Raw genomic sequence first — 71416 nt, forward strand, 5'->3', positions numbered from 1 at the left:
TTGAGAAATTCGCCGTCTACTTATGATTTCTTCTTTGAAGGAAATGTATAGTTTTTCTCTGGCTGCGTTTAAGATGTTCCCTTTTTCTTTCACTCAGGGCAGTTTTACTGTGATGTGGTGAAGTGTATCTTTCCTTGTTTTTATTATGCTACAAGTTCTTGAATCTTTGATTTCAAGTATTTCACTAGCTTTGGAAAATCCTCAGCTAATATATTTTCATATAGTGCTTCTGTAGAATTTGTTTTCTGTTTTGTTTTTTGAGACAGGATCTCACTCTGTCACCCAGGTTGGAGTGCAGTGGCGTGATCTCGGCTCACTGCAGGCTCCACCCTCCAGGGTTCATGCCATTCTCCTGCCTCAGCCTCCCGAGTAGCTGGGACTACAGGCGCCCGCCACCTCGCCTGGCTAATTTTTTGTATTTTTAGTAGAGACGGGGTTTCACCGTGTTAGCCAGGATGGTCTTGATCTCCTGACCTCATGATCTGCCCGCCTCAGCCTCCCAAAGTGCTGGGATTACAGGCGTGAGCCATGGCACCCGGCCATATTTTCAATTTTAGTTATTTTATTTTTCAGTTTGAGACTATTCATCTGATTCTGCTTTGTAAATTCCATTTTTCTGAAGAAATGCTCCAGCTTTTCATTTTTTTATTTAATATATTGCTAATTGCTATTTCAAAGTTTGTATCTGATCATTTCAGTAACTAATCACCTGTGGGTCTTTTCTTGTCTATTTTTTTTTATTGCTGGGTTTTTGGTCATTTACGCCTGTTCCTGTTATTAATACTTCTGATGACTTTTTTTTATGACTTCTGGCTATTTTATTTGAAAAATTGAGTGTCTGTTGATATCTTTTCCCAGAGAGTAAATTCTCCTGTCAAACACGATGGTAGGCACAGATTACCTTAATCAGTCTGGGATTAAGGTAATTTAAGGCTGATTTTCTGTCTTTATAGGGCCTAGTTTATTTTGGTTTGATCTTTCTTCTAGGGCAATTCCTTGGAGGATCTCAACTGAAAGACTTGCATATTTTCCAGAACTCCTGTTTGTTGAGTCTTAAACCCTAATTTTTGTTGTTGGCATCATGATATTGATGAAAGCTGCTTGGTTTCTTAGCTGTTGAGGGGCCCACTTTCAGCTTGGCTTCTGAGCATCTCATTCTGGATCAGCAAACACTGATACAGAAATTCATACTCACTGTCAGGGGTCCCTTTTTCCCTGATATCTCTGTCCCTCAAACCCTGGCTTTCTTTTCAGCTTGAATGTCAATTTTCGTCTCCCCAGATCTGTGAACTTGGCATACAACTCTGAGCTACAGTTTCTGCCTTCTCAACCCCTCTGCACTTACAAATTGGCTACTAGCTCAAGAAGATCCAAGGCTATTAGCTTCAAGGAGAATGTAGGGCTCACCTCATTGCAGTTCACATTTCCATGGGATTGTGGACCCTCAAGTCCTGGCAGCCTGGGTTGCTTTCTGATGCCTTCAAACAACTCCTAAATGCCTACCAGCACCAGGCAGGTAAGTCAAACAGTGAAGCAATCCAAGCATGATCAAGAGAGTAAATTCAGTTATCAAAGATGAGCTATATTTGGCCATGGTGATGGGGAGACTCTGGGACTGGAGGGACTGAGGTAGACCCGGAGGAGAATGTTCCACCCTAAGAGCATGTTGGTAACAGCTGCCTGTGGCAAGGTAGGAAGGCGGACTGAGTATTGAGAGAGCTCCATTATTGTAACATATAAGCTATGTTTGATATTAAAAACACACACACTTAAATTTCTGACAATTTCATTCTAAACATTGTGCCTCCAATAATAATAATAATAATAATAATAATAATAATAATAAAACAGTTTGGCACAGAAGTTTACAGCATAGGCTGTAGAGCCAGACCATCTGGGTTCAAACCCTGCCTTACTCCTGCCTAGCAGGTGACCCACAGTAAGGTATTTAACCCCTCTTGGTCAGAGTTTTCCCATCTCTAAAATGGAAATAATAAGAGTGCCTATCTCAAGGGGTACTGGGAGAATGAGACAAGTTAGCACACACAACACACAGAACCCAAAATCATGAGTGCTAGGAAAGTGTTCACTAAACAAATGAATGAAACAGTTTGCCAGACAGAGCCCCTCTCCAGGCTGATTTCAGCCCACAGCCCACATGTTGAAGCCTCTGCCCTGGTCCAGCCCTCCTTACTCTATGGATGGGGCAAGAGGAGGTACAGAAAGAAAGACGGGCCTGCTCAGGCATTCACACAGCTTGTTAGTTGTAAAACCGGCTCTAGGGCTGGAATTTTCTTTTCATACATTTTATCAATTAAATTGTGTGCTCTGTAAGTCAAGCAGCTAATTTCCCTTGAAGACAGAGGGGTCAAATCTTGCTCAAACTACAGATAATTCTCTAATTGCTGTGTCTGCCCCAAATCCATTGTGATCATTAACAGAACCCCTGTGCTCTGGCTGAGAGAGGAGAGGGAAGTGCAGGCTCATCATTGCTCATCTAAATGTTTAATAATGCTCCAATCTGCAGATCACTGGGGCAATCAAACCCAAATTAGCCTGATACTCAAAGCCACGAATAACAAGAGGAGTGAGAGGGATAAAGTTTCTTTAATGAAAATTTCATCAATGCAGATTTCTCATTGAATATTAAGGTTTTGGCTTGAAGACAGCATCAGAGTGGAGTCTGCTGTGTCATTGACCTTTATCACTCGGAGACACAGGTGCAAAGTCAGGCTGGTTTCACTGAGTGACAGCACAGTGGATTGTCCTGGCAGTTACAGTGAAGGAAGGTCCTGAGCCTGGGGTAGAGCTGGCTCAGCCCCCTTCTTTTCAGGGGGTTTCTCTGCAGGTCCCGGCATCTCTCCCCACCAAGGCTGCCCTTCCAGGACCTCCCACTCCTCATTCAGGAGCTCCTCCCTTCTTCCAGCTGCGCAGCCCAAATCCTGGGAGTCCTCCCTCATCCATGCATGCTGTCCTCTTACTACTGCTGTTCAACCCATCCACAAGTGCAGTCAGCCTGGCCTCTGTGAAGACCTGCCCAGAGGCTCCGGTCACGACAATGAGAGCCAGCGCCCTTTCAGTGGCATGCAAGGTCACTCACAGATCCAGTTGTGTCCCCTCTGACCTCGGCCCTCGGTGTCCTCCTCTCCCATCTTCCTCCAGCCACATTGGCCCTTGCTCCTCAGACACACGGCACACACCTTTCTAGGCCCACACTGGCTGTCTCTCTGCCTTGGACCATCTCTCCCAGAATCCGTGAGACCCCCATTCCTTCAGCATCCTTGACGAAAGCGGCCTCCCTGAGCGCCTGCTTAGACTGCTACCCATCCCCCTCTGTCCCATCATCCTCTGCAACCTTCCTCCTGGGGGTCATCAGCGCCTGGCTCCTGACTTCGCTATCGTTTGAAGTTCATCAGGTGCTCAGCAGCAAGGCTGGAGGAAACAGACATGAATAGCAAGGACCTGTCAATTTCTAACAATAAATTCACCAGGAGTAGTGCAGCACCTACTATGTGTCGGCCAGGTCTGGGTCCTGGGGACACACCAGAAGACAAAAGAGCCAGAGTCCGTGCCCTCGCCAGGCTGCCCCTCTGTGCACCAATGCACCCTGGACCTCCAGCGGGAGGGGGAGGAGCCTCGGCTGCCAGAACAGCTGTCAGGGAAGCCCTTTGGCAAAGGGGCAGCTGGAGTTGAGCTCCACAGAACAATCCACCCAAGTGAAGACTGATAAAGGGTGCAAAGGGTTGGAGATTTCTGGAAACAGGGGGGAGGGCTTTGCCTCCAGCCAGTGTGACCGAGGAGGACAGTATGAGATGGCAGGGCCTTGTTTTCAGCTAAGTCACATGCTGAGGTTCCAGTGGACATGAATTTGCCAGGGACACTCTTCAGCCCAGGACAGCTTCCCCTTTTCCCCAGATCGGCATCCAAGCACGCACTCTGACTCACCTTTGGAAAGACCTTCAGGCCCTGAGGGCGGTCAGTGAATGTTTCTGTCGGTGAATTACGTTCTTGAGGGTTTTGCCTTGGCTGTGTCCTTGCCAACAGCCTCCCAGGAGTTGAAGGTCACATTTGGGGCTCACTCACCTTCAAGCCCCCTCTTCCCTCCTCATCCTCGGGGAAGCTTTTCTGTTTCTCTGTCAACCCCAACACCCACCTTGTCTCTACTGAATGATATTGTCTTTAGTTGTTTGCATTTTGAAAAATTTGTGCCTTTTGTCCCTATTTTCCTAGGCAATGAGTCAAAGGGCAGAAGAAGCCCCTTCACCCTCCAGCCACGCATCACCATTATACACACAACAGCACAAAGGGGGTCCCTCTCCCATCAGAGCAGGGAGAAGACCCTCGGGCCTTGGGATGTGGAGCAAGTCACTTTTTTCTCCTCAGCCTCAGTTTACCCCTTTGCAAATGAATGGGTTTCTCTAAATGGCTTCCCAGGGCTTCTCCTGACTCCAACATTCTAGGATTCAAATATTTATTGTAGAATTCTCAGCATTCCATTCTCTGAGTCTTTCCCTCATTCGATTCCTCAGCAAATCCTCATCCAGAGCTTCCTCTGCCACAGGCCCTTTTCTTACTTAGAGCAGGGATCCAGCAGTGAACAGACAGATGAAGTTACACCCTCATGTGGGTGACATTCCTGTGGGTGCAAATGACAATAGCAAAACTGCAAGACAGGCAATCAATTCCAGATGGTGACAGTCCTGTGCAGATCACGGGGACATGGCGTCGGAGTGCAGAGGGCTTCCTTGGGAAGGTCAGGGGCGTTCTCTGAGTGGGTGACACCTGGGTGAAGAACAAAGGGCAAGAGGGTGCAGGTCACAGGGGGGCTGTGGGAAGAGCATTCCAGGACGCAGGAGCAGCAGGTGCACAGGCCCTGGGGCAGGAGGACTGGGGGGTGGGAGGAGGAGCCAGAGGCCAGCGCGGCTGGGATGGGGGAGTGAGGGGAGGTGGCGGGAAGTGATCTGGGGAACCAGCAGGATTCTGCCGGGCCTTGTGGGAGGTGATGAGGAGGTGGAGTCTGCTGTTCCCAGTGCAGTGGGAGCCGCTGAAACATCCGCTCAGGGCCACATGGCCATTTTCAGGAGCTCACTCTGGGTGCATGCAGAGAGTAGATTTCAGGCGTGGGAAGAGGAGTGGGAGCAGGGGGGCCATGGGGGCTGTTGTAGTGACCCAGGTGAGGACAGAGGTGCAGACTTGGGGACAGCAGCTGGGTGTGGACAGGAGTGGACAGACAGGGATGCTTTACAATTTAATGGATTCCATGGAAGCTGGAAGATGAGGGAGGGCCTGAGGATGTCGCCTGCTCACTGGCTTGAGGAGTCGGGCGTTTGGTGGTGCCACCAACAGGGAAGGGGACACTGGGTCTGTGGTGGCTTTGTTGAAAAATTGCCAGATCTGAAAGCCTGAGAGGCGCCAATGACTGACCCTCCAGGCTGCCCTCTCAGGGGCCTTCTGGAGAGGAGGCCGTGGGTACAGAGGGACCAGCATCCTGGTTCCCATATGCCAGGCCTGACCCAGGGACTGAGCCCCAGGCAGACCTCGGAACAGCATAAGACCCAGATCTGGTGCTGCCTGGGCAGAGCTGAGCCCAGGATTTATGAAGGAAACTGGCAGGAATGGAGCAATGCCTTCAAACAGGACCTTGCTCCTCAGCATCCTTGGTGGCATCCTCAACCGAAGGAGGGAGAATGGTTAGAGGATGGCATTCTTACAGGGTCCTTCAAGATTGCCATTTGCATTGGAACAAGGCTGTGCTTTCTTAGCCCCAGCCCCCTCCATAAGCCCAGGCTGTAAACTGGAAATAAATTTAACTGCATACAAATGTCAAGATTCCAGATACCCGACTTAATCAAGGACACATTCTTCATTACTCCGGCTGTTGTACTTACTTCTCAGGAGACTCCGGGGCCTTCATTAGAGACTGAGCCATCTTGTAAGTGCAATTAGGAAGACAGAAAGAGAAAGGAAGAAAGAGAGAGAATGAAAGCTGGAGAAAGGGAGAACGAATGAGAGAGAGGATGACAGAAAAATAAGAAAGGAGACAGAGGGCTTTCAACATCCAGATGAGACCCCGAATTTTCATTGATTTCTTCAAATGTTCTCTGGACAGGATGACTTTAAATATTTTTTTGTTTATTTAAATTTTTGAGACATTATTTGATGCTGGATGTTAGCCACAAAAACAACCTTCTAAGAACCAAGACTTTGTCTACATTCCCCCTTTGGGGGTGTGTTAGTCCATGTTGTGTTGCTATAAAGGAATACCTGAGACTGAGTAATTGATAAAGAAGAGAGTTAACCGTCCCACGTTTCTGCAGGCTGCACAGGAAACATGACGCCAGCATCTGCTCAGCTTCTGGTGAGACCTCAGGAAGCTTCCAATCATGGGGGAAATTAGGCATGTCACATGGCAAGAGAGAGAGCAAGAGGGAGGGGAGGAGGTGCCAGCCTCTATTAAACAACCAGATCTTGAGTGACCTAACAGACCAAGAACTCACCCATTACCAGGGAGAAAGCACCAAGCCTTTCATGAGGGATCTGCCCCCATGACCCAGACGCCTCCCACCAGGTCTCACTTCCAATAATGGGGATCACATTTCAACATGCAATTTGGAGGGGACAAATATCCAAACCATATCAGGGGCACTGGTAACTTTCTCAAGTCAGCACTAGAAACTCCCCTTTGGCTATAATAATCACCAGTGTAACAATAACTCAGACATGGGTAGCCCTACCGTGTGCCAGTTTGAAATGCTCAGCATGCAGCAACCAGTTCATGCCTCCCAGGAGCTATGAAGTCAGAGCTTCTCTCAGCCCACTTCCTGCTGGGGGGAAAAAAGGCACAGGAGGTGGAGAACTTCCTGGGTCACACATGAGCCCGCAGGGCAGGTTGTGCTCCCAGGACCCCCTTCCATGGGCCCTTCTCCAAAGAGGTGGACCGAAGAAGCCGGTGGATTTATTTTCTGGCCAGATAGATGATTCCTGGTTAACCCTGGCCTCTGGAGGACTTGCCCTGGACGTAAATAGTGGGTTCACCAAGTGGGAGGAGCTGGCTGTCCTTGGCGAGTTCCTGGTCAGTTCTGGATGGAGCCAGAGCAGTGGAAACCTGGCAAAGTGAAGCTCAGGTTGTCTCTCAGGGGAGGCCTAGAGATGATGCGCCCACCAGCCCCTGGCAGCTGCCTGCCCTGCAGGACCCAAAGACAGAGGCAGAGAATCAATGCTGCCTCCTGTGTTGCAATCACAAGGCAAGAGGTCTTCAAGGTGCGTCCCAGCAAAATCTAGAAAGTCGGCCTCCGGGAAGAGTCTCAGGCTCATGTGGGATCATTGTATGTTTTCCCAGGCTAAAAAGAATTTAAACAAATATCTCTATTACTGATACCAGAAGGCTTCCTTTATTACTCCACTATACAGTTACACAAAGCAGCGAGTTATTACTCACTTTAAGCAACATTCCAACCACAGGAAATTTTGTGCCAAAATCCTGCCTCATCTTTCTCTCATGACGATCCTGGTCCTTGTGGCCTCGGCTTATGGAAACCACTGGTGGGAAAGATACGAATGTTTGACATCTTCCTTTCCCTTATGATATACACTTTGTAATGCCAAGATTGTATTATACACGTTCTATTGCCAAGATTCATTTGTATGTCTCTGAATAAAAGATTTCATGCACCAATAGCAGATATATATACATTGATGGAATTTACTTATTTAGGGGCCACTGGGGAAACACATATATATTATTCTTTCCTTGGAAATAAATTTTTTGTCCCTATGACAGCAAACTATGAGACGAATGAGGAGCATGAACGTAACTCGAACAGAAGGAAAATCACGGCTTTATAAAGAAATAGGTAAACAGTGAGTAAAAGAACGCAGAACAGAGTGTGTTTATGGATTCTAAATCTTGCCAAAACCAAAAGAATTTTTAAGAAAATACTCAAAGTGTCTTGGTAACCTTGAACATATCATGTTTAAATGTCTTTAGTAGACAATGGGACCCTCCAGGAATTAAAGCCAGTATTTAAGAAGAAATAAAAAATGAACCAGAGCTAACATTTTGAACTTGTAATGAGAAGGAAAAGTGTAGACACAAAAGGAAAGTCCAAACCAAACAGTATTCATGGGAAGTTTCCAAAAAATCAAGGTTTTCAATTTTAATTTAATGTATCTGTTTCTGCCAAATATTACCTATTGTGTCTTTTGCGTTTCCTTTTTTTTTTTTCTTTCAGGAAATGATAAAAAGAGGCTGATGAGTTTCGGGTGTGGTTCAGCCTGGGAAGCCTCCTTATTCACAGGAAGCCAGTCCTGGGCTTACACAGCATCCACCACACTGTGATCTAAACTGAGGCCCGCAGAAGTTGGAACAATGTTAAGATGAAAGCCTAAATCAGCCCCAGTTAAAAGACGATATTTCGTTTAAATCAGGAAGGATGTTCTCTCTGAGGCCTTAGAGCTGAAGCCTCGCACTGTCAACTCCGGCACCCCTCAGCGCATCTCAGAGCTTTTCTAGGTTTGGTCTCTGCATTCATCAGGACTCTAGATTACAGGTGGCAGAAATCAAATCAAATGGCTCAAATAAAATGGACAATTACTAGTTCATCATATCTTTTAAAAACTCCAAATCTCCACATATAGACTTTCAGGCATGGTTAACTTCAGGTTCTTGGTCTAGGCAGCCTTCTCCCCATCTTTGGGTCTGCCTTCCCCTCTGTGGGCTCCATTCTTGGGCAGCCTCTCTTTGTGGCATGGCGTGACTTCTGGCAGATCCAGCAACCCCCATAGAGATGTGAGTTTCGTATCCCTCAGTTTCCATGGGAGAGCTAAGTCTCGTTGGCTCTGACTGGACCCCTTGGCTATCATTGAGCCAGTCTCTGTGGCCAAAAGGGCTGGAACACTCTGACAGTTCAGTCCTGAGTTAACTCATGCTGCTGTAGAAAAGCCCCCAGTCTCAGATTTCAAAGAAAGATGTGGCTGTTTGTAAGAGCTGTGTCATAGGAACGGGGAAAGCACTCGTCAGTTTCCTAATAGAGCAAAACGTCACTTGTAATCTAGGGTCCTGATTAATGCAGAGACCAGACCTAGGAAAGATCTGGATGCTGGAGTCTGCTGTTTGAGGACTTCAGCTCTAAGACCTCGTAGAAAACATCCTTTCAAGTTTTCTTCTATACCCAAGGCCCCTCCAACGTTTGCCTGGAGAGGAGAGACAGTGACTCTTGGGTGAGGAACAAGGCTGAGCGGCAGAGGGGCGAGCAGACCTCCTCATTGTGGATCCACGTCTTCATAGAGGCTTTTGAGAGGACCCTGACCACATGCATTTGGAAAAGATCACTGTATTTTTCCAGTAAAACATTTAGGATCTGTAAAGAGGTCACGGTATTTGGCTAGGGGATAAAAAGAACTGACAGTTTCTTTGCCAGTTGGGATTTTTAACTTGTAAAATACGTGGCTTGAAATTCTGTTGATTGGGCTGGGCACGGTGGCTCACACCTGTAACCCCAGCAATTTGGGAGGTCGAGGTGGGTGGATCACTTGAGGTTAGGAGTTCGAGTCCAGCCTGGCCAACATGGTGAAACCCCATCTCTACTAAAAATACAAAAATTAGCTGGGCATGATGGTGGGTGCCTGTAATCCCAGCTACTCAAGAGGCTGAGGCAGGAGAATCGTTTGAACCCAGGAGGCAGCAGTTGCGATGAGCCAAGATGGCACCACTGCACTCCAGCCTAGGTGACAGAGCAAGACTCTGTCTCAAAAAAGAAGATAATTGGGAAATGTTATTTGAATATGTAAGTGATCAAGTTGAGTATGCATTTCTAGGGGATCTTGGATGACATAAAGTCACTGTGCCTCCTCTCCAGGCAAACCTTGAAGGGGTGTTGGGTACACTTGGGCATAGAAGAAAGCTTGATGTTTTGCTCTACTAGGAAACTGGCAAATGCTTTCCTCCTTCCTATGACATAGCTCTTACAAACAGCCACATCTTTCTTTGCACAATGTCACTCCCGCCATCTCTCCAGTCTCATCCTGTGTCACTAACCCACCCCTATTCCTACCACTCCACACTGGTCTCCTTTAAGTTCCTCGTGTGTGACAAGTTCTGTGCACAGATGTTCCCTCCATCTGGGATACCCTTTCTGCCACAACTTCAGCCAATGAGCCTATTCTTATCCTTCTGGGCCAAACTTAACTGTTACCTCCTCCAGCAAACCTTCCCTGACAACCCTGTCCACCAGGCTTTCCTCTCCCTCACCCCAGTATTCTCCACCTCACTTCATGTTTGTTTAATTCCGTGTGTGTCTATGGAGTACCTACTCTATGCCAGGCACTTTCTAGGGGTCAAGACTACATCACTGAGCAAGCAGACAAACATTACTGCCCTCACAGAGTTTATATTATAATAAAGAGAAGAAAGAAGTAACCCAAATAATAAGGAAATGTTATAGTTTATTAGGGGTGATGAGTGCCATGGAGATCAATATAGCAGGAAGGAGAAGAAGGCTGAGAGGATGCAATTTAACAGGAATAGGGAGAAAAGGGCTCCCTGAGGAGGCAACCTTTGCACGTGGATCTGAGGGAGTAAATGATACAGTCATGCAAATATCTGGAGAAAAAGTCCATGCAAAGTATAAAATAAATAAAAACAGTGCCAGGTTGGAAAGGGAGGGAGTCTGGAGTCAGTGGCAAATATTCAAGTATTCCCCTCTTGATGTCTCAGCAGACAATGAGGAGACACATTCTACATGGTTCCTGAGAGGGTCTCCAATGGATTGAGCCTAGTTGTCCACCCGTGTGCCCAGTTGTCTATTGGTGCATAGCAAACCACCTCAAAACTTTGTGACATAAAACAAGAACCAGTTTATTCTGCTCGTTGACTCTATGAGTCAGAAAATCAGATAAGACATAGCCCTAATGTGTGTGAGGCCTCTGCTGGAAAGAGTTTAAGTTCTGCCAGGGACTCAAATCACTAGAGGCTTCAATCATGACAGAATTCTTCACTCACTTGTGTAATGTTTGCCTGCAATGGCTCACAGATTAGCCTTGGCTAGGACTCTTCAGCAGAGGGCCTAAATGTAGCCTCCTCATGTGGCTTGGGCTTCCTCCCAGCATGGCAGACTTCAGGCATGGTAGCTCAGGATTCCAACAGCAAGTGTTTTAGTAAATAAGGTGGAAGCTAAATGATCTTTTAGGACCAAGCCTTGGAAAATCACATAACATAACTTTTGCTAGCTGGAAGAGTCACAGGAAAGGAGAGGGGGCATAGAGCCCACCTCTAGATTGGAGGAGCATCAAACATCTGCAGCCATATTTTAAAACTGCCACACAGTAACTAACTCAAAATGCATCCTTGTATTAGCTTCTTCTCTTTCTCTATTTCACTCTTCCCGGTCCTTCCACTTCAGTTCCTGGGGTTGCTTCCATAATCTATCTGAACACAAGCCCTTGACTCAGGCTCTGCTTGTGGCAGAACCCAAGCAAAGACACTCCCCATAGCTTCAACCTCAAACAATTTGGGGACCTTCCAGGTTTGCAAGATGTGGTTTGGTTTAGGCACAAATGAGTTCTAAATTGAGTCCACTTCAGTTAGAATTTCTAATGGTCATTGGAGCAAAGGAAACACCCCAAAATCTGACATAGTCACACACTCTTTCTTTCATAGGACTACTTGGGTTTTCCAGCTTTATTTCTCTCCCGCTTAGCAGCTGCTTACTTTTACTGGACAAAATAATTCACGGGAGAGCTTTATAATAACCTTTAAATTCTCTACTTTATGAAGAGAAAGAACAATAATAAATGCATGAATATTAACACAGGTGAATGTTTCCCCTCTCTTTTGATTTGGCTTCATAAACCCTGTGACATGGCAGGATTTGGATCAACTCAAATTGTATCAAATCTAAGTGGTCTCACTTTTTAAAAGTCCTCTGGGAATTCACATATATTTCCTCTACAGGTGATTCATTTTTCTCCCATCCACTTTGAACATATAAAATTCAGAATATATCAAGCATAGCATCAATTTATTTCAAAATTCACCATTAACTAGGACCATTTTTAGACCCTGTGTTCTTGCCCTTCCCTAAAAGTAGCCTGCAGCATTTTCATAATAAAAAGCAGTTAGCATGATTAAAATCTTGAATGAATTGGAAATTATTTCCAAGAAATCCATGGGTCAATTTATAAGCAATAAGTTTTTTTTTTTTCATTTGAGGTGTGCTTTCCAAAAGCATTTTCCTACCTTCTCCAACTCGGCGTGATGGCTGATGATTCCGATTGTGGCTGAAACCATGATGATGAAGGTAATAATGATGCTGCTGATGGCAGAGGTGGTGACGGTGATGATGAAGTTGATGCTGCTGCTGATGGTGGGGGTGATAATAAAGTTGAGGGTGATATTGAGAATGGTGGCTGTGTTGGTAGTGATGGTGAAGGGGATGGTGATATTGATGGTGGTTGTGGTTGTGGTGATAATGAAAGTGAGGGTGATATGATGGTGATTTGTGGTGGTGGTGATGATGAAGGTGGTATTGATGATGGTTGTGGTGGTGGTGATGATGAAAGTGATGGTGATATGGATGATGGTGGTTGTGGTGATGATAAAGGTGATGGTGATATTGATGGTGGTTGTGGTGGTGGTGATGATGAAAGTGATGGTGAGATGGTGGTTGTGATGATGAAGGTGATGGTGATATTGATGGTTGTGGTGGTGGTGATTATGAAAGTTATGGTGATATTGATGATGGTGGTGGTGGTGGTGATGAAGGTGATGGTGATATTGATGGTGGTTGTGGTGGTGGTGATGGTGAAGGTGATGGTGATATTGATGGTGGTTGTGGTGGTGGTGATGATTAAGGCGATGGCGATATTTATGATGGTGGTTGTGGTGGTGGTAATGAAGGTGATGGTGATATTGAGAATGGTGGTTGTGGAGGTAGTTACGTGAAGGTGATGGTGATATTAATGATGGTGGTTGTAATGGTGTTGACGATGAAAGTCATGGTAATATTGATGAAGGTGGTGGTGCTGGTTTCTCACATGGGAAACACAGATTGAAGATAAAAAATATTAGCTGTGGATAGTTCATTGAAAAATACAAAATATTCCTTTCACATTCCTGGTGCATCTGGTTACACTTTTAACCTCATTGAAGTATTCACAGGTAATCACAAAAGATCCCAATTTGAGAACCTTAACCACAGAAACACCTGAACCCAGATGAGTCCTTCCAGACAACAGTGCAGGTCAAGTCACTGGGTCAGGGTTTCCTTGGATGGGATTGAAGAGGTGTTTACCATGCAGGTCTCTAGAAGAATGCATTGCTTCAGCTCAAGAGGAAGCATTAGGGATTCCTCAGTTGGGTCAACTGTGGAGTAACTTAGGAAAAGAAGTCCCTGTTTGAAGACACACCATATAAACGAATCTCTCTCTTGAAAAATGAGCCTTTGATATGGTTTGGGTTTATGTCCCCACCCAAATTTCAAGTCAAATTGTAATCCCCAGTGTTGGAGGTGGGGCCTGGTAGGAGGTGATTGGAACCTGGGGGCAGACTTCCGCTTTTGGTATTCTTGTGATAGAGCTCTTGTGAGATCTGGTTGTTTAAAAGTGTGTAGCACCTCCTCCCCACCTTCCTCCTTCTCTGGACATGTAAGACTTGCCTGCTTCCCCTTTGCCTTCCACCATGATTGAAAGTTTCCTGAGGCCTCCCCAGCAGCTGAGCAGATGCCAGGATCATGCTTCCTGTACAGCCTGCTGAACAGTGAGCAAATTAAACCTCTTTTCTTTATAAATTACCCAGTCTCAGGTATTTTTTTATAGCAATGCAAGGGCAGACTAATACAGCCTTTCTTTATCTGCCTTCAGTGGAAACTGACTAAGGAACACATCACATCACATCACATCACATCACATCACATCACAAGCAGATGTCAACCTTCACAAAAGCATCTCAGGCTGCACTCATCTGGTGAAGAATTTTCCTCGCCATTTGTGAGAAGGACCACAGGACCTCCTGCACCATCATGTTTTCATCTAAAGCAGACCAGCCAGGTTCACAAGTCATCTGCACAAGCCTGGCCAGTGTACAGTGACCTGCTTCAAAGCAGATGACCACAAGGAAGACGTACGTGAAGAGTCAGCTCACCTGGGAGCCACCACACCCCATTTTCCTTTTCTTTTCTTCCAAAATAAACGAGTAACTCATGCAGCAGTTTCACCCATTATCAAAGGCAAGAAAGAGACGGGGATAGAAGTGAATATATTAATCAAACTCAGCTCACAGACCTACTCCCTTCTTCAGTTAGAGCCTGTAATTTGGGTGCTGTGATTTTCGAAGTCAGTGAAATGCTAAATAGAAGCATGTCAGCTGGTATCAAATAGATCCTCAAAATAACATTGCTGGGAATGGATCCTTTGATAAAATACTCCTTAAAAGTTTCAAGATACATTTTTTTTTTACAAAAAAAAATTGGCAGAATTTTCTTCTAGTTTCCAGCTTTACAAGGATGATTTTCATTCCAAAATGTTTTTAAGCTTGCAAAGTATCTTACTTCTTTCACTCCCCCTATACTGAGTTGTCTCTTTTGCATTTTGCAGTTAATTTTAAATCTGAGATGGATGACTTCTTTGGTGCTGAGTCACTGGAACAGAAATGGCCTAATTTTCTATTACATGTGAGCAAAATGGGGGAGTCTGAAGCTTGTATATGGGCAACATGAAATATCCCTTAAGAGACTGAAAACTACAAACTCTGCTAGCCAAAAGAATCTCTGATGTTCTCCAAGCATGATTTTTCTCTTGTAGGTTTTTCCTGGCAATAAAAAGGGAGGGTTTTTTTTTTTAATTAAATACTTAACACAAAAATTAAGTACTTTTATCTTCCCAGCTAGACCATATGTCCTATGAATTTAGCATCTGATTTTTAATTGTCCTAGTGCCATTCACTATCCTTTGAATCTGAGAACAAGTCCTTGGTAAATTCTTACTGACAGCTTGATTAATGTCTCTGAGAATCAGGAGATGACAGATTTGGGTGTGAGCTGGGATCATTGAAAAAGAAGGAAAAGCCTTGCTTTCATTAAAAACAAAGTAGCTGTTATGGACCAGATTGGATTCCCCTCCAAATTCATATGTGAAGTCCTAACCCCCAGGACCTCAGAATGATGTATTTGGAGACAGGGTCTTCAAAGAGGTAATTAAGGTTAAGTGAGGTCATTTGTGCCAGCCCCAAATCCAACAGGACTAGTGATATGGTTTGGATCTTGCCCAAATTTCATGTTTAATTGTAGTCCCCAGTGTTGGAGGTGGGACTTGGTGGGAGGTGATTGGATTATGGAGGTGTTTCTCATGAAAGGTTTAGCACCACCCCTGTGGTGCTGTTCTTGTGATAGTGAGCGAGTTCTTGTGAGTTCTTGTCATTTAAAAGTGTGTAGCAACTGCCCCTTTTCTCTTGCTCCTGCTCCCATGTGAGATGCCTGTTCTCCCTCTGCCTCCCACCATGACTGGAAGCTTCCTGAGGCCTCCCCAGAAGCCCAGCAGATGCCAGCATCATGCTTCCTGTACAGCCTGCAGAACCGTGAGCCAATTAAACCTCTGTTCTTTATAAATTGCCCAGTCTTGGGTATTTCTTTACAGCAATGTGAGAACAGACTAATACAACCAGCGTCTCAAACAAGAGAGGACACAGACACATGCAGAGGATGCAGGGAGCTGATGACCATCTCCAAGCCAAGGAGAAAGACTTCGGAAGAAATCAACCCTTCTACCCTCCAGAATGCCAAGGAAATACGTTTCTTGTGTTTAAACCACCCAGTCTGTGGTAATTTGTTACGGCAACCCTTGAAAATGAACACAACCACTATCTTCCCTTCGCTGGGGTTCCATTCTCTGAGAGCTGATATTGCTTATTCACATGCAATCCGCGAGTGAAATATGACATGTTTTCACATCAAAGTCAAGGATGAGAGACATTTGAACTTGAGCTTAAATGTTCAATTTGTACCTGGCCAGATAGAGTGTCTGTAAAATGCGTTGTCCCCAAAGAGTTTCAAATGATTTATAATCCCAACAGTGAAAAAAGGAAGTGGCCTTCTTATATTAGTATTTGAAATACTTTCCAACTCCCACCAAAAAAGTAACAGGCAGTTAGATCATATCTCAAAAACTAATCTGAGCAGAAATGTCAAGCCCTGAACTGGCCAGCCTCTCTATTAGGAAGCAGATCTGGAGAGACCAGTGCTTGCCACCTGCTTCTCTCATGTTACCTAAACCTTATAATAAGAGTATGGAACTTCGAAAAAAAAATGCATTAAAATGAGAAAAATAGAATAACCCATGTTGAGTTCATGCTGAGCACGGAGCCCACTCAATGCCCCTCAGTCATTGCTTCCCTCCCTCCACTTCAATGGTCACAAACCTTCAGCTCCCCTTAAAGCTCTTCCTCTCTGCTGGCTTTTCCAAATCTCCAAAGCTCCCTCTCTTCCCCTGGCTGGCACCCTGTGCTCCCAAAGCCTGGACTGGGCCTGGAAGGGACCTTCTCCTCTGTTCTCCTCCACTTTCCCCCTGCAGCCTGGGGCACAAGTGTCGGGAGAAGGTATAGATGCCTCAGTTTGTTGTTCCCCAACTCCTTCCCCAGTACTTGGATCCCTTCTCTGCCCGGGGCTCCCTGTTCCAGAACTGGCCCCTGAGAATCGCATCTCCAGGGCTCCCTGCCCTCTGGCGTCCAGTTATGTTCAGCCAAGGGGACTCTCCCCTGGAGGTCAAGGGCAGGAGGGGAAAGGTCAGGGTGCCTCTTCCCTACTCTCCCTGTGGTGTGACCTTCCCTGCAGGGTTCTCCCTGGGCTACCCATGCACTCTCCTCCACCCACCCCTCCAGCCCTGGGCTCTGGGTAGCTCCCTCTCTTGCTGGTCCCCAGGTGCTTTCATCATTTAGCAGTTCCCTTAATTCTGCCCCAAACCCCCACCGTGCATGCCTCTGTTTCCCATTGGAGCTGGGTCTGAAAAAAACTGCTAACCCAAGGCCAGGCACAGTGGCTCATGCCTTTAATCTCAGCACTTTGGGAGGCCGAGGAGGGCGAATCACTTGAGGTCAGGAGTTTGAGAACAGCCTGGCCAACATGGCGAAACCCTGTCTCTACTAAAAATACAAAATTAGCCAGACCTGGTGGTGCACGAGTGTAATCCCAGCTACTTGGGAGGCTGAGGCACGGAATCACTTGAACCTGAGAGGCAGAGTTCGCACCGAGCTGAGATCATGCCACTGCACAAACCAGAACCCAGGAAACAATCAGGAACCGAGTCCCTGACCCAAAGGGGGCTCAGCAGAGAGGAACCCGAGTCTGCAGCCCTGGGTGCCACAACTCTGGTTCCTGCCACAGAAACCAACGATGCCACACGTGGCTACCCCCATCCCCAGTCCTGCGCCTCATTGGCCCAGTGCACACAATGCCACGGGGTGCCCCAAACCACAACCTGCCCTGGGGCTTGGCTCCTGCAGCTGAGCCAGGCTAAGAGCAGCAGGGAGGGGTACAGGCTCTCCTTGGAACCCTGACTCGGCCCCTTCCAAGCTGTGTGACTGTGGGGAGGTTATTTGCCCTCTCTGGCCTCAGCCTCCTCCCCTATAAAATGGGTGGCGTGATGGACCTGCCTCGTGGGGTGGGAGGGGCTTCAGTGAGATGCTGCACGTACAGTGTTCAGATCCAGGCCTGCACAGGACCGATTCAGTAAACCCGAGCTCTGGGGATTTTCCTGTGCCTGGGACGACCTGCCCAGCTTGCCTCCCGCAGCCCAGGCCTCTCTGTAGACTATGGACACTGCACAGGTTTCTTCCATGCATACATATTCCCCTCAACCCCCGCTCCAGCCCACATTCCTCCATTTAAGGAAATTCTATGTCCTGCGGTCAGTGTCTACACCCCTGCCTCACCACCACTCACCCCGGCACTCCCACTGGGCTTCCCAACCCTGCTCCCCGAAGCCTCTCCTGTGGAGCTCCCTGTGCTCCCCGTAAGGACCCACCCAGTCCCTCCTGGGTGTCCACAGAGGGTGGTCCTGGGCCATCGTTCCTCCTGGTCTACCCCTCTGCTACTGTCTAAAGGTGTCTCCCAAAATTCTTGTGTTAAAACCCAATTGCCAACGTGATAGTGTTAAGAGGCAGGGCCTTCAGGAGGTGATTCCAGCATGAGGCCAGAGCTCCTGGATGTGACTGGCACCCTTCTACCCATTTGGATGCAGAGAGCAGCCTTCACCGGACACTGAACCTGTCAGCGCCTTTGTCTTGGACTTCCCAGCCTCCAGAACTGTAAGGAATAAAGTTCTATTATTTATAAACTACCCAGTCTGAGGCATATTGTCATAGCAGCGAGAATGGATGAAGGCCCCCTTCTTGTTCCCATGCTCAGCCAGGCTTTCTCTGCTACCCTTGTCCTCTGCTTCTCCTGCCCCTAAATCCAAGGGTCCTTCCATTGAGTCTGCCTCTTACTCACTCTGCTTCCCCTCCTGGGGGTCTCAGCCCCCCTTAGACCACAGACACGTGGGGTCACAGACACACAGGGGACTCCTTAGCCACACCAGCCAACCACTCTCCTGGCTTCAGACCTTCAGGTCCACATGGGTGTCCCACGGCACCTTCAACTCAGCCCGATAAATTCACCCCCAAATGTAGGCTCTTTGGGGGTCACCACCTCAGTGACTGGTGACCCCGTCCCTCCAGGCCCATCCAGAACCCTGGCAGCTCTCTTATCCCCTGTCTCCTCCCTCTCCCTCTTGTCTCAAACCCAAGTCCTACTGAGTTGACTGCTAAATGGCTCTTGGCTCTGTTCTATTCCTTCCTCCTCTGCTAGCTTCCTCGTCACCCTGCTAGCTCAGGTGACCATCCTTTCTCACCTACATGATGGCCTCACCCACCTCACAGACCACCCTGGCCCTGGGCAGCCCCTCCTCCTCATCCCCCATACCATGGACAGAGGGACCTTCTGTGGTCACGTCACATCCCTGCTAACCTCACTGAGGTCTCCCACTGCATTTAAAGACACCCCCAGTGCCACATGTGGCTGGGAAGGCCCTGCACTGTCTGCCCTTACAGCCCCAACCCCTGCCGTCTTCCCTTGTCATCCTCACCCAAACACTCTGCTTAAATCCCACTGAACTTCACTCAGGTTCTTCAACTTGCTGCACCATCTTGGCCTCCAGGCCTTTGCACATGCCATTCCCCTGCCTGGAACTCCTTTTCCTGCTCTTTTTGCCTGCCTGAGTCCTCATGATCATGAAGTCAGCACAGCCACAAGCCCTCCTGGAAGCCTGTCCTGGGTTTGCCGCTCCTGCCTGCTCCCATAACAGCTGAGATGCCCAAACACACAGACAAGTCACTCACTGCTGGGCACTTCTCATTTCCACAAGAAAAGGACAGTGACCTCATAGTAAACTACTGAAAGGGCAGCTGTTGTTTCTCCCTGCCCATCTTCCCATCTACCATCTACAACTTTTTTCCATGTAATTCCGTTTTTCCTTGAGAAAGCGTCTCTTCCTTTGCCCAAATCCATGTGGCAGTTCCCAGGGCTGGTCCACTCCCGGTGGGCCTGTGACCCAGATCTGGCCCATCCGTGTACCACATCTTCCTAGCCACAACAATTTGACTTAGGAAGGAATGTGACCCAGCCTGGCCCGAGGATTACCCTGCCTCAGAACAGTTGGCAAGAAGACCCTCTTTCTGGTAGGGCTGAAAGGGCTGAAAGAAGATACACCTAGTGTTCCATTTACTGCATAACAAATTGTTCCAAAATCAAAGAGCTCAAAATAACTATTTCATTATTCCATGGGTCCCGTGGGTCAGGAATTCAGACAGAGCAGAACAGAGTGGTTTGTCGCTACACCACAATGTCCAATGCCTCAGCTAGGAAAAATCAAACACAGGGAACCATCTAGAAGCCTCTTCACTCAATCTGGCAGTTGCTGCTGGCAATCAGCTGGGCCCTCAGTTGAGGCTGTCAACCTCAGCACCTCCATGTGGCCTCTTCATACAGTCTGGGCTTCCTCCCAGCATGGCGGCCTCAGGACAGTAGGACTTACATGCCAGCTCAGGCTTCCAAAGGCAAGTGTCCCCAAAAACAAAGCAAAAGCTGCACTGCTTTTTCTGACCTAGTCTCACAAGTTGTGCATCATTCTCACCTCTATATACTGGTTTCCAATGAGTCACAAGCCTGTCCAGCATGAAAGAGAGAGGACATAGACTGACTTCTCAGTAGGAGGAATGTCAAGGCCACATTGTAAATGAGTGCTTGAGACAGGGAATATTGTTGTAGCCATCTTTGAAAAATAGAAGCTATTGCCATAGCTGGTGCTTGCAAAAGGAAAGAGGCTTTCTACTGATGAAGCCAACACAGAGGAAAGTAGAGGCATAAGAAGGGAGGGACCCAATACTAATAATGTCATGTGAGCACCTGGATCCATCCATGCTTGAAGCCAGACATCCTGGATCTTGTACATGAACCAATAATTTATCCTTTTACCCTAAGAGCTATATTTCAATCATTCACAACCAAAGGAGTCCTGATTAGTAAAGAAGCAGCACAAAGCAACAGGTAAGCATGTGCTCTTTGGAACCAGAAAGCCCAGGTTTGAATCCCAGTGCTTCCTGTTCAAGCTGTTTAGCTTTGGAAACAGGTTCTCAGTGTTCTGGTTTGCACCACTTGCCTATCTTTTGAAACCAGCCCAAATGTCCCATAGAGCTGATGCTTATGGTTTTTCTGACTAAACATAAAAACTGATCCTCCCAGTCTGGTCTCAAAGCTTGAGAAAGTTACATTTGTGTTATCTGAGTTCCTTTCTCAGGAAACCAACCATCAGGACTCCCAGATAGTAACAAGGAATTGAAACTCACCAGATGACTATATTTAGACAATGAAACACCAGACCCCTCACCCATGTCTGCCTAAACCATCACTTGCTTCCTATTGAGAAACTCCTCTTCCTTACCCCTCCCTATTTCCTGTCTTCCCACACATGGTTACATTTTGTCCGAGCTATGTAAACCCCTAATTTTCCTCAGTCAAGGAGAGGGATTTGAGGCTGATCTCTCATCTCCTTGGCTGAAGCAGCTGATTAAAGTCTTCTTCCCTGACAATACTTCTGCAGCATCTGATTAAAGCCTTCTTCCCTGACAATACTTGTTGGATCAGCACTTTCTGTGTAGCAAGCAGCAGGACCTAGCCTGAACCCCTGGTGTTTCAGCAACACTTTAACCACTTGATTTACAGAAATCATCAAACTTCACGCAGAGGCAGGCAAACAATTTCTTAATCTAACCATGAAAGAAAGGAATGATAAATCAAACTCACTAAAATTCAGAAGCTCTATTCATCAAAAGCATCATTAAGAAAGTGGAAGTGAGTAAAAAGGCAAATCTCAGATGGGAAGAAGACATTTGTAATATCATATGCTTGACAGTGACTTGTGTCTAGAAGATACAAAGAATTCCTAAAAATCAGTAAGAAAAAGGCAACCCAATTAGATAAGGAACAAAGGATTTCAACAAACCTTAACAAAAGAGGAGATCTGAACATCCAATAAACATGTAAAAATATTTTTCATATCATGACTCATAAGAAAAATGGAAATTAAAGCCATAATGAGATACTTCCACACATCTCCCAAATAGCTACAATGTCAAAAGACAGACAATAACCAGTGTTAGCAAAGATGTAGGACAACTGTAACTCCCATGCTGTTTATGGGAATGCAAGTCACTACAGCCACTGTGAAAAATGTCTGGAAACATCTATTAAAGCTAAATAAATATCCACCTCCCCTATTACCCAGTCCTTCCACCCTGGGAACTTATCCGAGAGTAATGAGTATGCAATGAGTATGAACATTCACCAGAATGCATGTCCATGGCAGTTGTATGCCTAATAGAAAAAAATATTACTCCAGGCACGGTGGCTCATGCCTGTAATCCCAGCACTTTGGGGGGCCGAGGCAGGCAGATCACGAGGTCAGGAGATCGAGACCATCCTGGCTAACACAGTGAAACCCTGTCTCTACTAAAAATACAAAAAAATTAGCCGGGCATCGTGGTGGATGCCTGTAGTCCCAGCTACTCCAGAGGCTGAGGCAGGAGAATGGTGTGAGCCCAGGAGGCGGAGCTTGCGGTGAGCCGAGATCGCACCACTGCACTCCAGTCTGGGCGACAGAGCAAGACTCTGCCTCAAAAAATAAATAAATAAATATATTAAACAGATATCCATTAGCAATAGAATGGATAAGTAAATTGAGGTCTATGCATGCAGTGGAATGCTATGTAACAATGAAAAAAAAATGGACCACTGGTACAAGAAACAACATGGAGACATTTACTGATCCAGCAAGGAGCCAGGAAAGCCAGACACAGAGGACTAAATATGCTATAATGTTATTATACGAAGTCCAAGGACAAGCAGGGCGAATCTCAAGACTAACCTGTGGAAGTAGAAATCAGAGTAGTGGTTTATTGTGGGTGTGTGTATTAGTACTTTCTCACATGGCTATAAAGAAATACCTGAGTCTGGGCTGGGTGCTGTGGCTCACGCCTGTAATCCCATCACTTTGGGAGGCCGAGGTAGGCAGATCACCCGAGGTCGGGAGTTCGAGACCACCCTGACCAATATGGAGAAACCCTGTCTCTATTAAAAATACAAAATTAGCCAGGTGTGGTAGCACATGCCTGTAATCCCAGCTACTCAGGAGGCTGAGGCAGGAAAATCGCTTGAACCCAGGAGGCGGAGATTGTGGTGAGCCAGAGATTGTGCCATCGCACTCCAGCCTGGGCAACAAGAGCAAAACTCCGTCTCGAAAGAAAGAAGGAATGAAAGGAGAGAGGGAGGGAGGGAAGGAAGGAAGGAGAGAGGGAGGGAGGGAAGGAAGGAAGGAAGGAGGGAGGGAGGGGAGGAAGGAAGGAAGGAAAGAAGGAAGGAAGGGAGGGAGGGAGGAAGGAAGGAGACCTGAAGCTGGGTAATTTATAAAGAAAAGAGGTTTAATTGGCTCATGGTTCTGCAGGCTATCCCGGAAACATAATAGCTTCTGCTTTTGGGGAGGCCTCAGGAATCTCACAATTATGGCAGAAGGCAAAGGGGCAGCTGGCATGTCAAACAGCTGGAGCAGCAAGAGAGAGTGAGGGGAGCTGCCACACACTTTTAAACAACCAGATCTTGTGAGAACCCACTCAGGACCAAGGGGGGATGGTGCTAAACCATTCATAAAAACTCCACCCCATGATCCACTCATCTCCCACCAGGCCCCACCTCCAACACTGGGGATTACAATTCTACATGAGATTTGGTGGGGACACAGGTCCAAACCATATCAGTATGTGTTGAATCACAAGGGGTGTGAGGAAGCTTTCTGGCTGTTGGAAATGATCTGTATCTTCCCCTGAGGGTTGTCACATGTGTGTGTCCATGGAAAAGTGTACTGTGTTTACACTTAAGAAGAGATCGAACTTACCCTTAAATGCTCCCACTGAGATTCTTCTACTGAATCTGTGGTCTTTCAAGTTTAGCCATTTGGTGGATCTATATTTGTTCACAGTTACAGGTACTGTGACTCCTGTGACTATTACCATGTATAGTGTCAGTAGAATTGGCCTTGGGGCAGCATATTGATGATCTCCTCATAAAAAGACAATTATAGATGTCCCTCAGTATCCCTGGAGAATTGATTCTAGGACCCCCCCCCCCACAGATATCCACAGATGCTAAAGTCCTTTGTATAAAAAGACACAGTGTTTACATATAACCTATGCGTATCTTCCCATATACTTTAAATCATTTCTAGGTTATGATACCTAACACAATGTAAATACTACGTAAATAGTTTTTATACTATACTGACTTTTTGAATTTGCTTTTCTTTTTAAGTTTTGTTTTTTTGTTTTAGTTTATTTAAATCCAGATTCTGCACAACATATTGATTTTTTAATCTGTATTTTTAAATTGTTATTTTTTTCCAAATGTTTTTTATTCACAGTCAGTTGAATCCACAGATACAAAACCCATGGATAGAAACAGCTGACTATACATCTTACTCACATTCTATGGCTGAAGTCCAGCTACAGGGTGCCCTTAGATGGGGGTGAGAGAAAATTAGCAAAGATCATGTGACCCAAGGTGGGGAAATCCAGCCCTCTTTATTTGGCCTTCAGCAAGAGCTGACCAAATCATCTCTTTTTTCCAACAAGGGGCATTTTTAAGTTTCATGAAGCCAGAAGAGAGGAACTGAACTAAATAATAATGTTGGGTGTTTTTTGTTTTTTGTTTTTTAAATAAAGAATGCTTCCTAGTGAATTCCATGCTGCCAATTCATGCCAACTTTGAGGCCTACAGCATGGATAATTTGGACCTGCTGCTGAGAGGAGTAAGACTTTGTGGTAGCTGCGGGCAAGATTGCATAGGCCTAGGATGCTCCTGGATCCTAAAAGGGAACTGCTGCAAACATGTGCCAGCCAGGCCAGACCCCACCCGTGGTGGTTGCCATGGTGACAACACAATGGATTCATCAGGGAGAATGTGGCAGCATTTCTGGTCTTAGGGATGTGCTTGTGGTAATGAATTCCACCCTGGCCTCTTCAAGGTCAAGCCTAAACACAGTTAGGCAGAGATATTGAAGCGTTTACTCTCCCTGCTCTGTCCCTTGGTCAAGTTGTTTCTTGGGTCAGCAGGAGGCCAGGAGCTTCCCTGTAGACCATGCATACCCTGTTCTGCAGAGAGAAGCCAAGCATCCTCCCTGGAAGTACTCAGACCCCACTCGGGTGCACAGAACCTTCAGTTCACAAAATGCACCTGAGCTGCTCTTCCCACCAGCTTCACCGAGGTTTGAAAGAGCCATATTAGCGTTCTTTCTTTATTGCTCTAAGACATATTATTTTCCCACCTTTCACACACACACACACACACACACGCATGCATGTGTGCACATCTATTTTCCAGAGAACAAGTGTTATCTGTTATGTCATTCAGCTAGAAGGAAGTTTACACAGCTTTTCACAGACCTGTCTTCAACTCACAGAAAGAAATCCCTTTCTGAACATCCCTGACACCTTCTCAGCCGCCCCCCCACTTTTTTTTTTTAGACGTCGCCCAGGCTGGAGTGCCGTGGCGCGATCTCGGCTCACTGCAAGCTCCGCCTCCCAGGTTCACGCCATTCCCCTGCCTCAGCCTCTCGAGTAGCTGGGACTACAGGCATCCGCCACCACGCCCGGCTAACTTTCTGTATATTTAGTAGAGATGGGGTTTCACCGTGTAAGCCAGGATGATCTCGATCTTCTGACCTCGTGATCTGCCTGCCTTGGCTTCCCAAAGTGCTGGGATTACAGGCATGAGCCACCGTGCCCAGCCCCCCGCCGCCCTTCTTAAATACCTGACGGGTAAGGCATATATCAGTTAGCATGTTTGGTGTTGCAAACAACGACAACAAAAATCAAACTGAACTAAACATTAAAGGGAGCATTTAGGTTTCTCCAGTTGAGGTAGAGGGCCTCAAATGGGTTTGATCAGTCTTGGCTCTGTTTCTTTGTGCATCACTTGCTCTGACTCCAATGCCAGAGACTTCATTCCCTGGGAATTTCCTTGTGGCCTGCATCCTCACTTTCCAGAAGGGAAAAAGCTTCTGTTTCCCAGCTGTGAATCAAAACTCTTATCTTCAAAATCAATTAACGTAATCCAACACATCAACAGGCTAAAGAAGAAAAATCACGATTATATCAATAGCTGCAGAAAAAGCACTTGACAAGGCCGGGCGCAGTGGCTCACGCTTGTAATCCCAGCACTTTGGGAGGCCGAGGTGGGTGGATCACGAGGTCAGGAGATCGAGACCACAGTGAAACCCCGTCTCTACTAAAAAGACAAAAAATTAGCCGGGCGTGGTGGCAGGCACCTGTAGTCCCAGCTACTCGGAGAGGCTGAGGCAGGAGAATGGCGTGAACCCGGGAGGCGGAGCTTGCAGTGAGCCGAGATCGCGCCACTGCACTCCAGCCTGGGTGAGAGAGCGAGACTCCGTCTCAAAAAAAAAAAAAAAAAAAGAAAAAGCACTTGACAGAATTCAACACTCATTCATGATAAAAAGTCAGTGAACTAGGAATAGAGAGGAACTTCCTCAATTTAATAAATAGCTACAAAAATCCCATAGCTAACATCACACTTAATACCAAGAAACTCCACTTAGCTTCCCAATAAGATCAGGAACAAGAAAAGGATGTTCCTTCTCCCCACTGCTTTTCAACATTGCACTGGATGTCCTAAATAATGCAAGTCCTAGCTAAGAAAAGACAAGGAAATAAAATGCATATAGATTGGGAAGAAAGAAATAAAACTATCTTTGCCTATAGATGGTATGGATTGTCTATGCAGACAAACTGAAATAATCAACAAATTAACTCCTAGAACTAATAAATTATCATAGTGAGGTTGCAAGTACAAGGCTGATATACAAAAGTCAATCACTTTCCTATATAGCAGCAATGACCAAGTGGAATTTGAAATTAAAAATGCAATACTGTTCACATTAGCACTCTTCAAAATGAAATAGTTATAAAACTCACAAAATATGTACAAGTTCCATGTGATGAAAACTTCAAAACTCTGAGGCAAAGAATTTTTTAAACTAAATAAATGGAGAGATAGTCCATGTTCATGAATAGAAAGACTCAATATTGTCAAGATGTCAGCTCTTCCCAACTTGATCAATAGATTCAATGCAATCCCAATCAAAATTCCTGCAAGTTATATTGAGGATATTGACAAACTGATTCTAAAGTTTTTATGGAGAAGTAAAAGACCCAGAATAGCCTGGTGCAGTAGCTCACGCCTCTAATCCCAGCATTTTGGGAGGCCGAGGCATGCAAATCACAAGGCCAGGAGATTGAGACCATCCTCACCAACATGGTGAAACCCCGTCTCTACTAAAAATACAAAAAAAATAGCTGGGTGTGGTGGTGTGTGCCTGTAGTCCCAGCTACTCGGGAGGCTGAGGCAGGAGAATTGCTTGAACCTGGGAGGCAGAGGTTACAGTAAGCCAAGATCGCACCACCGCACTCCAGCCTGGGCAACAGATCGAGACTCCGTCTCAAAAAAAATAAAAAATAAATAAATAAATAAAAAATAAAAGACCCAGAATAGCCAAAACATAGTAAAGGAGAACAAAATTGGAGGACTGACACTACTTGACCTCAAGACTTACTGTAAAGCTACAGTAATCAAGACAGTATGGTACTGGTCACACTGATAGATCAATGAAACAGAATAGAGAGCCCAGAAATAGACCAACATAATAGAGTCAACTAATCTTTGACAAAGGAGCAAAACCAATACAAATGAGGCAAAGACCTCTCAACAAATAGTGCTCCAACAACTGGACATTTACCTGCAAAAACAAAAAAACAAAAATAAAAAAAAAAACAATGAACCTAGTCACACAGTTTACATCCTTTACAAAAGTAACTCAAAAATGAAACACAGACCTAAACATAAAAGGCAGACTATAAAATTCCTAGAAGATAACATAGGAGAAAATCAAGATGACCTTGGGTTTGGTGATGACTTTATAGATGCACCAAAGGCATAATCCATGAAAGAAAGAATTGATGAGCTGAACTCCATCACAATTGAAATGTAATGCTCTGCAAAAGATACTGTCAAGAGAATGAAAAGACAAGCCCCAGACTGGGAGAAAATATTTGCAAAAGACACATCTGATAAAGGACTCTTACCCAAAATATAAAAAGAACTCTTAAAACTAAACAATAAGAAAACAATCCGACTAAAAATGGTCAAAGATCTTAACCTACACCTCACCAAAGAAGACGTACAGATGGCAAATAAGCATATAAAAAGATGCCCGCTGTAGTATGCAATTAGGGAAATGCAAATTAAAACAATGAGACTGGCCCCGGTTGGCTCATACCTGTAATTCCAACACTTTGGGAGGCCGACATGGGAAGATCCCTTGAGCCCAGGAGTTTGAGACCAGACTGAGCAATGTAGGGAGGCCTCATCTCTATTAAAAAAAAAAAAAAAATTAGATACCAGTAACCACTTGTTAAAATAGAGAAAATCCAGAACTCTGACAACAAATGCTGATGAGGATGTGGAGTAATAAGAGCTCTAATTTATTGCTGGCAGGAATGCAAAATGGTACAGTTACTGTGGAAGACAATTTGTCAGCTTCTTGCAAAACTAAACCTACTCTTACCATACGATCCAGCAGCAATCATGCCCCTTGGTATTTACCCGAATGAGTTAAAAACTCATGTCCACCAAAAAAACCCTGCATATGGATATTTACAGCAGCTTCATTCATAGTTGTCAAAACTTAAAAGCAACCAATATTTCCTACAGTAGGCAAATGGATAAATAAACTGTGATAAATCCAGATAATGGAATATTATTCAGCACTAAAAAGAAATGAGCAATCAAGACATGAAAAGACAAGAAGGAACCCTCAATGCCTATGGCTAAATGAAAGAAGCCAGCCTGAAAGGCTACGTACTATATGATTCCAACCATACGACATTATAGAAAAGGCAAAACTATGACAGAAGTTCAGAAGATTAGTGGTTGCCAGGTACTGGGGAAAGGGAGCAATGAACAGGTGGAGCACAAAGGGTTTTTAGAGCAGTGAAAATACTCTGTATAATATTATAAGGATGAACATATGTCACTGTACATTTATCCAAACCCATAGAAAGTACAAAGCCAAGAATGGAGCCTAATGTGAACTATAGTCTTTGGATGATAATGATGTGTCAATGTAGGTTCATCGATTTTAACAAATGTGTCACTCTGGTGTGAGAAGTTGATAGGGAAGATGTACAGATGAGGGGGCCAGGGATATGTGAAAAACCTCTGAAACTTTCTGCTCATTTTGCTGTTAATCCAAAACTGCTCTAAGAAATAGTCTATTACAATTGAAAAAGTTCTGTCTTCACTCTGATTGGATCAATTCTCAACCAATTCCAGTGGCTAAGGGGAATACTGTGCATTCATTGGCTTAGCCCTGGGTTATGTGATCACCTGTGAATGAATCATAGTGGCGAGGGGAATGTGACCCTGCTGTGGACCCATCTTCAGATCACCAAATGTTTTCATGATGAAATAGTTCACCTTTCTTTGTCAGTCTGGATGGTCTAGACTTGAAAAAGTAATTGACTCTGCTTCCAGCTCTCTTCCCATACTCCTGAGTTAAACCAGACACTGTTAACTCCTAAGGATGGGGGCTGCAGGACTCACAGAGAAAATGGATGCAGAGAGCTGGCCTCCAGGGTCATCATGCTAACAGAAGAGGCAAAACACACATGCTCACACAAGCACACTGTTCCACAGCAGCCAGGCCTATGCAAGCCTACCCTCAAAATTCCAAGGAAGCTGAAAGGTTGAACAGAGAGGCTGACAAATCCAGTTCCTTAGGAAGAAACATGTAATAGGGATGTGCAAACAAAAGCCATGTCTGTCTCCTGGTTGGAGGCAAGACAAGGTGGTGGATCCCCACACCATTACTCCCCAAACCCATAGGGAAAGGGTGATTCAGAACGGATGTGTAGAACTATTGAAGTAAGATAACATCAAGGTTGTTTGAACTAAGGGCAGGATTTACAATAAGTACCTCCTCTTACACAAGGAGCAATAAATAAACTGAAAATCTTAGAAGTCTTCCTGAAACTGGGAGTAATCAGAAGCCAACACGGTGGATTCACTTCCAAAATGGAGCTGCTCTGGCCTCCACATATGTACACATGTGCGCACACACACACACCCAGCACATGTGCTCACAAGCACACACCCCAGCACACATAGACATATGCACACACATACACCATGCACTTCTCTGGAAGAGAGGGGTCTAGGGAATAATCCACTTCCTGGAGACCCCCATGGCTCCACCATCACAACGTGGGTTGACAATTTGAGGTATGGATTAGTCCACTTCTAAAAAGTAAAGTGTGTTTTTTTCTTTCTTAATGGGGCTTCTAAACTGTTGCACAAAAAAAGGGGCTGAGATGATGTCCAGCAAGAAAGTCACCTGTATAAAAAGATCTCTGTCACGAGTGGGGCCCAGAAGTCAGGGTAATGCCCAGGAAGGACCCCAGACAGACCAGAGGAGTTGAGTCCTGATGCCGAGTACAGGGGCTCATAGCCCAGCCTTCCTGCAGGACCTCACTCACTGAGGTACCCACCCCAACAACAGGGCAACTCCAAGGGCCCCTTGCACCTCAATATTCCATGAGGATCTCCAATGATGAGTTTCCAAGGGCAATTGGTGAGAAAGCAGAAAACAAGAAACCAGTCAGGCAGGCAGTTAGGGTGGGTTCTCAGTTGAATTCTTTCAAACAAAGGAACAGCCTGATAACTCGTGCTACAGGCACAGATAAGGGAACTTGCACAGGCGAGCTTGCCTGAGACATGCTCACAACTGCACAGGTAAGAAAGGCTACACAGGTGACTTACCCAGACATGCCCACAATGGAAAATTCCATCCCCTAACACATGCACAGTAAGAAGAACAAACAGTATGAAGTAACTCAAGCTAAGGGGCCACAGGTGCATTAAGAGGATGGGGTGGAGCTACCAGAAATTTGAGCCTTATACAAATGAGATGCCCAGCCCTCATCAGTTTCTTATAAAAGACTTTGCATTCAACTGTAAAAATGGCAACCCTCTTTGAGGCCCTGTCTCTGTGGCAGAGAACTTTCTTCTTTTACTTATTAAACTTTCGCTCCAACCTCACCCTTTGTGTCCATGCTCCTTAATTCTCTTGGTCCTGAGACAAAGAACTCTGGATGAGATCAATTGGAAAGATTGTAACATTTGGAAATGACATGCGACCTAGGGAGGTCTTTACACTCCAAGCCTAAAGAAAATATTGTGCTTACCTCTCCAAACTCCCCTGCCACAGTTTTTGGCCAGGGATGGAGTGAGGTGGAGGGTTGTGCTTTGGGTGAATAGAGGCACAGAATGAAAAATAAACTACTTTTTGAAGCTTTGTATCTGTTTGTACCTACACTCACTTTGTTTCTAAACTCAAAAATCCCTTTTACAAAGAAAAACACTAAGCCTTGTAATTAGGGCTTTTCAAAACAACTCAGCTCCCGGTTACAGGGCCAACTGCACACGAACTTGAGAATAGTTGTAGAGCGTAGCAGATACCTGGTGCCGAATGTGATGGTAACAAGAGTCCAAGTTGACTGATCTCTCTGGCGAAGAGATGGGACTGCTGAAAAAGGCATTTATCAGTGATGTGGGCGTGTCATTCAGTCCCATTTTCAAGGGTTTATTTTTGTGGTTTTGTTGCCTGCTTAAAGTGATTTGCTGGTGCCGTTCTTTTAGTCCTCTCCCTCCCTGCCTGGAAGGTGATGTAGATTTATTTGCACTCCCAGCAGGAGACACAACCCTTTGCAAAAGAAACTCTCAGCATAGGATAAGCAGTTCCAAGCTCTGGCTCTGAAAGTCATGCAGGCTGCAGCATGAATCCCATGGCAGAGCACCAGAGAAGAATGTGCCTGCAGCTTTTGCAGCCCTGAGGCTTCCTCCTCCTCCAGAGACGGGGATAGTTCCTGCACTCCCACTCTCCCATCTTGTAAGTCGCAGAGTCAGAGGCTGGTCCTAACTCTGGGCGGTGAACTGGGGCTGGGTCTGGATGGAGTCTGTGCCATTTATGGGGGCGGGTGAGTGAGCACACTTTCATGTAGATTCTTCACCCTGGACTCCAGTTGAGAGTCTCACATTCTGGCCACTTAAGCTGCACTTGCATATTTCAGAATGCTTCCTTTAAATTCTTCTGATTATTGTCTTAATACTGCCCATGTCAACATATTATTGAAACAGATTATTGCAAAGGTATCACTTTAGGAGAATGTGCTTAGGGATAAAAGCTACATCCCAGCTTCTCTTCCCCTGCCCCCAGCTCTATTTCCCATCACTGCCATGTTAGAGCCCTCAGGGGGACTTGGTTAAATATCCAAGGATCTCACAGCTGATAAATCCTAAAACATTGCTTAGAAGCATATTATATAGAAGCCAAGAGGACAACTGTCTTATTCTCCGAGGGCTGCAGCCAATCTTCTCCTTGTCCCATAACAGATTTCTAGTTAATAGATAACATCGCCAATTGTCAGAAAATAGGTGGACCCTCTGGGACAGGTCCACAGCCCTTTCCTGGCTTGGCTCCATTCATCAAGCTGAGTTTTGTCTCTCAGCGGTGTCACATCCAAGTTAGTGTCTCTGCTTGCTGCTTCCTCAGTTATCTCCTTGAAACAATTTCTTTAAATTGACTCTGCAGAACACCATTCCAGAACTTGCCATCATTTCTAATGAATATAAATTTCTGTAACAATTTTCAAAATTGGCCACCAGCATCATGGGTTCCCAGCATCCACATTATAAATTTCAAAGGCTTCCAGACCTGCATATCTCTTCACTGAATAGATCCGAGCTTAAAATCAGAAGAACTAAATCATCATGCACTCTGAGGCTTAAAGAAACATTTAATCCAGGTAACCAACACACAGTCATAAAAACACTTTTATCGTCAGTTTATGATACTCACTTGTAAGGATACTCAATTAAAAACCTATTGATTGATCAAACATTTAGCCCTTTGAAAAGTATTTTTTAACAATTACTTTGTGCAAAACACTGTTAGGTGTGATGAAGTGTCCACAGAAACACAATACAATTCAATTAAATGAGGCAAATAATGATGAGTTCCTGCCATGCATCAAGAATTCTGCTAGATTGTGTGATCCAGAAGTGAGCAAAATGCAGATCTTATCACTGTCAAGATGACAGAGTAAAGTGATGTATCCACTAAATCAGTAACTCTAATTTAATAAAGGCTTTGTGCTAAATAGGAGATAAGCTCACATTGGACACAGGCAAAGGCTGGCAAACGCCTTCACTTCCTACAAGTTACGTGCTGCATGAGGCACATGGGTGCTCAAGGAGACAGTGGGCCTGGGTAGCCTACGAGAATCGTGGCTATGAGCACTGACCCTGGACTCAGACCGGGCAGGTGGAAGCCAGCTCTGCACCTACTCACTGTGAATGTGCTTAGGACATTAGAATGCTCTGGCCTCAGTTTCCGAATCTCTAAAACCCAGACACTGATACCTAATTCATTATGGATGAGACAGTGCCTGCAGAGAGCTCCTGTGAGGCGTGCCTGGGCCCAGAGGTGGAGCGGATGGCTGTTACTATTGGAGGGTTACAGCAGGCTTTGGTTTCCACAGGATCCACTGAGAGCTCTGCCCTTCACCATAGCCAGCAAAACTGTCTTCAGTACACAAGCACCATCCTGCCTCAGGAACATGACGTTGCAGCCAGACGTGGTACCAAGCTGTGTGCCTCCCAGTCTAGCAGAGGCTTCAAAGCCATCAAGCCCAAACCCCGCTATGCTCCATGTTCACCGAGCCATCCCTACACAGTGTGGGAGACAACTTAGTGTGGGGCCACGGTATGGGTTAACCTGGCTGCTCTCTGGCTGGCTACAGTCTGCCAAAGTAATAAGCAGCAGTGAGAAGTTAAGTAAACATCACGATGTAATTAAGTTGCTATGGCAGTAAATCTTAATGACTCAGGTTCAGAAAAGGAGTGGCTCTCAACCAGGGGCAGTTTTTCCCTCCAGGGACACTTGCTAATGTCTGGACACAGTTTTGGTTGTCACCACTAGGTAAGGGCGTAACTGGCATTTACTGAGTAGAGGCCAGAGATGCTGCTAAGCATCCCACAATGTGCAGGACAGTCCCACAACAGAGATTGCCCAACCCTAAATGTCAATAATGCTGAGGTTCAGAAACCTGGACACAGCAGCAGCAATGGCTGGTGCTTGTTGGAGGAGGAGGGTGGCTTAATTAGAGTCTTGAAGGACCATGAAAGTTAGAAGAGCAGGCAGGAGAGGGAAGTCGTCCAGGAGGGGTCCCAGCACAAGCAAGGATGGGAGGGAAGAATGTCCGAGGGGCAGTGAGCAGGCTAGCTCGGCTGGAGGGGCGCTTGTGCAGGTGATGTGTGGAGGGCATGTGGGGTTTGCTCTCCAGGCCTAAGCAAATCCTTGGGCTTCCACTGAGAAACTCCCCATCCCTGTCCTTGTGGTGAGGAGGGACTTTCAGCCAAATGACAACACTGTCCCCGAGTCCAGGGGGTAACATATGGCCAAGACAGGACCATCCCGTCCTCCTGTGGGGACCTGAATCGTGAACAGTGACACATGAGTGGATTCACCCTGATGGCCACACAGAGGACCCAGGAGCTGCCCTGATGCCCCCAAGCCCCGTGAATCTGGCTCTTCACATTTAATTTTCCTACAAACTTACCCCATTTCTTCCCATAAATGTCTTCAAAAAATTAAATCAAGGAATCCAGAGTTGGTTTCCATTGCTTGCACTCAAAGTTGGATGGGGGTCTGTGGCTTGGGTCTTCCTCTGCTTCCTGCCACATACCTTCTAGTGCCTGGACCCTGACTGTGGGCACAGTGGAGTCTGCCGAGCAGATAAACACTCCACTGAATTATAGGACTGTGGTGTGTTGTGCACTGATGTCTGCAAGACACACACACACACACACACACACACACACACACAGGAGAGAGGACACATAGGGACAGCCAGGTTCACAGCAGACACTGAGCAACCACTCTCCTTTCTTCCTTGGTAACAGAGCCACATGTTTGTTCACCTCTCCAGTAGAAAACAATGTGCTGAAGGAAGGTGGCCCTGCCTCAGCCCTAAGCGAGAGCAACGTGATTGGTCAGTGGTTCAAGGCCAATCACAGTAATCCTCTCCCCTTCTCTTGTGATTGGTTTGAGAGTAGGCCTGTCATCCAGTTCTATTAATAGCTAATGGGACCTAAGGGCCATCTACTAGAGGCTTCTGGGAAAGATTTCCCAAGACACACGGGAGAAAAATCTCCCAGCTGTCCTTCCCTTCCTCTGTTCTGGACACAGGCTGGTGATGCTGGAGCCATGACGGCCACCGGAAACCCCAAGGCGAAGACCAGAGAATCCCAAAGATGCAGACAGACCTCCCAGAGCTAGAGAGTAAGCCAAATTGGAGTTGCCTTTTCTGGACTTTTTGTTAAGTGAGTTTAAAAAAATGCCTTTGTAATTCAAGCCTGTGCTTCTAGAACTTTAATATTCAATAGCCGTTTCAACAAATAGTGTCAGAAAAAAAATTGGACATACATAGACAAAAAATTAATCACACCCTAGCTGTCATACGTGATACAAAAATTAACTTAAAAATGGATTTTGGACTCATAATGTAACATGTAAAACTATTAAACTTTTAAAAAAATTCTTAGGAGAAAATCTTCAGGACCCAGGGCTAGAAGGAGAGTTCTTAGACTTGACACAGAAAACACAATGCACAAAAGAAAAAATTGATCAACTGGGCCTCAGTAAAATTTAATACTTTTGCACTGTGAAAGGCCTTGTGAAGAGGATGAAAAGACAAGCTATGTACTAGGAGAAAATATTTTCAAACCACTTATCCTACAAAGGGTTTAATGCCTAGAATAATATAAAGAATTATTAAAACTCAACAGTAAAAAAAAAATCCATTTAGGAAATGAGCAAAAGACATGAACAGCTATTTCACCAGTGGTGATATATGAATGGCAAGTAAATACACAAAAAGATGTTCAACATCATTATCCATAAGGAAAATGCAGATTAAAATCACTAAATACCCACATGAAAGTGGCTAAAATAAAAAATAGTGATAACAGTAAATGATGGCAAGGGTATAGAAAAATTGGATTGCTCATACAATACATTGCTGATACACAGAGGCTCTGGAAAACAGTTCAGCAGTTTCTTCCAAAAATTAGACATGTGCTTACCACAAAACCCAGCATTTGCACTCTTGGGCATTTGTCCCAGAGAAATGAAAACTTGTATTCAGACAAAAATTTATATACGAATAATCATAGCAACTTTGCTGATAATAGTGAAAAACTGGAAAACAACCCAAATGTCCTTCAACGAATGAGTTAAACAAACTGCCGCGTCTCTGCTATGAAATACTATTCAGTCATGAAAAGGAGCAAGCTATTAATACCTGTGATGGCATGGATGAATCGCCAGGGAATTAAGCTCAGTGAAAAAAAGCCAATCTCAAAAGGTTATGCACTATATAATCTCACTTAGATATCTTTTTTTTTTTCTTTGAGGCCGAGTCTTGCTCTATAGCCCAGGCTGGAGTGCAGTGGCGCAATCTCGGCTCACTGCAACCTCCACCTCCCAGGTTCAAGCGATTCTCCTGCGTCAGCCTCCCAAGTAGCTGGGATTACAGGTGCCCGCCATCACGCCTGGCTAATTTTTGTATTTTTCATAGAGACGGGGTTTCGCCATGTTGGCCAGGCTGGTCTTGAACTCCTGACCTCAAGCGATCCACCCACCTCAGCCTCCCAAAGTGCTGGGATTACAGGCGTGAGCCACCACACCCAGCCACTATAGCATTCTTTAAATGACAAAATTATCAGCAGAATAGTGGTTTCCAGGCATTAGGAGTAAAGGAAGGAAGGAGAAGAGTATAGCTATGTAGGAAAACAACCTTTTGTGTGGCAAGAGTGACATCATCTTGAAGCAAAACCGCCATGATGACCGGTGTTTGACTCTTGCATACTAAGGTGCTCTCATAGTGTAGATAACCTCTCATAAAGGGAATTGAACAATGAGAAGACTTGGACACAGGGTGGGGAACATCACACACCGGGGCCTGTCATGGGGTAGGGGGAGGGGGGAGGGACAGCATTAGGAGATATACCTGATGTAAATGACGAGTTAACAGGTGCAGCACACCAACGTGGCACATGTATACATATGTAACAAACCTGCATGTTGTGCACATGAACCTAGAACTTAAAGTATAATAAAAAGAAAAAGCAACAATGCCTATAGCATAGGTAACCCCTCATAAATATGTTTATCTAACCTCCTCAGTGGTCACAAGTGTCACAGTCTGAGGTGTGAGTAGTTGCACGTATTTTACTAAAACAAAAGCTTCCTATCTAAAGGATATTTTCTGGAGAGTGGGCGTAGGGCTCCACAGTCTGGCAGCCACCTGAGATATCGCTTTAGTAGGTCCCTACTAAGTGTTTCTTTCATAGAAGCTGGATTGGTCAGCTTCTTTCTTCAGCCTCTCAGTTTGCTGGGCCTTTGGGGAAAGGTTTCCATAGACCTGCTCTTCATGGAACAAGCTATAAAAGGACAGCGTGAGGAATGGTTAGGAAGGAACTGTTTTGAATCTTAATGGTGGTGGTCACACGAATCCCAACATATAATAAACTTTCAAAGAACTAAATACACACTAATTAGTGCATATAAAACTGGTGAAACCTGGGTCAGATAGATGGATTGTATCAGAGTCAATATTCTGGTTGTGAAACTTCACTATAATTAGGAAGATGGTATTATTGGGGGGAAATGAGTGAAGTGCATGTGAGATTTTTCATATGTCTTACAATCACCTGTGAATCTAAAATTATTTAGCCAAATTGCACTAAATTTTTTGTGGCTCCATGAATTAATGTGGGGAACCCATTTCCTGAACTGCACGAAGGCAGCTAAATAATATATATTACATATCAGAAATCAATTCCTTTTGGTATTGTGATTTTTTTTTCAAACAGGAAAACGTAGCAGGGGCATTGGGGAAGCTTTGGAATTAATATATAATTAGATATTTCGCCAGGTAGAAAGCTTAAACAAAATAAACTTGACTCTAAGTAATTAAAAATTTTAATATGCATATGAATCACCTGGGTAATCTTGTTAAAAAAAGAAAAGCAGATTCTGATTCAGTAAGTGTTGGGTATTACCTGAGATTCTGCATTTCTAATGAACTGATATTGCTGGTTCATGGACCCCAATTTAGGTAGCAAGAAAATAAGACACTTTTAGCTGCATATTCTGTTAGTTGCTGCCAAAAGCATCCTAACTCTTTTGACCATTTGCATATTAGCCCCTCCCACTGGAGGAGCCCAGCGGCTTATCTTCCCACCAATCAGATTCATCCTCCACCTGTGGGAGGAGCCAAGAGACAAGTGGTGGGGAGAAGGCCGTCCTTTTTCCAAAAGGCAAGAGCGCTTCCCTGTGTTGTGAGCCTGGGTGAGAGAGAGACCGAGGAGGATGGAGGTACAGCCAGATGGCAGGGACAGATGCTGATTTGGGGATGTTCTGGGTCTTCAGTTGACTCTTTATGGTCTGTTTATGAAACCCAGACGCCCTTTCAGGAAGAAGCAATTCTGCCATGTTTACTTTTTGCGGGGGAAAGAAGCCACAAAACCCAAATATTTACATCCATCGTGCAATCTTCTCCAGTTTCCAGGCACATCTTCCTTTTCTATATCTTGGAGAACATTTCAAGCCTCCTGGAATTTTTCTTCAAGGAGGGGCCTCAGGGCCACTGCTACAGGGTGACTCACTGAGCCGCCAGGAGGCCTGGGCTTCCTTCCTGGAATCAGGGATCCCATGTGGGCCTCGCAGACCCAGCTCTCCTGTGAAGTTGAGAGCTTCAAGCGGGTCTTCTAGGGAGGTCAAGAGGCAGCGGGAATATTGGAAATGGCTCTGCCACTTGCATGCTCTGTGTCCTTGGGTGAATGATTTGGCCTCTCTGAAAACCAGTTTCTTCCCCTGCGAATGGTAGGAGTTGCATCAGGTGATTTCTTAGGATCCTCCCTGCTCTAAGTGTTTCTTGGTCTCGAAATTCTCATTAAACAGGACTTAGCTTAGGTTAGTGCTCTCCATCTTAACTGCATATTTGAGTCACCTGAGGGACACTAAAGATACTAAACCCAGTTGTTCTGATCTGATAGATCTGGGGTCCAATGTGGCGTCAGAAATATTTAAAACTTCCCAGGTGTCACTAACATATAGCCAGGGTTGAAAGCCACTGGGCTACGCCTGATTTTACAGAAGAGGAAACTGGGCTCACATCTCTGGTCGGCAGGTCAGCCACCTGTGGAATCCAGCGACTCCCGCTTGCAGGTGTGGGACCTCACAGCCACCCTTTGCAGTGCAGTGCATCCCTAGGACCTGGGGAACATTGCACCTTTCCATTCTTCAGTAATCTTCTCCTCCATCTCTTTCCCTCTCCGCCCCACCCCTCGCTCCAATGAGCTAAATCTTTCTCAAGTAGCTCCTGTCTCTGTCCTGTGAAAGTCCCTGCCAGGAGGAGTCGCCACACCTGTTTACCTCCTTGAACTAGAAGGAAGGAGGGAAATACAGGCAGAGACATGCAGAACTCAGGGTGTCCCATGTTACTCTGCCTCCCACCCAAAGCACCTTGTCCAGGTTTGTCACAGGACAAGGGGAAGCTGCTGTGAGGACACTGAGGATGATGGAAAAGTTGAAAAAGAAAGAGGAGAGAAATAGCACATCTGTATTTAGACATTATCCCTGGATGCTTCTTTGCATGTTGGGAAAGGCTCACTACAATCTAGTCATGTTTAGCCCTTTAGGAGCCCTGGGGTACTGAGTCCAGAGCCAGCACTGGGGGCTTTTCTCCCAGCCCCTTTTCAAAGTCATGTTGACCTTTGATCATCTCCTGCCCCAGGAGAGCACTGCAGCCACTGCAGACAGCATGAGATGCTTCTCTATGTGGGCCCAGCTTCACTCTTCTGTGCTCCTGATGATGGAGGACAGAAAGTGGTTCTTCCTTCCTGGCAAGCATTTCCAGTCTCTGAAGACTCTCTGGGGAAAGAACACGAAGGGGGAGAGGCTTCCTAAGTCCCTTCACTGGGGGCTTATCTGTGACCGACGTTCCTGGGGAGACATACATTTCATCAGTCACTTTCCATCTCACTCCACTCTCCCCCCTCTCTGCAAGCTTACACTGCAGCCTGATGGAATTACATACAGTGCCTTGCATATGCCAAGGTTCTTCCACCTCTAGTCATGCTGTTTCCTGTCCTGGAACCCCCCTCCCAACTCGATCCTGCTGAGCAGCCTGGGATCTGTGTACGGGACACCCCTCAGAGCCACCCAGACACAGGGGAAGCTGGGGTGTTTATTCCTCGCCCCTCAGTCACGGGTGCAGGCCTGCTCCTGGGTCACTCACCCCCCAGCATCTCCAATGCCAGGCAGCCCAGAGAGCCACTTTCCTGTCCAAGGAACCCTTAGAGAACCTTCCCAGGAGGAGCGAATGTCCACCTTATGGGGCATCATCCTGGGGTGCTCCTTCCGGGGGGGACCCCAGTTCCTCCTGCCCTTCCACCTAGACTCCTCCTGTCTCCTGGGTGAAAACTGGAGCCCAGATTCCAGAGTCTCTCAGACTCTGGTGAGTGTCAGAATCTTCTGGAGGCCTTGTTAAAACTCCGATGGCTGGGCCCACCCTGAGGTTCCGATTCAGGAGGTCTCAGCAGAGCCCGAGAGCTGGCTTTCCCAGCAGGGCCCCGGGGTGCTGATGCTGCTGCCCCTAGGACCACCCCTGAGAGCCCTGGCTCTCCACCGGAGCCTGCCCACCTGGAGACAGTGACCACAGGCTACGGGTCACCCCTCACTGCTTCACTCCACGCCCTCTCCTGTGACCTCATCTCCTCCCACTTCCCCCTCGGTCACGTGGCTCCAGCCACACCCACCTCCCTGCTGTTCCTCACCCAGGATCACCAAGGTCTCTCCTGCCCCGGGGCCTGTGCACCTGCTGTGCCTCTGCTTGGGGTGCCCTTCCCAGGGCTTGCTCACCTCCTCAGAGAGGCCTCCTGACCCCTGACACGGCCTTGCCCTTCACCTCTATCATCCTTTAAAACAACCCCCACCTCCTGCACATCATGCAGTTGCCAGTTCAACTAGCAGTTCTACTGCTTGTCCTCGAGACTCGAAAGTAACCTCGCAGTGGGCGGTGGGCAGGGGACAGGGGTGTGTTGTTTTTTTCCCTGCCCTGTCCCAGCACCCAGAGCAGTGCCTGGCAGGGGTGGGTACACACCTGTTAGCAAGTGACTCCGTTGCAGGAACCGTTCTCTCTGATCTCTAAATCCGCCTTTCTTATGTTGTAGTAACAATATTGAATGTTGTTCCATACGTCATTCATTTTCTTTTTTGACTTTTAGATCATAGTGCCTTAGAGAACAACTGGGCAAAAAATGGACTTTCAGACACGGCAGGTGCCCAGGTCCAGCCCCTACCCTGTGGCCCTTCAGGGACTGCACTCATTTATTTTTCTCTTTTCTAGCTCTCTGCGAGCCAGCAGCTCTCTCCTGGCTTTAATTTTCATCCATTTAAGTTGAAAAAAATCAAAACAAATGAAATGCACTTAAGAGAAAGCCTTGAGGAGTTAGTGAGCCACCTGAAGTGAACGGACTCCTTTCGAGGAGTTGTCAATTATTTATTGGGCCATGATATGTTCCTGGCACTACCAAGACGGAGAGGAGACAGGGTCCCTGCCCTGAGGCATCCCAAAGAAGAAGGGAGCATTTGTGAAACGAAAAAATGTCCCAGATGATAAGACAGTTACATGTCACACCTCAAGGCTGCTCTATGCTTTTATTATACTTTTACTCTTAAGGATGTTCATTTTTTTTTATTTTAAAAAGTAATTGAAAAGTTTATAAAATATTCCTAGAAAATAGAGAAAAAAATAAAATCTAACTCCAGTGTTTTTAATGCACATAAAAAATCTACTTGGTTTATAAAATTAAGATTTATTCTAAATGTTTAATTTAGTTAGTTTGGAAGTTTTGTTAATTTACTCATCAGATTCTGCCTCGAGTTTTCTTCACATTATACCATGTGCATTTCTTTAGGCCATCAAGCAGCCTTCAAAAACATAAATTTCATTAGTTACAATGTATTTCATATAGATATACGATAACTGCCTTCACCAATCTTGTATTTCTGGACAATACAATTTTTATTTTTTTCTTGTTTTCCTTTTGGTTATTATAATCAATATTGCTGTGAATATGCTTAGTTTAGAAAGCCTTGACTCGCTGTTATTATAATTTCAGTTTATAATCAGGAAGAGGGAAAGCCTAACTCTAAGGTTGAAACTAAATTTTAAAACTAGTTACACAGCCTCTCTGAGCTTTGCTGTCCTCTTCTGTCCTATGGTAAGAATGATACTGAGGTCCTAGGGAGCTGTGAACCATATGCTGAGCAGCCCAACACAGCTGAGCAGCCCAGCCAGAACCCCCTAGGGAAGCCGTGAGAGGTCAGCATCTCCCGTCTCCTTCCCTCTCGACTCCTAATAGGCTGGGACAGAACTTTGCCCTCCCTTCTTCCTGTCCAAAAGATGCACAATGATAATGATGCTGACGGTTATTTAGTAAGAAACTTCCCAACAGGAACAGTCATCAGGCGGGGGCACAGTTGGATTCTCTCCAGTGAAGATGTCAGGGTGGACAGAAATGTCAGCGTGATCCAAAGAGGACACAAACACTCTGGCTATTTTATCGTCACCATAGAAAGGCCAGCTCTAGGTTTGACGAATGTTTAGTGAAAGAAAGTTCGCAAAAGTCAAAAAGAAACCGACATAATGATGGCCACACAGGCTTTCTCTGCATCAGAAGAACTCAATGGGTCCTTGCATGTCTGATTAGAGAAAAACAAAACAAACAAGCAAAAGCTCCTCCGATGCACAGAGTTAGCGCTCCACTGAACTAGACCAGAAGAGCTTGTCCTGCCCCTTGGGAACAGGGGCCAACATGATGTGGTGGGCAAGGACCCATCATCTGACATGAAGATGCCTCGGGGGCAATGGAAAGCATGGTGTGTCCGGAGAAGATGGCCCTGACGGCAGGTGCATTTGGGTGCTAGTGAGCACTGCAGCATGTTGGGTCTCTAGTTTTGTATCAGTCAGCTACTCTCACAATCACACCATGTAACAAACCACCCCAAACTCAGTTACAAACAATAGTATTTATTTCTCACTCTCATGTCCACAGGTCTGATGGGGTTCACCACATCTGAGCCAGGACTGGCTTTTCTTGGCTGCAAGCTGAGAACTGGGTCCAGGTCTGCTGTACTGAGGGTCTCCCATCTTCCTTGGACCAGGGACAACCAGAGGCATATTTATCTCATGACGGAAGGCAGGAGAACAAGCAGGCAAGACCCGCTGTGCTAGCACATGCCACCTCTTTGCCCACGTCACACCTGCTGACGTCCCATTGGCCAATGCAAGTCACACAACCAAAGCCAACATCAACAGGACAAGGAAACAGACTCCGCCTCTAGATGCACAGACTACAGAGTCACAGACAGAGGACACGGATCCAGAGAAGGAAGATGGAGAATGAGAACAATGACCCTCAATAACACAACCTCCCACAGGTTTCCAAATCCCCAACCCAGGCATATTTCCAAGGAAAGGGAATCATGGGTTCAGGGTTTTAGAGCAAGCAATTTCTGCTCTCCCTGCCTAGTTTCCACTCCCTTAACACAGGGGCAGTGATGTCACATCAAATCATATCTTATAAGTTTGTGATGATGTTTCAACAACTAAGCACCAGAAAAATGCTTAGGGCAGGGCCGGGTAGGAGGGGCAGAATCCAGTAGTAACTTAACATCACTGTTAACACGCAAAGTTCTGGGAATTTCTTTGAATGTCTAATTAGAGAACCATGTCCCCAACAATTAACATTTCTTTTGCTTTTTTTTTTTTGAATCTGAGAAAATACTAATTGTCACAGGGTAGAATATTTATCTCAAGAGCATATAGAAGTTAAGGGCTCTTTGGAGTCACAGTGCTGGGTTTGGGTCTCATTCCTTCTCCTACCTCCCTCTCTGAGCCTCAGTTTCTCATCTGTAGAATGGATACAATCCCAACCTCGTGTGTTTGTGGCAGTCAGGGTTAAATGGGCTAATGATTCTAAAGTGCTCCACGCAGGCCTGGCAGGTGCTGAGCAACCTTGGGCCGTAGCGAGAGCACTGACTTGGGAGTCAGGAGCTGGGACCTCAGGTCCTATTCCCCGGGGATCTGGGAGAAGTCCCTTGGCTTCCCTGAGCCTCATCCGCCCCACATGCTAGTGAGGTGGCTGGACCAGTCAGGTCAAGGACGTCCCTGCTGCTGTCTAACTTCCCCTTACTCCCTGTTCAACAAAGAGCAGGTGCTGGGCCTGACCAGGCTCCCACAAAGCCCAGGCGTGGCCATGCTCAGATCACAGTGGGTGTGGTGGATGCGTTTCTGCCCTCAAAGGACTGAGCTCCAGTTTCTTTCTTCACTGAGTCCTTTACTCTCTGCCTGTGGGTGGTTATTTAAAACATCTCCCGCCTGCAGGGGCCTCTTAGAGAACAAACAGATCATTCCTTCAGCTGCAGTGCAGGCTTTACTGGGCTTGTTCCTGCGTCAAGTGGCCAGACCCTTCCTAAATGGAGTAGCCCCACAGGCCCCACACCCAGAGAGGGGCAGCCAGGAGCCTCCGAGGCTCTGCCAAGCCCATCCTGAATGTGCTCCCTGCCCTGAGTGGAGCGCTCACAGCTCCCTGCGTCAAGGTTTCTGTCTCCCCAAAGATCTTCCTCATAAAAACCCTTCTCCTCCCAGATCCCACAAACCGACGTTATAAAAAACACAAACATGCTATAAACACCATGTAAATTGATCACATACAAATAATATCCAAAAAGAAGAACTCGTATAACCATTTTAAACTATAGAACATGTCTGTTGGGATGTCCCCCTGCTCCTGGTTCAGCACTGTGTGAAATGGAAGTGAGGTTCACCCGGGGATGGGAAAGCATCAGCTGCCACTCATGAGGCTGGCTGGCAGGGGAAGCCCCTCGTCCGTGGACACAAACAGGCGTCCTAACATGACTTCCATGAGCAGAAGTGGGCAGACAGGGCTGAAAAGCTGACCTTACAAGGCTGAGGACCTGCCTTGAGCTCTGCCTGACTGCAGAGAAGGAAAGTTCTCTTCTTGCAATCTCAAATCTTCCAGGTAAGAACCGAATGAAATCCGGCCTTTGCGTTCTCTCCACCAGCTCCTGGCTCACCCACCCAGCAGCTCAGCACCTACGAAATCCGTCTCCCGATGCACACTTGCTAACCGGGTGGGTGTGAGCACAACGATGGGAAACAGCGGGAGTCCCCGGAGTGCAGACTCAGGAGTGAACCTGCTTGAAGAGTGGCGTCTAACGCACACGCTGTGGTCAGCTCCACCCCACTCTGGGTCCCGGGAATAGGAGCAAGTGTGTATTTTGCTTGCAGGGCAGGTGTTTCATCCACATTATTGCAGGAACAGATGAATTTAATTAAAAGAACACTACAGTGGGCACCTCTTCCGGGGCCTCCCTCTAAGAACACGACACTGAGATGATCAGGGTTCTAAAAGGGCGATCAAATTACTCTCCGAAAATGAAACTGCTCAGACAGAATGACAATTAAATTAATAACAAGGAAGACAATGCCCAGATTTCATCTCAGCTCACAGCCCCTCCCGTGTGCTGTGTGATCGGGTTCTTGGGGGTGGCTCCAGATGCAGGGAAGAGTCAGGATTTATCCACAAGGGTGAGCTGACTGTCAGCACGAGGGTCCCCTACAGTGGAGTTTGCCAAGGTCCGTGGCTCCCAGGGGACCCGTTCCAGGGCTAACAGATGAAGCATGGAAATGCTGTGTGGAGTGAGCTGAGCAGCTGTTCTCAGGAGAAAACAGACAAATCCTCCTGCACCCTGGTGAACCAGCTTTGTGGCCTGTTTTATGTCATCTTTGCTGAGCTCCACCGGGTCACCCCTCCTGCTGGCTTTGTGATACTGACATTTCAGGCACTGGCGCAGATACATTGGCCTTCCCAGCTGGGATTCCATGGGTGGAGTGAGCAGTGCTGGCTTGGAGGAGCCGTGGCAGCACGGGGCCTGTGCTCTCAGCTGATCAACGCCTTGATAGCTAGGAAAGGCCTGTCCTGACCCCAAAGGGCCCTCGCAGCACTGTTTGAAATTGCTCTTGCCATCTTTGGAAGGGATTCCTCAGTACGTTTCAGGCTTATTGTTGTGACTTTGGTTTCAATCCAGGGACACACCTTGGCCAATGGAGTGTCTCAACAGCATCTATGATTGCTCTTTCCCAGAGACAGCATCTCAGATACCGATGCTGAAAGAGAAACAGCAGCCTGTCCCCAGGTGGCAGGAAATAGTCCATTTTAATGGCAATTTCATAAGTGGCAGATGATTTTTCTTGTAATTTTCTGGTGAGCTGATTAAGTGGAGGCAGAGTCAGCTCTGGGGCGTCAATGTCTTTAATAACTCGGGGAGACCGAGGCCATGCTCAGCAGGAACACTGAGTCCATGGAAAGCAGGCCCTGGGCCTGCTGATGTGCATCATTCCACGTTTGCCCCCCATGTAACCAGGATGGTAAATTACAGGTGTCAAATAATCACGCTCTGGAGTGGCTATTGAGGATGCAACCGACCAATTTAAGCTCCGTCTGACACATGATCAATAGCCCGTGATGCTGCATGGAACTGCAGGCACAGCATCCAAACCTGTAGAGCAGTGGTTCCCAGCTGTGGCAACTTTGCCCCCCAGAGGACATTTGGCAATGTCTGGATATGTTTTCAGTTGTCACAACTAGGAGAGGGGGATGCTATTGGCATCTGGTGGGTGAGGCCAAGGATGCTGCTAAACCTCCCATGATGCACAAGAGAAGTCCCCACACAGACACATCCTGTGCAGACTGTCCATAAAGCTTAAATGAGATGCTCTGACTTAGAGCCACAGTGAACATTCCATTCCCTCGTCTGGGTATCTCCAGGGATGTACGTAGCTGGATGTCTAACTTTTCATCTGGGTATGACTGGCCTCACGCAGAACCAAAACCGTGTGTAGGTCGAATCTCTTATTTGCTCTCCTGCTTCCTTTCATTGTAATTTTCTCCTTCTCATTAGTATTTTCTGTTACTGAGGAATGCTAAGAAAACATAAAATGCTGGAGAGTTACGATTTTGTTTTCGTCAATACGTAATTTGCCAGTGACTCATAAAAAGCAGAAAATTAATTAGAGAAGACATGAGATCTATCAAAAAGCTGATCACGGTGGCTCAGGCCTGTAATCCCAGCACTTTGGGAGGCTGAGGCGGGTAGATCACCTGAGGTCAGCAGTTCAAGACCAGCCTGACCAACAAGGTGAAATCCCGTCTCTACTAAACATATGAAAAAAAAATTAGCCAGGCGTGGTGGCAGTTTCCTGTAGTCCCAGCTACTCCGGAGGCTGAGACAGGAGAATGGCTTGAACCTGGGAGGCAGAGGTTGCAGTGAGCTGAGATCGCGCCAGTGCACTCCAGCCTAGGTGATGGAGTGAGACTTCATCTCAAAAATGAAACAAACAAAAAAACTGATGAGCTCAGGAGAGCAGCAGAGAGAAGAGTCCAGATGGGAGCTGATCAGTTTCAGGAGAGTGCACAGAGCAGGACCTCTCGGGACTGGCCCAGAGCTCCTCAAACTAACGTCAGTTCAGCGAGTGCAACTAGCATTTTAAAACATTAATCACAGAGTTGAGTAGAAAATATCAAAAGGTATCAGTATTCTTTTGTGAAACTTTGTATTCATATATATGGGGTGTGTGTGTGTGTGTGTGTGTACCAGGTTCCATTGTAAAATAATTTCTTATGATGGGTTGTGATCAAAACAGCTTGAAAAACACTGGAGTGGCTTCAATAACAGAGGATTGAGAAATAATTAAGTATCTGTAAGTAAATTTTGCAAATAAAAAGAACAAGAAGGCCGGGCACGGTGGCTCACAATACCAACACTTTGGGAGGCTGAGGTGGGTGGATCACAAGGTCAGGAGATCGAGACCATCCTGGCCAACATGGTGAAACCCCGTCTCTACTAAAAATACAAAAATTAGCCAGCGCCACGCCTGTAATCCCAGCTACTTGGGAGGCTGAGGCCGAAGAATTGCTTGAACCTGGAAGGCAGAGGTTGCAGTGAGCCAAGATCATGCCACTGCACTCCAGCCTGGTGACAGCGAGATTCTACCTCAAAAAAAAAAAAAAAAAGAACAAGAAAATTACGAACTCTAGGAAAAATGAAAGGTGTGTAAGAAAGAAAATACAACTATATTACAATACTTAGCTCTGCAGAGAATAGTATTTACCTGGTCACATGACATAAAGGCTGATTATGATGCAATTAAAAATAGTGATGTACCATACAGCATGGCAGGAAAGGAGCTGGTGGGTGGTATAAGAGCTAACTCCTCATCTAGCTTAGCAGACATTAGATAACACTAGACCTTGAAAGCTCTATGAATAGCTTCCCTGGCTTCTTTTTTTCTTTTTTTCTTTGAGACAGGCCTCACTGTGGTTTCCCAGGCTGGAGTGCAGTGGTGCGATCTTGGCTCACTGTAGCCTTGACCTCCTGGGCTCAGGTGATTTTCCCACCTCAGCCTCCCAAGTAGCTGGGACTGCAGGCGCACACCACCACGTCTGACTAATTTTTTGTCTTTTTAGTAGAGACAGGGTTTTGCTATGTTGCCCAGGCTGGTCTTGAACTCCTGGAGTCAAACAATCTACCCACCTCAGCCTGCCAGAGTGCTGGGATTACAGGCATGAGCCACAGCACCTGGCCAAGCTTCCTCTTTCAGGATTTGGAAATAATGTGCGGAAACAGCTAAAGGATTACTTGTGGATGTCTCTGAGAGAGGTGGGCAGGGAACAGACAGATTCAGTGGTGTTTGATTTGATGACCGTATATCTCTTTATTTAAAAAGGGACCATTCAGGACCAGTGAGGTCACGGTGGTGTTCACTGGAAAGACCCCAGGGACCCAGGTGGCTCTTGGCTTCATCACCTACAGCCCTGTGACCTTGAACAAGTCCTTCTCCAGCTTTTGACACCAGTTGACCAACCTCTAAAACAAAGAGGCCAGGCCAAATTATTTTGACTTGTCCTTGGAGCCCTGTGAGTCTGTCTCACCATGGAGTGACATGGGAGTCTGGGCACCACCCACCCTGACTCTATGTCAAATACCATGCACATCTCAAGCACAGTGCCTGGCTCAGCACAGGCAGCAGGAAAGCTGTGTGGGTGTGCATCGGGGTTGGTGGACACGGTAGACAGCCTTTGCTCTCCCAAGATGGGGGAGGCCCTGTACCATGACTTAGGGAACTGCTCGTGCCTAAGCCCCCACCCCCTCCACAGTAGTGCAGAAAGGATGCTCTCCTAATCAGCTAATTTTCAAAAAATGTGGGATGCCCTGTGGGATCCCCTGGTAGGAGAGTAGATGACTTCCAGGAGCACATAGAGGGGGAAGAGGCTGCGGGCTGACCCTTGATACCCCTCATCCCCTACATTTAACATTGGAAATCCCAAAGTTTAGCTGCCCGGACCAAAACTGAATTTCCCATCCTGCCTTGCAGCTGGGGTGTACCTTCCCGGTGTACCCTTAAATGCATGGGTACGTGCCACTTGCCCTTCTCCTCTTCCCTGCTGTCTGATGTGACTTGCACCTCCTTGGACCAGGTGGACAAAAACAGCCTTTGTCAATGACAGAGCACAAGCAGAGGCTCAGCCCTGGGAGCTGCCCAACCAGCCAGGGGGCCCCCATGCCGAGGCTGTCACATGGGAGAGAAGCAAACCTCTGGCTCATGAAGTCATGGGTATGTGGGGTCTGATGAATTTACTTACAAATAAATATAGGAAGTATATTTTTATATCAATAGTTATTTATTCACTTTAATATCCATTAGAGAAAAATATCTCGACTAGTGGAATCACTCCTGCAATTCCACTAGGTGAACCCACCAGCAATCCTGGGGACGCTGAGGACCCTCCTCAGCACAAGGCCCTCCTGACTGATGAGGGAGCCAGCATGAAGCCCCCGTCGCCGCCCGGCGGGCACAGCTCCTGGACTCAGCCTTGACCGACACTGACTGTTCCCACAGCAGCCGCTTTGTTCGTCTCCTTTGTGGACACTTAGCTCAGCGCCTGTGCTGCTCGGCTGTGACCTGACCTTCGAGGGTCACCCCCTGAATTCACTTGCTGTGACCTGTGCTGCAGACCCCGTCAGGAAGCGCCTGGTCTCCCCCCGCCCCTCCCCCGCCTCATTCGCACAAAAGACCTCATTGTTCTGCAGGGTCTGATTCGGACTTGCCCTGGTTTCAGTTTCCACAAACACCCAGCACTGGCTTTGGGTCAGGGGTCACTCTGGAGTGAACGGGGCGCCCTGAGCAATCCCACATCGCTGTGTGATCCCAGCTCATCCACAGGAAGCCCCGGCCCAGGGACCCAAATGGGTCCCAGAAATGGACCAGATGCAGCGCAGACCGTGATGTGGGGACGCCGGCATCTCCAACAGTGGGAAAGAGGAAACTTTCTACTTTTCATTAAGCCCGTCCTCTTCTCCCCCAGGGTTAGGGGGACACAGTGTCTTCACTGGCCATGTTGGAACGTTCTAGGGAGTGAAGGGAACGTCCCCAAGACGCAGTGACTTGACCTCCGCTTTGGCTGAGATTTGAAATTCTCTTCTTACCGATCTTTAAATCTGTACACGTAGGAGTCTGTTTTACATCCAGCCGTCCCTGTGACCTCGGGCGAGTTCCTTACCTTGTGTTTCCTCATCTGTAAAGTGGGAATAACGACCGCACGGCCTCGCGTGCTTGTCAGAACCAAATCAGACAATGCACGAAGACCCATTGGCCCGGAAAGCTGCAGCTGGGCCCTGACGATGCCACGCTGTCCATCTGGGGCAGGGAAGTTCATTGCTAATTCGACTCAAAGGAGGAAAAATGCACGTCCCCCTGAGCTGAAAGAAGGAACGAAGCCAAGTCCACCAGGCCACCGGGTCTCCTTAGGCTGAGGAAATGGACAATGAGGGCAACATCGCAACTGCAGAGAGCAGCAAAGCCCTTCACTACTGCTGCCCGGACCCCGCAGCGGCTCCTACAGCCACCACAGGTCACTGGGCCAGGAGCAAGTTAGGGAACAGCCACATCACCATCCAGGGAAGCCGCTCCCAGGCGCTGATCCCCGGAATGGTGGATTTGCTAACAGCAGCCACACAGACACCTCACCTCACGCCAGGCTGCTGAGCTCAGCGGGGGGCACGATTGCCCAAGCAGGGGTGGGGCAGGGCAAGGCAGACCCGGTAACATGGTGGGAAAAGCCAAAAAAACTGCCTGATTTGGTAAAATGCCAGAAAACTGCCTGAATTGGGCATTTTAAAGTTAGTTTTTAAGGCGTAGCCGTTTGTTGGGGTTTTTTCGCCTTGTGCTCTCCTGTCTGCCTCCTCGTCACACAATAAACTGTCTCCAAGGCAGCCGCCCTCCCCCTGCCAGGAGGTGCGAGGCAGGGAGGTCAGGAGCTCTGCTGTGAGGGCACCACCCGGCTTCCGGTTTGTGCATGAAAACCCGGCTCAGCTTTTCCATTCCGTGAAGACTGGGCTTCTCCAGGCTGCTCGGTAACTAATCACGGATTCCACTGGGAAGAGGAAACGTCCCCACAGCCCCTTCTCCATTGTGCACCCAACCTCCAGGTGTTTCCAATCTCTCAGAGAGCCCCGACTCCTGAAATCTAACAGCTAAAATCTTATTTTTCATTTCCTGAGATTCTCTTGGTGGAATCAGGCAGCCTGGCAGTGTGCAGCACCTAGGGTGGCTCATGACGAAAAATCCAGAGGGGACTTTGCCTTCCTGCCTGTCCTTTTGTCACCAGAACCCGGGGACCAGCAGGACCCAAAGCTCCCTGCGGGATCAGCTGGGTCTGGAAATCACTGCCCTGGGCCCAGCTGGACTTTTCGGATGAGGCCGGTGTTTGGCACCTGGGCTGGGCAGGTAGGAAGGACAGAGGCGCTGATGGAGAGAGGGAGGGAAAGGGGATTCACGGCGGTCCTGGGGGAGTCCCACGGGTGCCTTTGGCCTCTCCCTGGTCTGCCTGCCCCTCAGGCTGGTTAAGTTCACCCCTGAAAGTTCTGCATTGGGCAAGTCCAGCAAGCCTGGGCCAGGCCTGTGACCTCAAGGCGGGTGGAGCTCTAGAAGGCCTGGCCCTCGCTCCTGGAATCCACATTCACTATCAAGGCAGTGAACGGTGCCCCACTGCGCATCTACTCACTAACCAGGCACGGGATGGTTTCCATGGTTCCTGTGTCTTAGACCAGCTCGCTCACGGTGACATGAGATGCCCTGAGACCCCGCCATGGTGCAGAGTGACATTAATGCATTAAATTAGCAGCCTCTGTAACACAAACACATTTCCATGTGGAGCCTGTGACGTTCTTTGGTAAAAGGGATCATTACATGTTTGCAAACATTCCATACAGCTGAGGAAGGGCCTCGGGTTCTGACAAGTGATAAATGGGAAAATTAGAGCCTTCAGGAAAATGTAAATATCATCGTTTGTAAGTCTGTCCCTTGGCAGGAAATAAAAAAAGGTTTCCCCAAAGCACCGAGGCATTCCTTCTATTAAGCGCCAGGAAGAATGGCTGTGACTCTTTTAGGCACTTGCACGGATCTTGATTTGTCTTCCGCAGTCTCCCCAATGCCCTGGCGATGTGTGGGAGAGAAGCCTGTGATTTCAGCAGACTGTCCTCTAATTCAGCCTTTCTCACCTTTAATTCATGATCACCCCCTAAGGAACCTTTATGGAGGTTTTTTTCTTACTCGCCCCCACCATGAATTTAATACTACAGAAATACTGCAAAATGGTTTATGCACTGTGCATACATCTGTATCTTTACATAATGAGAGAAAAATCTTTTCACCTCCGGGAACCAGCTCTGGCCCCCTTGGGAGCAGTATTCCCCACCGAGAAAGCATGTGCTCATTCCTTCTTTTGTTCATTCGTTCAAATGTGCAGAAAATGTGTGTATCTAGTGTAAACTCTGGGCCCTGGAAGGAGGTGTGGGAGCTGCCTGGGGCCTGGGGGCAGAGCGATGAAGGAGAGGGGACAGTGAGGACAGAGTCCAGAGACACGAGGAGAGGGATGAGGCTGAGGAGCAGCCAGGAGCCCCGTGTGGCTGGGGCCAAGGGGTGTTAGAAGATGAGGGCCAGAGGGGTGATGAGTCACAGTGGGGCAGAGAGAGAGATGGGTCCTCTCAGGCCTTAGGCGACCCTGTGAAGACTTCAGCTTTTACTCTGAGGGAAGTGGGAGCCATTGGAGGGTTTGAGCAGAAACAAGATGTGGTCTGGTTTACTTGTTATTGGAATTCTGTGTCTGAGGACAGGTCGGGGGTGTGGGACAACAGCTGGAGCAGCAAGACCAGCAGGGAGGCCAGGTGAAGGTGATGGTGACCGGGGCCATGCAGTCAAAGTGGAGGAGGTGAGGGAGTCCAGTACTGCAGATCCCTTGCAGGTAGAGCTGCCAGGACTTGCTGATGGGTGAGAAGCAGAGTGTGGAAGGCAGGGAAGAGTGGAGGATGACTCCCAGGTGTTGGCCTGAGAGCTGGGAGGGTGGGGCTGCCATTTACAGAGATGCGGAAGACGCGGGAGGACTGTGCTCTGACAAGGCCCTCTGCTGACTCTGAGAGACACAGGAGAGCGGGACAGAGTGGATGAGGGTGACTCTTAGTAGATTTATTACATTCTCCCGGCAGATCCAAGTACATAATTTTCAGAGCCTGTGCAAAATGAAAATGTGGGCTACATGCTCAAAAGCAGGAACAGAATGTCATTATAGGTACTAAAATAAGAAAGCTTTTGCTTTCTTTCTGCAGTCTCTCTCTTGACCTGTCATGGTGTTTGTTATTTGCTACTCAATGTTGCGTTCCCTCGGATATGAGGATGTTCGTAGGGTAGCTCAGACCCCCCACAGTCAAGCCCTTTTTAGGGGCAGAAGTGAAAGCAGTCGCCAGCACGGTTATTCTCCTGAGTAGCATCTCCAGGGTGGCACCTTTTCCGTAGCCTTTTCCAAAGGAGTGAGTTAGTATGACAGTTGTCACAACTTCAATGAAAAGCAGCCAATGCAGTGGGAGATGGGAGAATGAACCATCAGTGATGGGAACATGAGACACCTGGGGAAGGTCAAGGGCTAGCAGATCCTTTATGTGGGCTCAGCCCTTCTACAACCTGCAGCAAGGCTCAGCCCCCACCATGGCCCCACCCCCACCATGGCCCCTCTCCACAGTGGCCCCGCCTTCATTCTGGCCACACCCCCATCCTGGCCATGCCCCTGCATGACCCTGCCCCCTGCCTTGCTTCGGCCCTGCCCCTAACAAAACCATGTCCCTCTCCGTGGTGAGTGGTCACATGGGTGACCACTCCGCAGAGTAGCCCACCCCAGTCGTAAGCTCCTGGAGCAGCTCCCGGCTTTCTGGGTGGTTTCTACCCCTGTGGGGCGATTTATAACCCGAGTCCAGAGAGCGAGAGGTTGATGGGGGGCCTGTCCCGTCCCCGTCTCAGGCAGGCAGGAACCGCTTAGAGCTCCGTGCGCGTGGGACCAGTGGCTCCGACAAAGCCTTGGCCAAACTGCTTCCCGATCCTTCTCCTCACCCAGTCGTCTCCTTCCTACAGCATCTGTGGACGATCAGCCCTAGGAGATGCGAGCTGCTCGGGGACCGCCCTGAGTTTCCGAGAGTCCTGGGAGCGATGGCACCTGGGTCTTGTGCAGATGGCACTGGGGACCCTCGAAGGCCCAGACTCGGGCTGAGCGTGGGGGTGGGCGCGGGGGATGCTCAGTCCTGACCCCATCACCGCGGCCCGGGGAACATATGACGGGGGTTGTGTCCCCTCAGAGACAGCAGGTCCCGCTGTGCGCACACGCTGAGAAGAGACAGTCCAGCCTCCACCAAGTGGAACCCTGAGCCCGGAGGGATGGCCCTGCCCCTTCCGCTCTGCCTGGCCAGTCCTGTCTGCGGGTTTCCATTGTCAGCCATGAAGGGGACTTGAGACTCACAGGTGGAGTTAAGCGGAATGAGGAAGGGCTTGTTAAGTTGGTTAATTCTGGACGCCCTGGGAATCTGAAGATGGAATTGTGATACATTCATGGATTTGCCCCAGTATTCCAGCCAACCACGCCTGTGTGGGTCTGTGTGTGTGTCTGTGTGGTGGGGGAGCAGTGGGGGTATGAGTGTATGTATGTGTTGGTACTGGTGTTGATGGCGTATAGTTCGCTGACTTGGGACTCTTGCCCCCCAACCTGATTTAACACAGGTTGAGCCCACATAGCCTAGTGCTTAAGAACATGGTCTCTGGAGCTAAACTGCCCAGGCTCAAGTCCCAGCTCTGCCCCCTGAGCAAGTGCTTTGACCACTCTGCCTCAGCTTCCCCATCTGTAGCATGGGGAGCTTAGTAATAATGCTGTATCTCATGGGGTTGGTGTGAGGACTAAGTGAGATCATAGATACAGGGCACGGGGAACAGTGCCCGGCGTGTGCCAGCTCCCACCTCTCTGCAAAGAGGACACGTCCTGCCTCCCCACGGCCAACTCGCACCCAACAGCTCCTGCATGGACATGGATAGAATGAATCTGCTATTCTCTGGGGACCTCCATGCACCTGACTTCAGTCTGGCCTTCAGGGGTCATTCTCAGGATGAACTCAACTCCATTCAGACCTAAAGGAATTCGAGCACTGACTGGGGATCTGCTGGGTCTTCACTGATGAGCACTCCAGAGGAAGCGATCTCAGGTCAAATGTCCCTTTCTGAGAATTTAGGGGGGTGGTAGACTGGGGAAGGTAACTGGGGACTTGAGTTTATCTTTAATGTCTTGGTTTTCTTACAGGGAAATACATTTATGTATTATTCTGTCGTGAAAATTAATTTTAATTTAAAATCAATTTCATGCAATATAGATTTCACCATAAAGTAACATAATTTTTAATTTTTTTGATTGAGATATTTGACAGCAGGCGCTGCATCATCCTGAAAGAACCAACTTTACAGTAAACAAATTTTGGTCCCTTAATAACGAGATCAGAAATAGCTACAATGCCTGCCCCTCCTGCTAACAGTTATGCAGGGCTTTGCTCATACCAAAGCTTTGCCTCTCATGACCTGTTTCCGTCCTTATGACAAGACAGCAAGGTTGGAAGAAGAGGAGTATGATTGTTTCTCTTTTGCCAAAGAAGATGGAGTGAGTTTCTCCCTGCAATGGGTTCCTATTGAAGGATTACAGCAACAATTCACCAGGCCCTTCTTCACCTGACCCCAAATCTCCCAGCACGGTAGCCCATGGCCCTGTCCCTGCCCCCGGCCCCAGCAGTGGGCTGTGATTGGCCTGATGCAGTCAGCTCTTCCCACTCTCTGACCTTGACTGATTCAAGAATGGGTACCTGGCCCAAGTGGGCCAGTGAAAGGTAAGATGTTGCCTGGGCTCCCTGGCTTTTCCATGGTTTGCTCTGGACAAGGTGGATGGGATGCAGCTCTTAGAACCACTGCAGCCTTCTCTGCTACCACAAGAAAAGGCAGTCTGAAATCATGACCCATGAGAGAGGAAGGAAAGAAGAGAACTTGAGGGAAACTGAAGCACAGCCTGATCCAATCATTCGTGATGCTGTTTATCTCTGGGATTTTTGAAGGCTTGAGCCCACGAATCTCCCTCCTGCTCACACCTGTTTGCACTGAGTTTTCCATTCCCTGCAGCCATAGCCCTCTATCTGATTCTGGCTCTTGTGTCGCACGATAGTAAGGGGTAGATTATTAAACCAAGACCTTCCCTGGCTGGCTGTTTGTGTGCAATACACATCTTCTCACAGCCAACCTGGTTCTTTACATCTAAACTTCAGAGTCAGACGAGAGCCCCTAGAGGTCATCTAGTGCAGCCCCTTAGTGTAACCCCTGAGCAAAGTGAGGCCTGGGAAGAAGTCGTGAGCCCGGATCACAGGGCTGGACTTTCTATCCCTGGTTGCTCCTGTTTTTAGGTTAACATGATCTAAGAGACCACCTGTGACAAGACAACCTGAGCTTCATCTGTCAATGCAAAGTCTGTATCTGCACACCCAAAATGAAGTGGCAAACATCAGCCATTGCAGACCACTCAGCGAGAAAACCTCCTCTGTTCCAAATATCTGGATACAGTCCCGATTGTAAATTGGAGAGTGACTTTACTATTTTGACTATATGGTATTTTTGCTTTTCTCTGCTAAATTCGATGACTTTTTTGAAAATTATTTTTATTCGATCATATCACTTGGGTACAGATCTGCAGTGTTTTTCTAAGCACATATTTCCATATCAACAAAAGATCTTAAAAAGGAGCAGAAATGGAGAATGGATTAACTTACCTTTTATTCTATCCCTACTCCCTACAGAGTCTCTCACGAGGCTGGGGGTTTTGTTTTTCTTCTCTTCTAATTTCTATTGAGACAAGGACACATGGACTGGCATGCAATCTCCAGGTTACCTGAAGCATGGCTGTGACAGATGCATCCCAAATTGGGATTTTTCCGTGCACGGCTACGTTCAAGAGTGCAAAAGGCAGGAGCCACTCAGAGAGTGTAGCTTGGGAGGGCTTTGTGTCACTGTCCAGGTGAGATTTCTCACTCTCGGAGTCTCACCTGGTTGAAAATGTTCATCACGGTAACAGCAGATCCTTCAAGTCTTTGTCACTCTTACAGCAAAGATGCTGTGTTGAATTTTCATGGCAAAAACAACTGCAATGTTAGGCCACTGTAAAACATCTTTTGTTTTGTGCTGAGCCATAGAGAGTGAGAACTTAAGCGATAAACACTCGGCATCTGTCGTCCTTCCAAAGCCTCTTTCACATTCACTTACTTCCCTCAATCCATTCAGAACAGTGTCATACAAAAGTGATTTTCAGGCTGGGCATGGTGGTTCACACCTGTAATCCCAGCACTTTGGGAGGCCGAGGCGGGCGGATCACTTGAAGTCAGGAGTTCAAGACCAGTTTGCCCAACATGGTGAAACCCCATCTCTACAAAAATACAAAAATTAGCCCAGTGTGGTAGTGGGTGCCTGTAATCCCAGTTACTTGGGAAGCTGAGGTGGAAGAATTGCTTTAACCCAAGAGGTGGAGGTTGCAGTGAGCCAAGATCATGCCACTGCACATCGCACTCCAGCCTAGGTGACAGAGCGAGACTCCGTCTAAAAAAAAAAAATGCCGGGCACGGTGGCTCATGCCTGTAATCCCACTTTGGGAGGCCGAGGTGGGCATATCACAAGGTCAGGAGTTCCAGACCAGCCTGACCAACGGGGTGAAACCCCGTCTCTACTAAAAATACAAAAATTAGCTGGGCGTGGTGGCAAACACCTGTAATCCCAGCTACTCAGGAGGCTGAGACAGGAGAATTGCTTGAACCTGGGAGGCGGAGGTTGCAGTGAGCTGAGATCGCACCACTGCACTCCAGCCTGGGTGACAGAGCAAGACTCTGTCTCAAAAAAAGTGATTTTCATCGTCCCCCTCAGAGATTTTTGGAGGGGATAACATCTCATTAATTTTTTACAATCTTATAATCAATTTTTAATTAATGAGACTGATGAAAAACAGACTACAGAAAAAGAAAAATCACTCATGTGGTTGCAGCTACAGCCAATGTGTTTGAGACTAGGAGCTTTGGAATGGGGTATCTGTGTTCAAATCCTGACTCCACCATGTCCCTGCCATGTGAGTCCGGGGACATCACTCACCTGAGGACATCACTCACATGACAGTGTCACTTACTGAGAGGCCACTATCTGGGGAGGTCACTGACCTTCTCTGAATCAGTTTTACTCAGTTTTAAGGATTATTATGAAAGTTCAAAGTCAAAATATATTATTAAGGTCTTGCTTCTTGAAGTGTGGTCTGCAAACCAGCAGCCATCACCTAGATGATTGTTAAAAAATACGGAATTTCGGGGCCAATCCAGGTCCTACTAAATAGAAATCTCAATTTTAACAAGCCCCCCAGGTGGTTTGTGAGCACATTAACCTGTGAGAAGCATTGTCTTCAAGCACGTGCATGCCATTAGGTGCACAGCAGGGCCTCAACTTAGCCTCCTGATTGGTGTACATCTTATCACATTATACTATTTCTTACTTAATAAAATGCATTTCATGCTGTTTTACAGTTTTCACTCGAGTTCATACTACTTCCCGGTCTACATGGAGCTATTTTGAATGTGTGCGTAATAGTCTACTGAATCCTTGTATCATGCTTTCTTCTCCCATTTCCCCATCTTGATCCTTCCCAGCATTTTGCTGTTAGAAAATAGCACCTTACTGAGGCAGGAGACTCTCTTGAACCCGGGAGGCAGAGGTCGCAGTGAGCCAAGGTTGCACCATTACACTCTAGCCTGGGCAACAAGAGTGAAACTCCGTCTCAAAAAAAAAAAAAAAGAAGAAAACAAAAAAGAAAAAGAAAAAGGAAATAGCAACTTCGTGAACATCCTCTTATGTAGCGATTTCTAGAGACGGAAGGAGGAGGGACAGGAAAAGAGAAAAAAAAGAGAAAAAGAAAGAGAAAAGCATATATCTGTCTCTTTAAAGTCAGCAGTGTTGAACATCCCCTTTAATCTCATTGTAAACTAAGGGAGAAAACCATGCCCCTGGCTGCATGCACTGGGCAGTGATGGGGGCACAGAGACAATTACCTCACTGAGGCACAGCACAGAGCTTCAGGGATGCAGGATGCAACCAGGGCAGAGGTATCAGCCACACCTCCACGGCACCGATGCCTCATAATCACCTTATGGAAAAATTATTTTGAAATTGGCTTACCTGCTCAGGAACTGAAGCTGGAGAGAAACCCGGATTATGGGGGGACACTTGTATTGAAGGGCCTCCTCGTGAGCGGTCTCTGCACATACAAATCACCTTGCTGCTCAGGTGTTCAAAGCCCTGGCCTGGCACTTATTTCACAGGCTTGCAGGGAGCTGACATCATTATGCATTAATGGGTGGCTCAATTGCGTCGAACCCTGGTGACAAGTGACTTCCTCGCCACACTTGCAAACGGAGCCCCGCCTAGCCTCTCCCATGGCCTGTCCAGAAAGTTAAAGGCAGGCAGCACTTGAGCTCTGGTCTTCCGTCCCCACAGCCTTCACTGTCCTCCCAACACAGGTGCCTCTGGCCCTGAGCCACTTCTCCAGTGGCCAGCTGTGGCACTTCTCCCTCTCCAGAGCCATGGCCTGTTTTACATGAGATAAAAATCTGCAGACAGAAGCTCTTGCTGCCCAGAGCATGCGTTCTAGAACTCAGATAAATAAATGAGCAAGAAACTGAGTGTGTGCAAGGGTAGCCATGCTGTGGGGAAAAGAAGGTGGAGGGAGGATAGTAAGGGGACCCCAGGCTCAGAGAGTAGGAGGGGGGCAAGGGTATCAGGAAGAGTTGGGGGGTCCTCATGCCTCAGAGCTGGGGGAGATTGGAGTGGGGATGAGGGAGGACTTGGGTCCTGGGCTTCTTGGCTGCTGACATGACCAGGGATAGAGGGGAGGTAAGAACAGCCTGCCAGGTTCCAGGTAGGTGATGGCAGAGCCACGGCTGTAAGCGGACGAGGGAGCTGGGTCTTGTAGGGGCCCAGAGCTCTGGGCATCTCTTCTGTCCCACCTCTAGGGCTGAGCCTGGAGGAGCCTGGTCCGCAGCATGTTCCTTGTTGTCACTGCCCCTGTGGAGTTTCAGGAACCCCAAGGGCTGCCAGGGGCCAAAGCATCTCCTGTGACCTCCCCCCCACCCAACAGAGGGAGAATCTGGGACCCCCCATCTTTTGGAACACTCCTTCCAGAGGCAGCTGCAGGTGGATTCTCATCTGACAAGAGACAGCATCACTCAGAACCCCTAGAAAGGCCATTGATTAAATGCCACAGAGGACAGCAGTGATGAGGTCTGCAGAAGGCAGCACATAGCCAGAGGCAGGGCCAGGTGATGGATGGCCCCTGCTTTCAGAAATCCCCCAGGCCCCACTGCTTCCTGCCCTTGGGCAGTTCACTCTGGAGTTTAACAGTCATTAAGAGAAGCAGTTCCTTTTTATAACCAGTTCTCTTTTCTCTCTCAGGTGGTTCTGGAATAAAAACATCATAAATGCGATGTCGGGTCACAAGGAAGAAGTCGCCTCAGGTGAATGTGGCTTCAGAGATGGGGACCCCTGAAGTGAAGCAAGAAGTGAAGGCTGCCTTTAGCTGGATTGAAATGCAGGGGAGGAAAATACTGCACAAGCTGGTCTCCCTGTGCCTGGGGATGAAGAGGTCTCCTTCCCATTCAGGGCCCTCATCAGGGTCCCTCAGTGACTCCATCAGGCCTGAGAACATCCCCTGGGATAGAGAGAGGAGAAAAAAACAGAGATTCATCCAAAGCTCTTTGGAATTTAATAATAAAGGAGATAATAAACAGGCAGGGGGGCAGGCGCGGTGGCTCATGCCTGTAATCCCAGCACTTTGGGAGGCCGAGGCAGGAGGATCACTTGAGGCCAGGAGTTTGAGACCAGTCTAAGGAACATGGTGAAACCCCATCTCTACTAAAAACACAAAAATTAGCCAGGTGTGGTGGTGCAGGCCTGTAATCCCAGCTACTTGGAAGTCTGCGCCATGAGAATCACTTGAACCCAGGAACTGGAGGTTGCCGTGAGCTGAGATCATGCCACTTTATTCCAGCCTGGGCAAAAGAGTGAGTGAAACTCTATCTCAAAAATAAATAAATAAATAAATAAATAAATAAACAAACAGCCAAGGGTTCCCATGCCTTGAGAGGGCCAGTGTGTGGTCGTCATGCTCCCAGAAGGGCAGGCAGCACCGTGCCAGCCATAACATGGGGCACTGCTCCATCGACCAGACATGGAAACAGTGTCCGACCATGCCACTGTCCGGTGGAAATCCTTGGAGTCTGTTTCCACTTGTTCCTGCTGGAATGGAAGTCCAGGGACACAGCCCAGCTTCCCCAGCTTCCCCCAGGCAGGCATTCTATTCTCCCCCCATTCCTTTTTTGTTGTTGTTGTTCACATCATGATATGACTACTTGGGAAAGATGACTCACATTTGCTTTGTATTTAATTCATTTATTCAGACCTATTTCACTTACGTATCCACAATTTTCTGAGCAAAGTATTTGTTTATTTATGGAGTGACTTCTCTGAGCACTAGAGCTGTGAATAGACAGACCTGGCCCAGGGCCTCAGAGGGTGAACGTTCTGGTAAAGGAGGCACAATAAACAAGGAAATAAAAAACAAGATTGGTGAAGAGGGTGAAACTGCTCTACAGGAAATAAACTGGGAATTGAAAGAGCAAAGGGAAGAAAGGCCACATTGGCTGGGGAGGTGAGGATGGCCTCTCTGAAGAGGTGAGCTTTGAGCTCAAGCTGAGGACTGAGAAGATTCCAGCCCAGTAACGGCCATCAGGAGATCACGCCAGGTCAAAGGCACAGCAGGTGCCAAGATCTGGAGGCAGGACTGGGCTGGACAAGTCCAGGGAACAGAGAGGACGCCAGGACTGAGGACGTAGGGAGAGCAGGTTGCAGGGATGCAGGAAGGGGTGGGGGAGTGTGGATCAGGCAGAGCCTCCTGGGACAGGGTAAGCTCTCCTGGGGTTCACATGGGGAGCAGTGGGAAGTGATTGAAGGAGTTTGTATGGTGGGGGTGCAGCACAGCTGGTGTGCATGTCTGGACAGCCACTGATTGGCTGCTGGGAGGGAATGGAGGGAATGAAGGGTCAGGGCAAGCGTGGAAACCGTGGGTCCAGGCTGAACCCAGACCTACAAGATGTGAGACCTTGTGCAAATGTATCTTTCCTGAGCCTCGCGTCCTTGTCTGTGAATGAGGGAATCATGAGCCATCCTGAGGCTGTTCTGAGGATGTAATAAGAAGGCGCCCACGGCAGAGCCCAGCACACAGGGTCAGTGTCTTTCCATAACGATAACAAGCGAACCTTGACCTTCCCAGACTCACGTCCATGACTCAGGAGATAACTCAGACCAAAATAACATGCCCTTGGGTTACCATATGGGTGTGCTTATATAGACCCAGCCCACTGATCCGTCCTTCATTCATTCTGTCTCGACTGTTAGGGTTTCTTCAGGTGGTGAGAACGTGGCCCTGTTATTGGGACTGCAAATTCTAATTGACATCTCACCTGGGAACGGCAGGGTAGCTCATTAAAGTGACTCAACCCAGAACACAGCCGTTAGGGAATTTGATGGTGAAGCCTGGGAGCAAACACCTGCCTTGAGTTCAACAAGAATCCAGGAAATCATCTTAAAACACAGGCCGGGCACGGTGGCTCACACCTGCAACCCCAGCACTTTGGGAGGCCAAGGCAGGCAAATCACGAGGTCAGGAGTTTGAGACCAGCCTGGCCAACATGGTGAAACCCCATCTCTACTAAAGAAATACAAAAATTAGCTGAGCATGGTGGCACGCGCCTGTAATCCCAGCTACTCAAAAGGCTAAGGCAGGAGAATCGCTTGAACCTGGGAGGCAGAAGTTGCAGTGAGCCGAGATCATACCACTGCACTCCAGCCTGGGCAACAGGAAGAAAAAAAAATAAAAACAAACAAAAAGAAACCACACACCTTCCTTTGCTCAAGCAATGGCTTGACAATGGGTCCTTTGAGCTCCAACACCCCATTCTGGGTTTAATTGAAACTGATACACCTTGGCAAGGATGTCCAGCGGCATCCACCTGTGGAAGGAATTAAAATGACACCTTGAGGTAGCAGACGGACAAATCCTGGATGTGGGGCATCCCACAGAGCAACTGCTCCCAGGAATTCAACAAGCAGTGGCATTAAAAGTAAAATGAAGGAGAGGGGATCACTGTCAACCAAAAGGAAGTTAGAAACTTAACAACCAAATGCCGTGTGGTCCTCATTGAATTTCTGGAAAAGCAACCAGAAAAAAATATCTGTGCAACACCTGGGGAAATTTGAACATTGGAGATGATTAGGATATTGCAACTTTGTTAGAAAATGTCCACTTGAGGTCTGGGATTTGCTTTAAAATAATTTGTCAGAAAGAGGGGAAAGAGCTGGAAGGAAGGGGGAAAACCCTGAGAGCTGTTGAACCTGCGTGATGGGTAGATGATGATTCACTATATTCCTCTGGTTGAAATATCTATAGTGGGCCGGGCGCGGTGGCTCATACCTGTAATCCCAGCACTTTGGGAGGCCGAGGCGGGAGGATCATGAGGTCAGGAGATCGAGACCATCCTGGCTAACACAGTGAAACCCTGTCTCTATTAAAAATACAAAAAAATTAGCCGGGCATGGTGGCGGGCACCTGTAGTCCCAGCTACTCAGGAGGCCGAGGCAGGAGAATGGCGTGAACCAGGGAGGCGGAGCTTGCAATGAGCGGAGATCGTGCCACTGCACTCCAGCCTGGGCAAAAGAGTGAGACTCCGTCTCAAAAAAAAAAAAAAAACTATAGTGATTGTTTAATTGTGCTCAGTCTATTTTTAAAGATTGGAGTTTTCTTGATGAAGTGTTGCAGAATATTGCAGAACACAGCCCAGGAATTGTCATTGTATCATTTTTGCTCCTGCCCCTGTAGCCCAGTATGAACAGGGCATTTCACAAGGACATGAGGCTGGGACTAAAATATTACCAACTCTTCTGCAGATGTGGTTCTCTCTGCAACCCCCAGCCAAGTCCTGGATGCCAGGACAGGATTTCATGTGCACGCCATCTGAAGCTACCAGCTTGCTCACTACACAAGTCGACAGACTGACGTGACTCTATGCAGCGCTGAGCACAACAGCCGGGGCCTGTCACCCAGCTCGCCAGCAGAGAGCCAGGGGTATTTTCAAGCAGAAATAATGGGCCACCGTGGCTTTTTAAAGAGATGTGATTTATCTCTGGGACCACATCCAGGCTAGAGCTGCTGGAGGACAATGACAGGCTCCTGGGCCAGCGAGGAGGCTTTCATACCTCGGCTTGTCTGCAGACGGAGGACAGCTGGGGCTTCGCAGGCCGAGGCACCCAGGGGTTGCGGTGATCAGCGAGGGGCACAGAAAAGCAGCCAACTCTGCACCCTGAGGAGGGTGGAGATTTAGAGAATTTCTGTTGGATTTGAACCACATGACGGTTCCTTGGAGGAACCGGGAGTCCGGGTGGAATCTTTGCAGGCAGGGTCATGTGGTTTGGTTGCCTTCATTACTCAAAAGCAGGAATCTGTGTCTGGGAAGATGTGAATTACGTACTTTTGATTGAAAGCAGCTGCACACCCACAAATCCCTTTAGCCAGTTAATTGAACCATGACAGGCACTCCAGATGTCTACCCACATGCCCTTTTCTTACCAACAGGACCCTGACGATCACACGCTCCCTGGATGGTGCCCAGCTTCCTGGCTGCTCAGCCTGTGTGACACAGCTCTAGCCCAGTGGAGGGGGAGAACAGGCAGCTGCTGGGGATTCTGGGAAAATGTGATCTCTTATGTAAGCTCTTTCCTGCTCTCACCTCCTCCTTCCTCCTCTCCCATCTGGAGGCAGACAGGAGGCTGAGCGTGGCAGCACCAGCAACCACAGGAGGCCTCGAGGTAAAGGCACCAGCTGAGGATGGCGGCAGAAAGGCAGAAGGAGCCAGGCCCAGGGCGATATCCTGCGGCCCCACACCTGCCCTGGCCCCTTTGCCTCTGGACCTGTGAATCTGGAATAAGGCAACTTCCCCCCGGAGATGCCACCGTGCCTGGGCTTCTGTGGCTTTGAGCTGAGCACAGCCCTGGGTGATGGAGAGAGACAGTAGTGGTCACCCTACTCAGCAACCACCTGCACAGGTATAAATCTCAGGTCAGCTGAAGCCCTCAAAGCTAAATCCAGAATTTATGAACCTTGTTCCACACCAACCACACCAACCATCCTATTCCTTCAATATTCTTTGAATATGTGGCTGGGCTGTCCTACGAGTGCCGTTAGAGGAGGGAACAGGTCTTGTTGCATCCTCCTGCCTCCGCTTCCCCTTCTGTATGACGGAACCTGATTAGCATTTGAGGATTCACCCTCCCCACTCAATCCATGTGTCTAGGGTGAGCTGACCCTGAACCTCAGTTCCCAGGGTGGACACGGGAGCTGGACCTGGCCCAGCCAGCACCACTTGCCCTGGACAGCGATGGGCTCAGTGAAGGCAGGACCTTAGCTGACCGTTTAGGGTGACTCTCATGGTCTTTGTGGGATCCGCTTTTGTCCCTGGATTTGAACGTGAGAGTGTGAGGCTAGAGCTTCAGTGGGCAGCTAGCACCAGGCAGGGGCACCTGGAGGCTGCTGGGCCTCCTCCTGCCAAGGAGCCATGACCATGGCAGTGGGTGGACACGTGGAGGCCGGGGGCTCCAGGGGATGGTGTCCAGGGGTCAGACCCAGCTTGCCTGAAGATCGAGCACAAGTGGTCAAGCCTATTAATGCACTCTCAGCTAAGCCACCGGAGTCATCAGGTCTTCTGTCACTTGCCCTGAGAGAATCCTGCAGCTACTAGGGCTGAAACTTCCCCGGCCCTTGGGAAACCTCCAGCCTGCTCAGAAACCAAGACATTTCCGCCTGTTGAGTTTCCCACCACAATCGTCCTCCCTGGGCCTCACCCACCTCCATGTGGGGCCATTTCCTTTGGCTGAATTCACTGGACTGTCAGGGAACCGCAGCTGGGCTTGGCTTTGCTTGCTTCCGGGTGGGAGAACACATTTTGGTCCGTTTTAACACCTAAATGACACACATATGCCCTGCGTAATGCAGAAATGGAAAGTTCCTATGTGCAGAGGTCATCATAGGCGTCTTTGTTTCTGAGGTTTTGCTCAAAGAAAACAAACCTGCAGCCAGAGCTCCTTGCTGGGAAGTCAGACTCTGCTGTTGCAGCTGCTCCGGGGGCTGAAGTGCCTCATCCCTGGCCCAGGTTCCCTCGATGGCCCGGCGGCTCAGTCTCTCCTAAGGGCCTCTCCTCTCCCGCTGCTGACTCCGCTCCCCACCACCAAAGGTTGTGGCCTCCTGCGAACTTTGTTTCTGGGGATTAAAAAGGCCTCCAGGATCTTGCAGCTCTGTCTGCAGAGGCTGAAGGAGCAGCGATGTCACTGGCTGTTTTGCTAAACTACAACCAGCTACCTCCCCGAAGGGGGTAAAATACTGTGAGCCCCAAGAGAAAAGTCCACTCACGGAGGTTCCAAAAGCCGAGAGGCGAAATGCCTCAGAAACACGAAGTCACCAAACAACCTTCACAAACCACGTGTGTCAGGTCACAATCACAGGCGGGGCTGGCCGGGGGTGGCTGTTCCTAACAGCCCCTTTGTGTTTCTGTCCATGAAACAGACTCCACGATGGCCCCATGGCCACTTCTGCGCTTCGTTTCTTCTCTGCTTCCCGGAAGCCCCTGTCCACTTCCTGTCCTTGTGGTCGGATCCCCTTCCCAACTCCTAGAACTCCGTGCTTTCCCTGGACCAGGGCTTCCCAGCCTTCCAGGGAGTGGGCTATAGAGCAGCGCATTCCTCTCCTTTCTGTATGTCTGAGGTTTTCTGAGCCCTGTAGTTTTTAGCTGCCCAAAGATGACACGTCTCCCCAAACTTGAGGCCTGATCCTCCCACTAAAGACGCTCTGTACTATTACCTGCTCTCTTTTCATGTTGGCATTTATTATTTTCTGGAATTGTCTTATTTAGTGACTTATTTACCTCCTTTAGTGTCTGACTCCTCAGACTAAACATGAGTTCTGTGTGGTCTGAGGCTACATCTGTGTAATTCTTTTGTGTTTCCCTGGAGCCCACAGCCATAGAGGGTGCCTGATGGGAGCTCAATCAATGTGAGGTGAAGAGATGAATGAAGGAAGGATGGAATGAATGAGTGGGGGCCTCTTGGTCACAGTCCCCCTTATTGTTGCTCTTTTTTTCTTGCTACCACCTCTCTCCAACTTGATGTTTTCTGGACTCAAAATCTTATATGTCTGTCTCGTGTTGTTGAGTACAACTTTCTGCACATGGTGAAAATGTTCTGTGTCTGCACTGTCCAATATGGCAGCTGCTAGCCACATGTGACTATGGGGCACTCAACATGTGGCTAGCGTGACTGAGGAACTGAATTTTTAAAGCTATTTGGCTTTCATTGATATAAACTGAAATAACCCCAGGTGCCCAGTGACTGCCATGGAGGACAGCACAGGTCTTGATCTTCAATGTCATTCTTAGCGGTGGCCTTCGAATCTCATCCTGTTGTCTGCTTACATCTGCTCCATCCAGGCTCCCAGCTCTCATTCCACCATCAGCCTGGGGGTTACAACCTCCTGCTAGGCAGGCACCTTATTCACCTTTGGTTTAGGAGCCCACAGGGATTGGACCAGGTCTCAATTTGATTAGAGCACCTGAGGCCATTTCAGTCCAACCTTAGCTCAAAGGTTTCCCAAGAATACAGGACAAATATGAATCTCCTCGCTACAGCCTAGGCCCCCCACAGCAGACCTCCAAAAGCTCTAAAAGTCACTGAGACAAAAAGGGGGAACTGTCATCTATCGGGCAGCATCTATCGGGCAGCACTTTTTTTTTTTTTTTTTTGAGACAGAGACTCTCTCTGTCACCAGGCTGGAGTGCAGTGGCACGATCTCGGCTCACTGCAACCTCTATCAGGCAGCACTCTTGATCACAAAGGACAGAACACCCACTCAAACTTAAGTGAGCCAAAACATGAATATCTTCACTCCAGAAACTTAATGGCCCAGCAGTATTTGACTACAGGCACAGCTGGATCTTGGTGCAAAATGACGTCATCAGGAAGGGATTGCTTCCATTTCTCAGGCTGGCATCCTCCTGGGTGGGCTCCCTTCTGGGTCACACAGTTCTCATGAGGTGGCAAAGATGCCCCAGCAGATCCTGATCCTCCCATCAGCCCAGCAAGGACAGTAGAAAAGAGAAACCTCTTACCTAGTTCCCCAGCAGAAGTCCAGGGACTGACTCAGATCAGACAAACTGGACTCATGAACCCACCTCCTGATGCCATCCCTGAATATGTTTGATCGGCTGGGTCTGGGTCACTTGCCAATCTTGGAGCTGGGGAGTTGGGGGATTAAGAGTTGGGGAAGGGGACCAGGCACAGTGGCTCATGCCTGTAATCCCAGCACTTTGGGAGGCCGAAGTGGGCGAATTGCTTGAGCCCAGGAATTTGAGACCAGCCTGGGTAACATGGCAAAACCCAAATTAGCCGGGCATGTAATCTCAGTTACTAGGGAGGCTGGGGTGGGAGGATTGCTTGACCCTGGGAGGTCGAGGCTGCAGTGAGCCCTGATCAAGCCACTGCACTCCAACCTGAGTGACAGAGTGAGACCCTGTCTCAAAAAAAAAAAAAAAAAAAAAAAAAAAAAAAAAAAAAAAAAACCCGTAGTGGAGGAAGGTTGTTTCCCACAAAGGGAAGCCCAGTAAGAACTAGCAAAACAGAGAGAAACCGTCCAGGTAGGTGAAACCCAGAGATGCCCCTTCAGGGTGTTCAGAAGACCCCAGCCCCAGCCCCATGTGACACGTGCTGCTCTCTTCTGCCTACAGTGTCACGAGAACTGGGTCTGTTCAAGTGGAGCCCTGAAACCCCAGAAGGAGTTGACATGTCCCCACCACAGGTGAACTCAGCCCCATGCACCACATCCATGTCCCAGGAGAACCTGCAAATTGATGGTCTGTGCCGGGGTTGAAGGTCTCATCTGATTAAAAACTGCTGTCCACTCCTCCACACGTTCTAGATTGATCAATAGCATATTCCCAGTCCCCCCAGCCTCCCTACCAAAATAGATTTAACCTAGAAAGAGAAGTGAGCTGCAGAAAATTAATCACTTTTTTATCCTCAATGGACACCAGCGTGATGAATTTAAGCTTTGACTGGGGAACTTGAAGTCACAGAAATGGCCAAGTGGAGCCTGGAAACGTGAGTTCAGGTGGCGTGTTGTCCACAATGGCATTGAGAGGGTCCAGGAGATTGTGTCATTTCTTCTCCCTTGCCTCAGTTTCCTTATCTGTAGAATGGGGATGATGTGGTAACAGCAGTGCCTACCACGCAGGGCTGTTGCAAGAATTAAGTGAGTGTATATGCTCGGCACATAGGAAGAATTAGCTACTATTTATGGAGCCTGAATGGCAATTAAACAACATTAATAACACGCATGCACAAACACATCTGCACACACACACCCACACACTGCAGACTTCCGCCAGGCGGGCCATCACCATGCTCTTCCTTAGCCCACTCCCTGACTTCTACCCAGGCGTGGGCCAGCAACTTAACATGGTCACTTCTCTTTGCACAACTCTCTGAGTTGGCCAAGCACCTTGACATATGTCACCTTGGTCTTTGAGCCCCAGCAGTCGTGACTGATGGATATTGGAGTATTGGTTCACGCCACAAAGGATAAAACCTTGACCCAGAGAGGAGGCATCTCTCCCAAAGTCAGGTGCCTGGGAACAGCTGTATCAGGACTTGAGCCCGGGACTTGGACGCCAGGCTCACCCTCGGAGTCATCAGTATCATGGGCGCCAGCACCTCTGGGCTGGGTACCGCTACAGGCGCTGGGGACACAGGTCCGTAAGTCAGGTCAGTCACTGATTTTCCTTGGAGTTCACACACAGGTAAGAAGAGGGAGAGATGTTCCCCAAGTCAACACATGCTCAAATTCATTTCAGATGGTGATGCGGGGTCCTGAGAAGAGGAAATGGAGCGACATGCTAGGAAGTGCCTTGGTGGAGGGGGGTCCTGGGGACAGGGTGGTCAGGGAGGTGCTCACCTAGGAGGTGACACCTGGCAGAGCCCTGAAAGGTGAGAAGGGGCAGCCATGCACAGAGCTGGGGACAGCATCCGGGAGGAGCATGGTCGGTCACACAGGGTCCCTGGGTCAGGAAAGAACCTGGCTGTTTGTGGCACAGAAGGAAGGTCAGTAAGTCCAGGAGAAGGGGGAGGAGGAGTGGACAGGCCCCCGGCGCCTGCAGGTCTGGAAGCATCGCCAAGTTTCCAAGCATCTTCCAGGGCAGAGAAAGCTCCCTTATGAGCAGGAGGGGCTTGCTTCACCAGCAGGAGGGGTGGGAGAGTAGGAGAGAGCCCTCATGTCCCGGCTGCAAGTCCAGGGCTGGAAAACCAGGCGGGCCTCCACGGAGGCTGCTCCTTCCCCATCGGGCCTCTGCAATCTGGTTGGGGCATCTCAGACTGAGGAGGAGGAAGTGTGACTGTCGCAGGCCAATGCCTGCTGACGAATCTCCCAGCCCAAGTGGTGGCCTGTGGTGGGCTTCCCAGTGCAATTGGAGGCGGCTTTGGCGAGGGGCTTCTCTCCCCTTTCAATTTCCTGCTGGTTCTGCCCACGTGAAACTGAGCTGGTTGGCTGGGTTTCGTTTACTCTATTTGGTTTTCTTCCTCTCTGAATAAAAGATGAAAAGTCAAAACATATGCATAATGCAGAATTATAACACTTGGATTTGTTTAACTATATCTTTTTTTTTTTTTTTTTTTTTTTGATGGAGTCTTGCTCTTTCGCCCAGGCTGGAGTGCAATGGTGCTATCTCGGCTCACTGCAAGCTCCACCTCCCAGGTTCATGCCATTCGCCTGCCTCAGCCTCCCTAGTAGCTGGGACTACAGGTTCCCGTCACCGTGCCCGGCTAATTTTTTGTATTTTTAGTAGAGACGGGGTTTCACCGTATTAGTCAGGATGGTCTTGATCTCCTGACCTCGTGACCCGCCTGCCTCGGCCTCCCAAAGTGCTG

At 47.8% G+C, this 71416-nt stretch overlaps 4 long non-coding RNA genes across 6 annotated transcripts in view; 1 reads left to right on the forward strand and 3 right to left on the reverse strand.

Moving 5' to 3' along the window:
- Window positions 1–33581: 33581 nt before the first annotated feature.
- Window positions 33582–43572, forward strand: LOC129474578 (uncharacterized). The gene is made up of 3 exons (XR_008654574.1): window positions 33582–33681; window positions 34951–35084; window positions 42888–43572. It is a non-coding gene; the product is annotated as an uncharacterized lncRNA (long non-coding RNA).
- On the reverse strand, window positions 38513–40328 carry LOC134735824 (uncharacterized). Its single transcript, XR_010119352.1, has 3 exons — window positions 40159–40328; window positions 39541–39699; window positions 38513–38640 (listed from the first exon to the last, which is right to left on the reverse strand). It is a non-coding gene; the product is annotated as an uncharacterized lncRNA (long non-coding RNA).
- A 17123-nt stretch (window positions 43573–60695) lies between the features above and the next one.
- Window positions 60696–71416, reverse strand: part of LOC129474576 (uncharacterized) — a 12000-nt gene continuing 1279 nt past the window's right edge. The window contains exons 3-4 of one of the 2 annotated variants that reach the window (XR_010119331.1): window positions 63299–63408; window positions 60696–61049 (exon numbers count right to left, since the gene is read on the reverse strand). This is a non-coding gene — a long non-coding RNA (uncharacterized lncRNA). Of the gene's footprint in view, window positions 61050–63298; window positions 63409–69946; window positions 71073–71416 lie in introns of those variants that run through there. The other variant, XR_008654571.2, reaches the window with a different exon arrangement.
- On the reverse strand, window positions 63818–66839 carry LOC129474577 (uncharacterized). Of its 2 annotated transcripts, none has more exons than XR_008654573.2 (4): window positions 66518–66839; window positions 66297–66410; window positions 64652–64755; window positions 63818–63960 (listed from the first exon to the last, which is right to left on the reverse strand). It is a non-coding gene; the product is annotated as an uncharacterized lncRNA (long non-coding RNA). The 2 variants fall into 2 exon arrangements; XR_008654572.2 differs by having other exon boundaries at window positions 64652–64894.

The sequence above is a fragment of the Symphalangus syndactylus genome, chromosome 24, assembly GCF_028878055.3.
Source record: "Symphalangus syndactylus isolate Jambi chromosome 24, NHGRI_mSymSyn1-v2.1_pri, whole genome shotgun sequence".
Classification (NCBI taxonomy): Eukaryota; Metazoa; Chordata; class Mammalia; order Primates; family Hylobatidae; genus Symphalangus; species Symphalangus syndactylus.